We start from the raw sequence: 72,089 nt of genomic DNA, 5'->3' as shown, positions 1-72,089 counted from the left end.
TGAAGCTGCCAACGAGGGTGCCAATTAGTGCCAATTGTGATGGGAGACACAACACAAGTATCTGAATAAGAGCTGTCATCTATTTCATGCGCACTGCCAAAAGGTAATAACTTACCTTCAGTACCAGCCAGTTACCTAGAAGCAAAAGCTCTGTGTCCCATCACTCATCCACTAAGTCCTCCCCCTTCTCTACGGCTTTCATAATTAACAATGTGTGAGACTGCAGGTAGAAACTAAAAACAGTTGCAGTTTACTATTAGCTTTATGCAACATTTGCCAGAAATCTGAAAAATATTAGACTTTCATTAATAGAAAACATGTACCTTTATTTGCTGTAAATGTTCATATAGTTACTGATTACACAATAATGAAACTAAATCACAATCTTGCAACATAACTATCACTTCATTTTCCATCATGCAATATACAATCTTCTTTAGACTATACACGCTAGACTGTGAAATTGCATACATGTAAAGCACTCTTTTATAACTAGGTTCCATCTTCTTAAATGGAGTTACCCTTGACATATAGGAAAAAATGCTTTAACTCTGATGTGTATTATTCACTTAGCACCTTTTTAAAAGGGGAAATTTTATCTCAGGTTCTACCTGGAAAAAAAAAGTAGTTGGGGGGAGAATGATGACAATCCTCTGATCTAGATAGTAAGTCATCTCTTTCTAGATCCAGTATAAGCAAAGAGAAGGAAACAGTCCTCCTTTCTTTAGGCCAGTGGTTTCAAACTTGAATGGCTAAGTCCATATTTAGTCACCTAAATATAAATAGCCACTTTTCCCAAGGTACTGAGCACCTGCCTCATCTACTGACTTAATGGAATTTGTGGGTGTTCAGCTCTTTGAAAACCAGGTCACTTGTATTTAGGTGACTAAATTTTGCTCCTAGGTTCTTATCTTAACCTTTGGAACCAACTACCCAGGTAAGTGGTGGATTCTCAATCTCTTGATGTCTTTAAATCAAGGCTGGATGCCTTTCTGGATGGTATGCGTTAGTCACATCCAGTTACTGAGTGTGACATGAGCCAGGGTACAATCTGGACTGTTGAACAGCTGTGTCCCCTCAATTCTCCAACTTGGGGTACCTTTTACATTGTTTCGCTGTGTGAACAACCACTCCTAGTCTGCTCACACACAGCTTCCAGCATGTAAATTTACTCCCAGCCATACTGTATGATTGCAATGGCTAGCCACTCTTGAATTACACTGCAGAGCAACACCAGCAAATTCCCAGTCCCAGACTTTCTCCCAGAAATGTGTGTCTTGCACTTCCCAGCCCTCTCCTGGACAACACAAGCTCATATAAAGTCTATCATTTTATTAATAGGAAATGATATGCACCAATCCTCAAATAGAGTTTCCCAAACACTTCAATCCAAGCACACTGGTTTAGATAAAACAATAAAACAAGTTTATTAACTACAGAATGATCGATTTTAAGTGATTACAAGCAATGAGGCATAGGCAGAATTGATTACAGAGAAATTAAAGGTAAAATGCAACTAACACCTAACTTAACAAGCTAAGTGAATTAAGAGCAAAAGTCTCTCTCAACACATGTTATAGCAGTCTTCCTGGTTGAACTCCTTTCTGCCAGTATCCCTCCCCAATCCAATGATGCTTCCTGTGTCCTTCAAGTGTTGTCGATGCTGTGAGTAGAGATGAATGGAGAGAGATCTTGGGGCATCTGTTTCCCATTCTTATATCCTTTCCTCTTGAGAATCATCTCCAGCTCAGGTTTAGGAGACAGGGTCTGTGGGGATGGGAACTTCCAGATGTTTCTTTGCCAAGATGTAAATTTCTCTTTCACACCTTTCTTCCTGCCAAAGAATGGCCACTTAACAAAGTGACAGTCCATTTGATTTCACTGACATTGGCTGAGGGATCAGTTTGCCTTTTGTCTCTGAGGAACTGGTTTATGGCTACTTCCCCAGATTTGGAATATGTGTTTGTGACATCTTACAGAAGAATCTTATAACTTTACATACAATGTTGCCATGCATATTTTACTAGGACAATAATGATCAGGAAATCATGAGTTTTCAGATGCTACCTTACAAGGTATATTTTGTACAAAATATATCATAGACTTGGAAAAAGGAGCAGACATAGAAATATAGACTGTCACACACACTTATTACAGGGGTAACCGGGTGAAATGTAATGACCTGTGACGGACAGGTCAGACTAGATGATCTATTGGTCTGTCCAAACTTAAATTCTATGTGTCCCAGCAGAGGGGGATGTAAGAGAGGAAGTATGGTCTAGTGGTTATAGTGATAGTTTAGGACTTGGAAGAGCTGAGTTAAATTTCCTGCTCCACCACAGATTTTGTGTGAGACCTTGGGCAGGTCTGTACCCCAGTTCCCAATCTGTAAAATGGGGATAATAGCACTTTCCTAGCACACAGGGGTGTTGTGAGGATGTACACATTAAAGATTGTGAGGTGCTTTGGTACTGTGGTGGTAGGGGTCAGAGAAGTAGTTCAGATAGATAGAAGTATTCAATAGGTTGAAATACTGTAGCAACAGATTGGAAAAGAAGTTGTCTTTTTTTGGGCTGAATTTTGTCTTTTAGTCATCACTGATAAGAAGTTATTGAATTTTGAATCATCCTATGCACATTGGGCCAAATTCTGTGCTGAGTTATGCTCCATGCAATCTTACTAGGCCAAATTCTGCTCTGTTACATTTTGTCAATTTTGAGTAAGACTGGGTTGGTAATCAGACGTTTAATTGTCTGTCATAGACATCTACTGCCATGTCAATATCAATATTTATCAAAAGGTAATAGGAACATACACACACATGCAAGAATGTTTGTGAAAAGCTCAAATGTTCCCTACACTTAGCAGTTACCCATCCTAATTCTGCCCCTGTTCAGTACACAGGCATAAGAACACATCATGGTATTAGTCATATACACACAACAAAGAAAAAGCTTCTGTACAACTGAGAGTGTTCTTTTAAAGTTTTTCTTAATTCAGTTGTGCCCTCTTTACTTTGTAAAACAAAACAACAAACATGATTACTCTTACTAAATATTGCAATGAACATGCTGGCAGAACCTTAGCTATAATCTGTGAATGCAACACTGTAATTTTACAACAGTAGCAGTTCTTAATTAACATCAAAGTACATTTTAATTATTATGTGAGTGTATCCCTTTCTTCCCACGATACTATACTTAATCCGTACAACTCCTAGCATAACTACAGTAGTTTAACTCTCTATGTGATAGTTAAAAATATCCAAATGGTTTCACTCCCGCATCTCCTGCTTTGGATCTCCCTCATGTGATCTTCACTCCTTTGTTTGGAAGGAGGGCTCAGGGATGTCTGTAGCAAAATCCTCCCCAGATAGCTCTCTGTGCATTTCAGGGGCTGGAGTCAGGGCATGCTGGGAGTAGAGTGGCTGAAGCAGGGGTGCTACACATCCTACTCTCCAGTCCCCTGGAAGACACCCCCGAAGGTTTAGTACCACATTAGGCTTTACTAGGTGTTTTTAGTGCTCCCTTTCCCACACCTCCCTAGGCTCTGCAGGCCTCTAAATGATACAATTACTCTGTTTTTAAAAGAAAATAATGTGTGGTTGAAAAGGCTGAATTTATCTTTCTTGTCTTATGTTCAGTATAATGAGACAAATTCTGACAGAATAGGAAATTGACTGCATTCGGTGCCAGTGATGATTGGAAAGCATACAGCCAACTTGCAGAATTTGCCTAGCATAGGAAGTCATGGAGTTAAATGCTGCAGCTGGGTTTCTGAAGGGGAAGGATTGTTCTGTGTTGCTTAGAATATTCATAGTTGAGATTTGAAAGCCGTTTGAGAAGCATTATCTTCCACAGTTCAAAACAAACTGTTGCCATCAGTCTGTGATGGAACAGAAATATTCAGGGGGCTGTTCCCAGTAAAGTGAACAACGAAGCTCCCCAACTGGAGCAGAACTGGGCACTCTTTACCTTGTGGAAGGGCCTCAGCTGTGTTTTTTTTTCTTTGTATTAACTATCCTCTCTTCTAGGTCTGTTGCCGAAATCCTTACTCAGGACATTGCCATTTTACCTTCTGAGAAATAATGTGTTACGATTAATAATCACTCATATTCTAGAGCATGGAAAATACTAAAAGCCAAATCGTGAATCCATGGAAGCAGAAACATATGGGATTCTGTGGAACAAATTAATAGAAATATACTAATACAAATGGCCACATTATACTTAAATTCTGTATTTTTGTTTGATGTTTGCCTTAGTGGGCAGGTACATTGTCTATATGTATATGCCAACAAAAGTATTGTTTAAAATACTGTAACAGAAACAAATGGTAACAGATTGTCCCTATATTTCCTGGATTCAAAACATAATGAAATCAAATGTGTCTGCCAGATATGCTATGTGACTGAGCAGTCATGTGTATAAGAAAATGCACATACAGGGTCTTGAATGACACAAGTGAATATCATTTTGCTCCCTACAGAGAGTAGTGATATGACATTGGTATTATTGTTGGTAATGATGTGCTTGGAGATGGAGGAAGAAACTGATATAGCATGAGAATGACCATCCCTACACTAGCTACTCTGATTAAAAAATGTTTGTATGGGTCTCCATGGATCTCAGATGAACAAAGCCTATGGCAAATCTTAATACCCCTTGCTATAGGTAATGTAGAGCCTTTTGCCTGGACTGAGCATTGAGCAAGGTATTTAATCATGTGCCTAACATTAATCTTGGAAGTAATTCCACTAATTTCAATGGAGAGCTACTCACATGCTTAATGTTAGGCACGTGCTTAAGTACCTTTCTCAATCAGCAACTTAACTGGCAAGAGATTCCTTAATAAGAGCATTCCCATGAACATCAATAATAAAGTGTCGCCCAATGGATGAAGGATTTTGTAACAGCACTCTGTGGTCTATTATACAGAACCATTTTGCTTGTTCTCCTGATCATACAGTGCCCATTAGCGCTCTATTGGTTGGTGTTTGTAAAATGCTCTGATGATGAAAGGCCTCCTATGCAAGTGCAATTTATGTAATTTTACCTCAGAATGAAAGAGTGGCTGTAAATATAAAATCTTTGATAGCAGAAAGTGTCACAGTTAGAAACATTTTAATTTACTATAGGATATCACTTCAAAAAGCAGCAGCAGAGAAAGGGGAAAATAATTTCTCCATTCGTTACTTCCATATGACTCCATAACTTGCATACATAGCCTCTGGCTCTTCTGGTGAAAGTAGGTTAGTATAGTTATGTCTCTGGGGTGTGGATTTTTCACATCCCTGAGAGATATAGCTATGCGGATGTAAGTTCCCAGTGTGGACCAGCCCTAATGCTTTATCTTCATCAGAGATTTAATGCGTTGGTAGATATAGGCTTTTGGACTGATCCCATTGCTTGTAATAAATGCATAAATTTGTCAAATATTTTGGGATATTTGAGTCAAAGACTATATAAAATGTCATACTTGTTAATTGTGCGGGTGGGGAGATACTGCAGTGTGTATAAAAGAATAAACTTTTTTGAATTTCTTTGGAAATAGATTAGGTATCTCAAAGTTAGTCCTGTACCATTCAATAGTATAATCTACACACACAACTCAATTTATCTAGATTATAAAACTTTTTTATGCCTGGCTACTAATTTAGTCCTGATCCTACACACAGTCCTTACACACATGAATGTTATCATTTGTGTGTAAGTGTTTGCACAATCAAGTTAAGTGTGTGGCCACACAAAGGGAAAGGGAGTATGGAAGAGGGGGGGGATTGCAAGGACCGCCAAGTAGCAAGTAGTCAAAAAGGGAGTGGGGAAGAGTAGGTTGGTGCTGTGTTTATGTGAGACTAGGAGTATATCTTCACTGTAGAGTTAACCTGGGCTCTTACACGGGTATTGTCCCTAACTTCCCACCCATCCACACACTAAACCCTGTTACCTGAGTTTAGTGGTGCTTTCAGTCCACGCTAGATGGCCTATTGTGGGGCTGCAGACCAAATCCACTAGTAACCCAACCACTTTTCAGTGAGGACTAAGCTAAACCGCTCAAATGCTTGTAGTCCTCCAATGCCTTCCCACAATTCCCCCTGTGTATACCCAAGATGAACAGGTTCTCCCACAATTCACTGGGAAAGAATCATAAAGTGGCTCAGCTTACTGCAACACAAAGTTCTTTAGGGCGTGCCCCCAGAAGTCCTAGTAACACACACAGGTGAGAGCAGCATCTGTGGACACAGTAACTTGGGTATGACTGTGTACACTTAGTTAGACTAACCTGCGTGCTTGGTCCTAAGTGCTGATTACCTGACTTGACTCTGTGATGAATCTATACCCTATGCTGCACTCTTTAGAGCAAACTACCCACCCTCCACAACTGGAGTGCTCAAGAGGTATTGTATGTAATGCCTCCCAGGGTTCTTCCTGGTGTGGTTTGACTGCACTACCCCTTGCAACAATCTGTGGCTAACAGATACAACGTAATCCTAAGGTTTAGAATGCAGAATATCCTCAATTACTTCTGAATTTACTTATATCCAAAATAACTATTGCCTGTGAAAACTCCCTGACTAAACTTTGAAATCTACATTCTCCAAAGATAATGTGAGGAGGCATGTGATCCAGTGATAGGACACTAAATTGGCAGTTAAGACTATTAAGGTCCTAAAAAATTTGCCACTGGCCTTGCGTGTGACAATTGGGCAAGCAGGTTTAATAGGAGCAGGTTTAAAACAAACAAAATGAACTATTTTTTCACATAACGCACAGTCAACCTATGGAACTCCTTGCCAGAGGATGTTGTGAAGGCCAAGACTATAACAGGGTTCAAAAAGGAACTAGATAAGTTCATGGAGGATAGGTCCATCAATGGCTATTAGCCAGGATGGGCAGGGATGGTGTCCCTAGCCTCTGTTTGCCAGAAGCTAGGAATGGGCGACGGGATGGATCACTTGATGATTACCTGTTCTGTTCATTCCCTCTGGGGCACCTGGCATTGGCCACTGTTGGAAGACAGGATACTGGGCTAGATGGACCTTTTGTCTGATCCAGTATGGCTGTTCTTCTGTTCTTAAGTTTCTTCACCTTTTATGACTCAGTTTCCCCTTCTTTGTAAAGTGCTTTGAGATCTTTGGAAGAAAAGTGCTACGTAAGAGCTAAGTGTTGTTATTCTCTAGGGGCGTGATTCTCCATTGTCTAGTACCTTTTGCAGCCATTTACACCTGTACAAAGCAGTGGTGAAATGCTGCCAAGCCAGAAAGGTAGCATTATATCCCTATTTCACTTTCACTTTGAGCAATTGGAAATGGCTACAAAAGTTACAAGGTCGTGGAGAATCAGGCTCTTCTTGCTTAATCTCTTGTCATGATTCTCAGCAGTAGCATTAACTGTGTGTATAGTTCTTCAAAATATATATGTCCTCTTGTGATTTTGTCAATGGAAATAGTTTGCTTTATGCAGTGTAGTAGCTGAGTTGGTCCCAGGATATTATAGAGACAAAGTAGGTGAGTTAATATCTTTTATTGGACCAGCTTCTGTTGGTGAGAAAAACAAGCTTTCAAACAGAGATGACACATGGGGGGACATGCGGGGTCATGTGCGCCCTTCCCAGATTTGCTGCTTGGCTTGTACTGAGCATGATCAGTAACATTGCCCTCACTCTTGGCAGGCCCAGGTCATCTCTGATTTCAAGCTTACACACAGATCTTCTTCAGGTCTAGAAGAAGAGCTCTGTGTAAGCCTGAAAGCTTGGCTCTCACCAACAGAAGTTGGTCCAATAACATATATTACCTCACCCACCTTGTCTCTCTATTATCTTGTAGCTTTATGGACTCAGAGCCAGATTTAAAAAGTATTAGGCACCTAAAGATGCAGATAGGTGCCTAGTGGGATTTTCAAAAGTGCCTAAGCAGGCTGGGTGCTTAACTCCCATTGAAGTGAACAGGACTTATGTATCTACCTGCATCTTTAGGTGCCTAAATATCTTTGAACATCTGGCCTTCAGTCTCATTCTTTACAGAGGGGTTGAGAACAGCTGACTAGCTGTGCACAATGAGGCTCTGTGACAGACCTCTTTTGTTGCTGGTCGTGGGTGGGCCACCTTTCTTTCTGGAACCGGAACATTTTCCAGCAACCTGCCAGTGGCTGCAGTTTCATTAGGCTGGATACTACATGTGTGGGAGTGTGTTTGTTTAACATCTATCTGTGCACAACGGTTATTGTTCAGTGCTATAGCTGAGGCTCTGAGATATGAATGTTTGTTATCTAAGGTCTAAATGAATGCTAATTTCATGAAAGCGATAAATTTGAGAGATGCTTTTAATCTATTTTCTTTGTCCATATCTACAACCAGTTTTAGGAAAATGAATGTACAACTCTTACAAAAACATTGGAGGCTAAAAGATGTGCTTGTTAAATGATACATCGGAGCGGGGGGGGGAGTTACAAGTTACACTCATCACTAAAGCTGTAGTCTTTCAAAGTGATATCCATTTTCTTAAGTCAGACATTGTTCTTGTTACAGTGATTTCATGCAGCTTCTTTCACTGCTTATCATCTTTGCAGGATGAAAAACCACTTTAACAGAAAACACTGCTTTCAAGTGTAACCCTTCTGCCCATCAGAGTTGGCAGCAACAAGGGCTGGGTTCAGTATCTAGGGGTTCCATTCCAATAACACAATGCAAAACCGGCTCAAGCCCCCACCCAGTGACCTGGGACAAATATATACCACCCCCGCTGGGCGCCTCCAAGAGGCAATACTTCCCCTCTCACAAGCACAGAGTCTGAGTGTAGCAAAACCTTTTAATAACAGAGAGAAACAATGTGGCATTATTTTGGGGAACCACTACCATCAGGATTCATAACACAACCCATGAGCAAAAACCCACCCCAAGCAAATTGGGCCATGTCCTTTCCCTTTAGTTCTTGAGTCCAGCAACCCAAAAGTCACCCAAAGTCCCAAAAGACCAACATCCCAGAAGTCCCTGTCCCTGGTCAGTGCAGCCCCAGAGTTCAAAAGTTTATCTGCAGAGTTTTACCTCCCAACCTGGGTGGAAATGGGGGGGTTAAGGGGTACCTTACGTGGTCCAAAGCCAATTGCCCCACCTCTCTGTGGGGCTGTGCTGTGCTCTGCTCCACCAGCCATCCCACGACTTTGCTCTGCTCTGGCAGCCGCTCCGCACCACCACCCATCCCGTGAGCTGCTCCAGCCATCTTGCAAACTGCTCCGCAATATAGCTTCGGGCTCCCCCCACTACTTAACATAACACTCAGTGATTTCAGCTCTTAGTAATTTTAGCTCTTTAATGATTTCAGCTTGTAGTAGGGGAGCCTCAGTGCTGGTGTACCATTGGCCCAAAGTGATTTCAGCTTAGCAGCCTGTAACTAGACTCCTATTGGAATCAATCCTATTGAAACTAGCTCTGATATTCCACAGTAGAGAGAGGAGACAGTGCAATTGGCATGTAGGACCCTCACCAGGGGGCCCATACCACCAGGCATTAATACCTGTCCCCAGTCTCTCTCTATTCAGTGGGTTTTGGAACCCATGACCCTTGCCTAGCGAGTGCTGCTTAGTTGATGGTGAGTCCCTCCGTCATAACAAAAGACCAAGTACAGTTCCACTGTCCTTGATTCACATAGTCAGGATAATTACAGTTTATTCCTGCCCCACTAACAGAGAATTTGGGGCTCCTACAGCAGCCAAAGTGACCATCTAGGCGGGGTGGGTGTGCCTATTCAAATGAGATCAGCCCCTGAAGTTCTTTTCCACAACCCACCACGACTCGCCACCAGATGTCAGGGTAGAGCTCATCCTGACTCTCCTTACACAAGCAAAAAGTAATTTCTTGCTTTTTGGGTGGATAAACCTGGTTCTTGTCATGAGTAAAATGTACATACCTGGTAAATTTTTTTTGAACAATCAAGCTAACTGTGAGATTACAGACTTGGGTCATATGCTTCTCTCACTTATGCCAGTATAAATCAGGAGCAACACCATGGATTTAAATATATTTACTCTGGCTTCCAACCTGTATAAGTCCAGAGCAGAATTTGGTTCTGTGGTGTGCAGTAGTTCATCAAAGGCCAAATTCTGCCATCAGACCCATACTAAGTAGTAACTTTTGCTCCATGGCTACTTGCACAGTAAAGCTGCTACTCAATGGGAGTAAGCATAGTAGTATCTTGAAATAAGCCAGCGTCACAGTTTTACTTCTGAGATAATAGAAAAGTTTAAGGCTCAAGAAGTCAGTAATGTATCCTCAGATTTCCTCTTGTATTTGTCTGGGGCAGAGATATGAAGGATGCCAGAAATGTTCACTCGCTGCATCAGAGAACGTTGATCAGAAAATCTCCCTGGTTAGACACTATGGGTGGGATTTTCAAAAACTCTAAAACATTGGTCTCCTCCTACTCCCATTGACTTCAGAGAGAGCAAAATTATGCAACACCTGAAAGCTTTTGAAAATCCCACTGTATGACCTTAAGTCATGCTGTTCCGGATTCATTCATTTCTCCAGCAATAGAGCTGGTAGAATTTCTTAAACTGAAATATTTCCATAAAAAAAGTAACGTTAATGGAAGTACATGTTCATGCCACATTCTGATGTCACACATTACGAGTGTGTGTAAAGTAGTGTACAATATATAAACAGCAGCTGGCTCTTTTATTCACTTGATCACCTTGTCCTCGCCAGATTGCTGTTTGCTTGACCAATACATCTGATGAGAGAAACCGTACAGGTGGGATTAGAACATCTCTCATGAAAACTAGTTTTCTATCAGTTTTAGGAATTTGTACAAATCCACTAAGCCCTTGTATAGTTTTTGGTCACTCTATCTATCTGATTTAACTGCAGTATTTATCTTGGTGGCTTACGTAATATGTTTAACTATGTTTTAGGGGTTTTCAGTGATGTTGTAGCCATGTTGGTCCCAGGATATTAGAGAGACAAGGTGGGTGACACGAAGAAGAGCATCTGTGACGTGAAGAAGAGCTCTGTATAGCCTGAAAGCTTGTCTTTCACCAGCAGAAGAGGTTACCTCACCCATCTTGTGTCTCTATGTATTAGGCGAGCGCTTTCCATTTCTTATCTCTGTCAAAATATTCCAAAGCAGATGGCTTGAAAGCAAGTTGTTCTGCCCATTGGTGTTACTGTTTCCTCTCCTTCATCCAACATGTTATCAGACCACATCCTCTTAGTGTCAACAATGGCACTGAAGTTCTTACAGTTCCTTTATGCAACCCTGATACGAAATCCCTGCTAGAAAGGAAATCTGGATGATAGATGCCTAAAAAGTCCTTTGGGTATTTTACCCTGTTGTCTTTTCTAAGCAGATTCATGGGTACGAATTACAACAGTGTGGTTTTTCCAGCAGGCTTCCTCATGGGCTTATAAATATTTTCCTTCCATTTCTAAAACCCTCTTCTCTAAAAGCAGAGGGTGAGACTCTGTTCAGCACATCTTAAGGTATGTCTACACAGAGATAAAAAACCCACAGCTGGCCCAGGTCAGCTGATTCTGGCTTGTGGGACTCAGGTTCCAGGCTGAAAAATCGCTGTGTAGACATTTGGGCTCAGGCTGGCTCTGTCTACACCACAATCACAGGGCATGAATGCAGCCCATATAAGCATACCAAAGCTAGTTTTAATCTAGCTAGCTGTGGTACTGGAGCAATGAAGCTGGGACAGCATGCACTTCAGGGCAGGATGTAAAAGCCTGCCTGGAGCCCTGGGGATTTACTTAGGTGGCTAGCCTGCACTGAAGCCCACACTTGAGACCCTGAGTAGGTGGAGAGTCCTAGAGATTAGTCTCCAGCCTGAGCCCTAGTGTCCACACAGCAATTTTTAGCTTGGCAGCCTGAGCCCCAGTGAGCCCGAGTCAGCTGCCCCATGCCAGCAGTGGCCGTGCCATGGGTCTTTTAATCCTATGTAGATGCACCCTAGGACTCATGTACGCTAGAAAATTTTGCTGCTTTAACTCTGCTGGTATAGGTAAAGCAGTACAATGCCCCAGCATGGACATAGTTATGTTGGTACAGCTGATTCCTGTTCAGGAACTGAAATAAACTATACTGGGATAAGGAATCCTTATACCGGTATAACTGCATTGACACTAGGGGTTTTACCTGTATAACTGTGTCACCATCATACCCCTAACAGACATAGTTATGCCAGGAAAAACTTTTAAGTGTAGATCAGACCTTGGAGCCGCAGCCTAGGGCGATGGGATCTGTGATGTCTTTAAGCATTGTGATGCTTGCGCCATCCTCCTGATGGGTTGCTCCAGAGACTGACTGAGAGGGCCTTACATAATTTGGCTCCGGGAACCTTACTGTTATGACAGCATCCACTGTCTTGCAATAGGATCTTCAGAAGGGACACTCAGGCTGTTTTATTTTGTTCCAGTACCTGCACTGGGGGAATCCTTCCCCTGCAGTAACCAGAGCTTTTTGGGCCCCTTTACACCACTCTGGCCCTCACACCCAGGATGTAGGTATCTGAGCAGGGTTGAGGATCTCATCTGGTTTCTGCTTTCTTTGTGAAACTTTTTTGATTGACTTCTAGTAATTGCTAAACAGAAACCCAAACAAAACTTTTGACCACATTTCAAAGTCAATAACGCATGTATATCAACTTGTCTGAACACACCTGCTTTGTTTTGATTTTCTATGCCCTTGAAACCATGTTACAGCCTGAGAAACTGAATGACTTGCACAGAGAAGCTTTGAACTCTTCAGCTCTGTCTGCGTTTGGAAGAGATCACACTATCTAAACTAAGGGTTGATGTTACAGGATTGTAATCTTCTTGTGTCATGGTAAAACCCACAGGCGCATGAAAAGAGGGAAGGAGGTGAAGTCCAGGAGGTTCATTTTTGCAGAGTTTCCTTATAAAAGTCTCTTCGATGTGATGGGGCTTATGGTTTGCAGAGAGAACTGGGTACTTTAAACCAGTGAGCCTCTCGGAGCTCTTTTTGTCTCTCTGAGGCGATGTTTACACTGCAATCATACCCACATGCAGACTCATGTGTAGATCATGTACCCGAGCTACTTTAATCTAGCTAGCTTGGATACTGGAACAGTGAAGCCGCAGCAGCATGGGCTTCAGTGCAGTCTAGCCACCTGAGTAAATACCCAAGACTCCAGGCAGGTTTTTACATCCTGCCCTGAAGCTTGTGCTGTCACAGCTCTACTTTGCAGTCCCCGAACTAGCTAGATTAAAGCAAGCTTGGGTATGTGTATATGGGCGGCATTCACACCCCATGACTGCGGTGTATACATAGCCTAAAGTATCCTCTTATCATCACCACCATAGTATCAGAGGGCCTCACAATCTTGGACATATTTATCCTCCAACACCCCTGCGAGGTAGGAAAGCACTATTATCCTATATACTGTTATTATTACTAATATAGTATTATCTTATTAACTATTCTTTATCCGCCTATTAAATCAATAGATTTAAAACCCATAGGCTTCTAATTTCAATTTATATTTCAATGGAAATACAGGCACAGATACTAAAGGAACCAGAGAAACTGAAGTTAGAGCTGGTCTCCTTCATTCCCCTCTCATTTCCCTCACCCCCTTCACATTCCATGCTGTATTCTGATACTTCACGTCCTGGGGAGGGGGGCAGAGGCTGTTTCAGCAGCTAGTGTCCTTCTTTAGGCAGGCTTGCTGACTGTGTTGCCTGCGTCACATGCTGCTCAGTTCTTGAAAACTCAAGTGAGCTTAGAGTGTTGTGTAAAATTTGGATGCAAATGAAAATCCACAGGGACAAACAAAGAGGACTCTGCCTTCCGTGCTTGCCCACCCACCACAAGGGAGCTCTCAGAAAATAGAGGCTAAATTTAGTGATGACAGATCTGCCAGGAGGCCTTTTTGAAAGCTTTAAAACAGAGAGGATCTAATAAAGCTGGATGGAGAGAAATAGTTCTTTCTGTATGAGGAAAGCTTGAAACTGTTTGGTTTGGAGAGGAGGTGAATAAGTAGGGGCCTGATATATAAATCCAAAATAATGAATAGTTGAAGGAGAGCAAACTGGGTCCTCCTGTGTTTGCTTTTTGCATAATACAAGAAGGAGGGGACATTGTAAAGAAAAGCAACAAATGTAATGATAAAAGGAAATACTTTGTACATAATACACAATCAATTTCTGGAACTCATTGCCATTGGGTACCATTGAGGCCAACAGCTTAGCAGGATTCAAAAAGGTATTAGACATCTATGTGGATAATAAGAACAGCCAAAGTTCAATAGATACATACATAAATAATCCCTCATGTCAGGGCATCAGCCAACCGCTAACTGATGGGGGGAGGGTTAGGAAGAAAAGTCTGCTGTGGGCAAGTTACTTCATAATTGTCCATTATGTGGTTTCTTACTCCACCTTCTGAAGTGGCTGGTACTAACAAGTGTCCGAGACAGGAGACTGGACCAGGTGGGCCATTGCTCTGATATAGTTTGACTAGTCCTATGTTAACGCTTGGCTAATTATGCACCTTAGAGCTAAACTGTGTCTTATATGATGTTGGGAATGATGATGTGGTGCAATGTTCCAGCGAAGCCTCTGCAGAGCACTGGGCTTGATTCTTCACTGCCTTGTAATTTTGGATATTGGCTGGGAGAGGTTTCCATTCCACAGAGTCCACTGCAACAAAGCAAAGCCACTTTCTGATCTGAGACATAACGATGACCTGTTTAAAAGAGGGATGGTGTCAGAGCTGTATTCTGCAAGACAGCCTGTCTGCATCATTTGCACTCTAAAAACCAGTGGTGTCCCTTTGCAGACTGCCATTGTAATGAAGGCTGGGCAGAAGTTATGGACATTGACATTGTGACCCAGATTATAATTCTATGATAGGTTAATTTACTATTTTATCTTAACTTTATTTTATAGGTTTACTACATTCAGACCCCTCTTGCTTTAGTTGCATGTTTGTGCTTATGAATCTTAGATGTTGTGTATTGTTTGCACAGATTGCTAGGTTTATAGGGCTGATCCGATTCCCACTGAAGATGACAGAGGTCTTTCTTGTGATTTTTTAATTGAATCTGGATCAGGCCCATAATAGTTCATCACTCTGTTCATTTGGGTTTAAAATGTGGGTTGTGGATTTAATCCTGGTGAATTTTGCAAAGTCCAAACACAAACATGAGGAAACATTTCTTTCTTCCCTTATGTGATAAGAGAACTATTGCACAGCAGGTACACCCCTTAAAATATGCACTGGGAATCACGTTGAACATCGGGGAGCAGAGGGGGACTACAATCACTCACTCTTTTCCTTATATCTCTTTGGAAAACAATCCAGGATATGCAATGCATGTATGTCTTAAAAGCGTTGTGGTAGTGAATTTTAAGTGCACAAAAATTCAAAGCCATTGTAACTTGGCTACATTGCACCATATATTTCTGCTTAGAAGTGGTGGCTTTTATTAAATTTAATTACTTTTCCATGTTATGGTTTTAAATCAAGAGCAACTTCAAAACAAAGGTGGTTTATATTAATATAACAGTTCTCCCCTGTGGCTTGGATAGTAAAGGTGTAGCTATTAAATGAGGGTGGTTTTTATTAAACAATATGTGAAGAGCAACTACTCCATGAGAACAGTTAGTTACTGAAGGTGGCTTCTAGAGAGATGCTTTTTGGATTAACTTTAGAAGAAATATCTGAGTCCATAACAAATGTGGTGGTGGTCCACTCCTTTCCAGTGTGATTTAAGGCATACATTTTAACAAGATGAATAGTAAAAGAAACTACACAAGTGGGTTGAATTACAATTGCTGTGGGAACCATAATTTTTAATTTCCTGACTTCTGTGGGTCTGGATTCTCAGCCATAATGCTGCTTTGTGTTTATTTTATTTTGCACTGATGTATCAAATAGATGATATAACAGACTAAAAATGGGTTATGTGGCTTTGGTTGAGTAAAGTGAAAAACTATGCTCTTTTTCATAAGTATGGGCATATGGCATCAGTATTGCTTCTTCATGTATAGTCAACTTGTTAAAACACTTTGGGCCAGCCCCTCAGCTAAATGGGTCTGGCTCCATTGGCTTCAGTGGTACGAGGCCAGTTTTCAGCAGTTGAGGCTCTGTCCCTTTAGAGGAGGTCTGGGATTGGTGAGCAAAGCAGAGTCTTGTTGAATCAGTTCTAATGAACTAAAATCCTTTTATTTTTAATCTGAAAGAACAGTTGGAATGACATGTTCATTGCTATCATGGTCTCTTCCCCCCACCCCCCTTTACTCCAGCTCCTAATATCTGGCCTGCATGCAGCTCCTGTACATACAGGGAATCAGAATGTAAAGAAGCACAGAGAGTTTTAGGTGCAAGTGTATTTGTATTAAGTGTAGTTTAAAAATTAGATTAAGTAAATGATTTTCCTTTTAAATTATGTGAAACTTGGTGATGACGACATAAAACAGAAAAAGCACAGGCTTCTTACGCTGTAATTTAATATAGCTAGTAGTCACTTAAGAAATACAGATCTGATTGATACATCATTTTTAATGTTCTGACTTCAATTCACATAGCAGTAAAGTGTGAATGCACATATTTAATCTTGTCAGTGGCATTTTCAATGCTTTTCTATTTTAAGTAACATGCTTTAAAAGTTCTGCTCCCTTAGTTCACACTGTTATTGTCTGCTCCAGTTGTTGACTTAGTAGCTTTTCTGTTGTAGTCTGGGAATGAGTTCCTTTGGACTTTCACATTATCTTATTATAATATACATTATTTATACTGGAGGTTAATGACATTAACTCAGAGGAATTCACTGGGCATTGCATTTACAAGATATAAAAATGCTGTTGTCAGTTATGGAAATTAAGAGTAAAATAGCGTTAATTCTTAAGATACTTAAGCTATATACCTTATTTATTTTTGATACATGATTAGTTCTAAATACTTTTGTTTATATTCATTAATTCTGAATTATTTAGTTATTACATGAGAAAATACATCGCTTTAGAACTGAATTGGAATGCTGGCTCCATCCAGCTAAATAAAGCATAAATAAATAAATAAATAAATAAACTAAAATAGCACTAAGTGCTCTCCAGGGATCTGATGAGTGGTTAAGTAAAAATATCCATGTTTAATATCCTTTCAACCCCCAATTGCCTTAATTTTTTTTTGGTTTTGTTTTTAAAAATAAAATCTAGAGAAAGGAATAGAAATGGGGCCAGTATCTGAAATGACTAGCTAGACATGCAGATCTGAGTAATATGAAAACCAAAAAGAGACCAAGGCTCTAAGGACCAATTTTTCAAAAAACTAAAGCACACTTGATATTCCACCCACATGGTGGGTGAGGTAATACCTTTTATTGTACCAACTTTTGTTGGTGAAAGAGACAAGCTTTTGAACTTCTATATAGCGCTTCCTCATTTGTGTAAACTCAAAAGCTTGTCTCTTTCACCAACAGAGGTTGGTCCAGTAAAAGATATTACCTCACCCACCTAGTCTTTTTCTAATATCCTGGGACCAACATGTCTACAGCAACACTGCGAACAACAATTTGATATGCCAAACATTTTTTAGATTAAAATACAAGCAGGAAAAAAAATCTCCCTACCCTCTTTCACCAAGAAAATACTATTAAATACTATTAAGGCAATTCAGAGCTTTTTTTAGAGATCCTAAAGAAGCAAAAAACTAAATACTTCCCTCGCAGACAGTGTAGTAGCAGTAGAATCACTCTATGGATACTACTGCTGCCTTGTGTCTGCAGTATTTATGTGGGTGCTGTGCTTCCTACATAGGGGAAATGCCTGGTGCATGTCCATATTTGTAAATCAGCTGACCCTGCTCTATTCCTCCCTGTAGCCATTCCCCAAATGTCCCCTTCTTCTGTAATCTTTCCTTTTCTGCAGGAATGTGTTCATTTTGGAGCCTATTAAATGATAGCATTTTTCTTCTGACACATCATATCCTTTAAAAATTCATTTTTTCATACCACTTATAGCATCCTGTATTACTTAAGGCCTCTAAACCAGAATGTAGATACTGTATAGTATAAAGTGTGAATACTGCAGTTTTAGCAAAATGTCAAATACCCTAAAAAGGAAAGAGTTTTAGTTGGACGGCATACAATCAGTCAAAAATGGTGTCTCTGGAGTCCCAAAAAATGATGCTGGAATCTGTGGTTATCACAGATTTTTTTGAAAACCAGTGATTTGAAAACCATTTATAATGAAAATACATGTCTGTTTCTGGAGACTTAATTAAAGGTGTAAAAATACTCTAATAATTTCTGTAACTCAGGGAATCTGTCCCTACATGGCAATCCTTATAGGAAGCTGCTGTGCTGTGTGAGGCCTTTAGGCTGCTGCTTACATGTTTGAAAATGCCCACGTTTTTGGCATATTTTTCACTTTACAATAGTTGGGGCCTTGAAGAAGAGGGACTATTGTTCCATCTCTTCAGCTTTATTTTTGAATATTTCCTCAGAAAAGTCTGGAATGAATTGGGAAAGAGTAAAACAAATCTATTGGCTAGCCAGGAAACCTGTAAATGGTTAACTCCCCATTGTGCTGTTGAAGACTAGTGTAGACAAGAAAAAGGATTTTGCCATTAAAAATAGGGAGTGTCTGAATGTTTTATATACACTGAAACTTAAAACCCCCCCGACAATTAGAAAATTACTTATTCATAGATATGAAACAAAAGTTGCCTGAGGTGACTCCACCTTTTGTTCTGGGAGAATATTTAGTTAAAGCATGCTTGGCACAGAAACACCAACATCATATGATACAGCATGCCAAACGTCCTTTAAATACTCCCCTTCCCCCACCAGTGTATAACGTGTACAGATAACGTGACTAATTATCCCGGCCCACCTTGATTATCACTACAAAAGGTTTTTTCCCCCCGCCTGCTTTCCTGCTGGTAATAGCTCACCTTACCTGATCACTCTTGTTACAGTGTGTATGGTAACACCCATTGTTTTATTTTCTCTGTGTATATAAAATCTCCCCACTGTATTTTCCACTGCATGCATCCGATGAAGTGAGCTGTAACTCACGAAAGCTTATGCTCAAATAAATTTGTTAGTCTCTAAGGTGCCACAAGTCCTCCTTTTCTTTTTGTGGTTACAGACTAACACTGCTGCTACTCTGAAAACTAAAGGCTGGAGACCAATAAATGTCTTTGGTTGAGTTTCAGTTGATAAGAAAAAGGAGGGAGACTGCACTCCATAATATATTAACCCCCAAAGTTGTAGTGAAGTAAATAAGTTATTTCACCCTCCATTTCTTTCTGGATTGAATCTCTCCTGATGCTACTCTCCACCAGAGCATCAACAGGTTCCCTCTAGAAGTGTGGCAGAACCATACCATCCTCTTTCCCCAATGGACAAGCATCTACTCCTCCCCCGTGGTACAGATCTTGTTGATTTGGGAGAGTTTGGGGATGATTTTTGGAATTCTGTGGAAGGACACTGTAAGTTTTGGGAGCATTATGTTGAACTTGTATCTCCAGTCAACCCTTCCCACCTGTCTGCAGTACCTTGCTAGATTGCCACTTCATTGCAACCCGATTCCCAATGGAACCCTAGTTCTGAGAAAACTGTGTGGGTGGGTTGGTCAGGTGCTAATTTGTGGTTTGTACGCTTCAGTGCAACACTGCTGGCTAATCAGGTTACCATTACTCAAGATTACTCATGGAGGAGGCCCCCGTCTTCCCCCTGGCTTGTCTTGTGTTGCTGAGACCTGTCTGGATGATTCAACTGGCCTTTTATGGGCTAAATTCTCCCTAGTCAGGTTCTTGGTTCAGCATCCTTGAAGATCTCCATGCCCAGAACTTCTCTGATTTGAAACATGCCTGGTTGAGCCTAAATTAAAAGAGTTTTGTTGAGATGCTTTGCTGTCTCACTATTAAGAAATGAAATTTAGTGAGGCACACATGTTCTCTGAATGTCAAATATACTCTACAACTTGCAAATACTAATCAAGTCAATCCAAATAATGCCAACATAGAAAGTTCCCTAAAAAGATGACTTTATGCATTCAAAGCTATTGATTGGGTGAAATTATGCCATGATTTACAGCTCAGGTATTGATGTTAACAGGGTTACACAAGGAAGTTGTAGCACCAGTTAAGTATTTACTATACCCCTTTCGTGCAGTGGGGACTGCTAATACTTTTTGATTTTTGTCAAAGAGGCAATAACATTACCTGTGTTGAATGAGCAAGTTGGAGTTCTACTCTCTATTTCTTTTAAAGAGTCAAATGGGCCAGAATGAGAGAGAGCGAGCACAACCCTGAGAATGACTGACTGTATAGCCTGGTGAGTAGGGCACTCACTCAGAATGTGAGGGATCCAGTCCCCCTGCTCCAATGACTCTAATTATTTATTTACAGTCCAACAGCTTCAACAGGAGAGACTGAGTGAGGCCCCTCCCGACCACATGAGAGTAGACTTTAGCCTAATGGCTAAAACACTCGTTCTGATTCGTGGCACATCCTAGGTTAGTACCCTAACCAATCCTCCTCCTCACCTGTCCCAGGCTGTTTTGTGGAGGAACTTGATCCAGTAGGCTGCCTCTCAGCACATCTACGGATCAGGTCCCACACACAACTTAGGTGGCCAAAAGTCTATTTTCTCTTGGTTTGTGAATCTCTTGGGCTTAGGCAGGGAGTAGGTGCCTAGAGGGAGGCAGCAGTGCACATGCTCAGACAGAAAAAGGCACGTAGGTAACTTTTACTACAAAACCTGAGGTGTTGAGTGAGTTTAGGTGCCTACAGGATTCAACAGGAGTTTTGTCCATTGCAGTGGAGCCTTAAAAAGGGACTTTTGCACTTAACTCTTTTTAGGTCCTAACTGTCCGTGTATTCCCCTCCTGCTTGCTGCTGTATAAAGGTGCTCTTTCTTCTTATATAATTGCTTATGTCTTTAACTTGCAAACAGAAGAGGGGCAAGAGTGCTGACTTTTGTGAATATTTGTTTTGGCAGCACTGGGAATGTTGGTGCAGTCCAGACAGCAGAGTGAGCAGGCATGTAGAAGAGTTATTGAGTAAGCAAATCAGCGGTGTGGCTCTCTATATGGTTTAGGTAGCTGAATTTTAAATCAGCTACCATAAGTTCTACAGCAGACACAGCTTACTGAACTGAGCAATAAAACAATTAAAATGTGTAAAAGTCAGCTTGGGATAATAGCCTTTTTATTTGTCTGTCTCCCTGTGATTAATGGCAAATGAACTATAAAATTTTCCTTAATCTTCAGCCTGTTCTGCCTTTTTCTCTATATTCTCAGAAGACTTGTTCTAGGCATACATAGTCTATAGGGAGAAGTTACTTTTCATTTTCAGTATTAGCTGAAGACCAAGATTTCAGGAGAGGGGACCACAGAACATTAAAAGCCCATTCACAATAAGCACTTGAGGGTGGGCATTTGTGATAGTCCATGTACAGCAAGCCAGCTCAATGAATATACTTAGTGCTGGCCATCTGGCTATACCCTCTCCAGAGCTTTTCCACCTTGGGACAATCGGTAATCGTTTTTCTGCTCTGGGTGCCAGGGCTACCAGCAATGGAACTTGTAGTGCAGATGGTATTATCTATCACTGTTGCTTAACACTGATCTTAGGCACCCCTACATCTGCTATATGCAATAGAGTGATGAAAATGCCAGCAGTACCAGTGGAGATGCACTGTTGGTTGCTATTGTGAGAAATATTGTTAGGAATGATTTCCTAGTGTAGGCAAGACTAAAGAGGGTTTTTTTTGTTTGTTTCCTTTTAAGGCACTTGGAATTCTCCACCTCCAGAGATTCTGGCAGAATCCACTTTACTGAAATAGAGGAAACTAAGGACAATCATTTAAGAGGCCAGTATTCTCTTAGCATATAAATGGGGATTATCTGTGGTGATTCTTGCTGCTTATTACAGTGCTGTATTGTGCAGCCCACCTTTGAACATTGTTCAGTGACATAGTGCTTGGTGCCTGGCTATGAGGCTTACCAAATACTAAAACTGTGGGAAATTTTAGAGGAGGCTGATGTATTTAACATAAACGTGTCTATTTTTAATTTTCTGGAGTAATCTCACTTCTGCTGCTGCTTAGTTTGAACAGATTGTGACCTAAGTCTCTACAGTTTCCTTTCTGGTTTTCATACAGTGCAACAAGATCCCTTTCTGTTACCCCATTTACCTCTTCCCCAACAGCGGCCTCTTCACCAAACTGCAGTGGTGTAAATTCTCCAACTTCTCATCCTAGCTAAGCTCTTTGATCAGTTGAGTGTTTCTCTGGACACGGTCCAGTTTTTTTCTAGTTTTTCCCCTTAAAGCAGCCTCACAGAAAAACTTAAATCTTGTTAGAAACCATTTTGCTGAAGTATCTTTTTTTCTTAGGTTTCTTCATGTCATTAAGGCCAGTCTATGTGAAAACTGGATATTCGTATGTCGGAAGCTTAGCTACTCCTGTTACTTTCACTGTTGTCAATGGGAGGCTTTTTACTGCCTTCAGCGAGCATTGAATTGGGCCCTTAAAGCAAGAGCCTGTGTTTGTTAAACCATGATGCTCCTCAAACCAGATCATTGTGGTAAAGTGCAGCACTAATAGCTAAAGAAAATAAGGCTAGTATATGTACCTGTTAATATTTGCCTTTGTCTATGTCCCTCTGTGACTTGGGTTCTGGAAACTGTTATCCTGCATATGCTTTAACTCTGATTAATATTCTCCTCTCAGTCCCGGTTATGAGATTATATTGGTTGCCAAAGCATGACTTCAGTATAGGGACTTCCAGCTCTTGGGAGGCTGGGCTGTTTGCCTGATTGTTTGGTAAAGTTTTAGTTTTATATTTCACTACTAAATCTTATTGATCACAGATTTTTTCCCTCTGCCAGTATGAACAGATAACTGCAAGTGTCAACAGCACAACACCCCCCCCCCCATCAACTATGTTAGTACAGTGACGTAATCCAGAAAATTTGCTAAAGTTCAAATCCCCAATTACATTTTCTACTGAATTTGCTGGCAAATACTCATTGCCAATGGTTGCATTCCAAAATGCTTGCTTTCCACAACAGTTACTTTATCTGTTTTCCAGGGTACAGCTTCCAGGAAGAAAAACAGGAACATGAGAGGCCCAACAGAGCCAAATTCTGCCTACTGCTACACCCTTACCATCCCACTGATGTCATTAGATGGACAGTTAATTTATTCTGACTTTGCGGGCATTACATGTGAAAAACAGAGGGCAGAAATTTAACCAAGTGTTCAGAGCGGGCTGAGTTCAAAATTCCAGGCCCACCTTCAAAATTTGCCAAACAATTTCAGCTCCTTTTAAATTTAAATGAAATGATTTGATCTTTCAGTTTTGGAAAATCAGTCTCTTTGCTTCACATATCTGTTCTGTTTTACTTCATCAAACCACTCATTCTTTTGTGTGTAATTCATTGTCTGACTACACCAGTTTGGGTCTAGACCTGAACTCTAAGAGCAAAATCCTGCTCCTGGCTACTGGCCTGATCCAGCTTCGATTAAAGTCAATGGAAACAAAATGGATGAGTGTATAAGAGGGAACAGGGAATATAAAAGCAAGCCAGAGCTCTCCATATCCTTCAAACGAGTGTTAAAACACCATGCTGTGCACTGTAGAGAGCCTGGTGTATTGTTCTAGGAGAAGTTTCCAAACCCCTATATCATGTGTGCTGCTGTTCATAGCAAGTGCCATCAGGGACACATACACACTGCTGCTATTTTGAGTGGCAGCGAAGTGGTTTCCAGAGCATATACCCTTAGTGTATTTGTGGACACCCTGTCCTGGTTGTTAGGGTTACTACATCTGAGGGCTTGGCTACACTTGCGAGTTACACTGCAATAAAGGAGCCCTGGGCGCACTAGCTCACTACCTGTCCACACTGGCAAGGCACGTAGAGCGCTCTGACTCTGTGGCTACAGCGCTGCTGGGACTCCACCTCAGCGAGTGGAATAACGTTTGCTGCGCCCCTGCCAGAGCGCTGCAGCGCCAGTGGGAATGAGGTGTTGCATTACTGCGCTCTGATCAGCCTCTGGAAATGTCCCATAATCCCCTTAAGTCAAATGGCCACTCTTGTCATTGTTTTTGAATCGCTGCAGGAATGCAGATATGCCCTTTGAAAGCTCCATTTCTGACAGCTGGCTGCTTATCTGCTCCTAGACAAAGAAACCATTAGTGTGGAATGCTGTGTGTGAGAGAGAGAGAGGCGGGGGAGAGGGGGGTCTCCTGCTGTCTGAACTTACAAGACAGCATGCTGACATGATCTCAGCCCCCCAAAACCCACTTTCTCTCCCTCCACATACACACAACACACTCCCTGTCACACTCCACCCCACCCCACCCATTTGAAAAGCACGTTGCAGTCACTTGTGGGCAGCTATCCCTGCATGCAATGCACCGCTCCCAATGCCGCTGCAAGTGGCGCAAATGTGGCCACGCCAGTGCACTTGAAGCTGTCAGTGTGGACAGACTGCAGCGCTTTCCCTACTGTGCTCTCTGAAGGCTGGTTTAACTCAAAGCGCTTTACATCTGCAAGTGTAGCCATGCTCTCAGGCTGCACTGAGCAACATCTCTGCACTCTGAGTTGGCTGGCCAGGACAGAGTTTGGCCTAAATGTCTAGATGGGGTTAATCTGACTAGATTTGCTATCACATTTCAATAATGGGAATGTAGAGGCCCAAAAACCTGGCGTAATCTCTGAGGTGGTTTTTTTTGTTTTTGTTTTATGACCGTAGTTAAATATTTGTCCTTGAATGCATTGCTTAGAAGGGGCAACCACAGCTAATCCATGTTTCTGAAGTTGGACATCATCCATAAGTTTAAAGATTCTTTACCTCACTTAGCTTTACACAACATATAATTTATAGAATGGGATCTGATAGCTTAGTTGATGGGTATTTAAAAATCTCTTTATTCACAATACTCAAACCAGAACAGTGTTATCTGTATTGTTTAGAATAGTCTGGGTAACAATGCCTCCAGTTTTCAGAGTAGCAGCTGTGTTAGGTGAATAGTTCTCCTTCAGAGTGCTGGGAAAATCATCTCAAAGGAATGCAGATATTGACTAACTCATAGTTTTGGATAGTAATGGTTAAAAGTAGTGGAAAAGTACATAATTGCTTGCAGCCCTAAAACACCACAAAAATTACCATCCTGCAGAAAAAAATTCTGCCCTTAGGCTACTGCTAATGCAGCTTCAAAAATGGTCATAAAAACTTACTGGCCCAGACATAACAGCTGCTTGTCTATCTATCCAATGATGATGAAAAAATTAAGGCCAGATCCTCAGTTGGTGTCAATTGGCACAGCTCTCTTGGCTCCAATGAAGCTATTTGCTGAGTTACACCAGCTAAAGAGCTGACCCTGATTATATTTAATTCTCTCATCAATAATATTTACTTGTCAAGGCTATAGAATTTTGCAAGTCTGAGCTAATGGTTGCAGTTGGTGGACAAAGTATGGATGGAAAATGTACTTTTCCAGGGTTAAGTATCTGAATTCAGTAAATGCTGACATCAATTTGTACACAATAAACAAAAAACAAGCACTTCTCACCCAGCTATTTTGCATGTGTTTGTTTATATAGCAAGTAGTAGATGTCATGGTTGAGGATCAGGAAGGAAACAAGATTCTGTGCAGGGAACAACTGTCCTTATTAGATCATAGAGGGGAGAGTGAGAGATTTTAGATATCAGGAGAGTGCTATAAAGTTCAGTGGCTTTTGTTCTTGGATAAGTGTTGGGGCTTGTGTCTACACATGGAAATTTACCAAAATACCTATTCTGGAATAATTATTTTGGGAAATTTCCAAGTATAGACCAGACCTTAGGTAGGAAAAAGCCCTTCATGACATTTTGGAACAGAAAAGGTTCTCACTTTGGAAGCTCTTGCTTGTATTCCATGACTTAACTAGTGCAGTGCTAGTCTTACAAGATCACATAGCTGTCTCTTTTTATGAACCATGACTTTAGGAGGATGCCTCACTGATAAATCACAGCTTTGGGAAGCAATGCTGTGGAGCTCTGTGGTGACACAGCAGTGATGGGAGGAAGGATGGTCTTGTGATTAAGACATAGGGCAGTGAGTCAAGAGTCCATGATTCTGATCCTGGCTGTGCCCTGGGCCTGCTGGGTGGCTCTGGGTTGGGGATGTAACCTATCTGTGCTTCAGCCAGCTCTACAGCTGGGCACATTTGTTTTGGCTGAAAAATGCAAGTTCACTTCAATTGAAATATTTCACGAAGTTGTGTCATGACTTTTACATAAAAGCAGAAGAGCTTCTGAGAGACCCTGCCTCACAATAGCCAATAGCTCAGTGGTTAGGGAAATTACTAAGGGAGAGCTGGGTTCAAGTCCTTGCTCTAGAATGGGGATTCAGACCTGGGTCTCCGAAATGAGTTCCCTGGCTATTGGTTGTAAGGCAGGTGGTGTTGCTGCCACCACAACCACCTTCTCCTCCTCCTCAATTTTTGTGAACCTAGCTCTTAATTTCCTTTCCTTTTATTAAAAATACCTGAAACGAAACATTTTGTTCAACCCAAAACTATATTTTCCCTACTTCTAAATTCACAAAAAATTCTAAAAAGTTTCAGTTGGGGTTGAACCCAATTTTTTTTTTACCAGTTTTTCAGAACAGCCAGCAAGCCACACTATCAGTTATTCGCCCAGCTCTAGTTAGCTCCTCAGTGCAATGGGGATAATAATACTTCTCTCTGTCTTAGGGGTGCTGTGAGGATAAATTCACTGATGTTTGTAAATTCTGCTGAGATCCTTACATGGCAGGTACTTAGTAAGTGAATGTAATTAACTTAACAACATGTTAATAATGCCGAATAAAATATCCTTTAAATTTCTTCTCTCTCAGAAGTCTTCAAAGTTGCACGCTGTGAGGAATGCCAGAAAGGGGCAAACCCTTACAAACAATAAAGTTCAGACAAACTAGCTACAGAAAAACACATACAAGAGTAGCCCTGATTAGAACTGGGATTATGTCTGTCCTAAATGCTGACTGGTTTGTGCTTTTTAGATTAAACATAGGGCAATAATGAGACTGTACACAGCCCTGAAGACAAATACAAAGAGAGCCTAAAGCCAAGGGACGATTTGTGGGTACTGGGACAGGCAGGTCTAGGCCTGCCCAAAACTAAAGACCTGCCCCCTCAACTAAGGGGTGCGTGTGTGTGTGCGCACGTTGCTGTGCACATAGAGTTGGGTGTGTACAGTTACTCAGGGCCTGCTGCTACATAGCTGCCATTTGGACTATTATTATGTTTTGTTCAGACTTGCTGACTTAACTGGTTCATGGTTATTACATTTTTTGATTGGCCACCTACATGTGTGTCTATCTTTGATTTTCTTGCATTTTGGGATTGCTGTTCTTGGGTGCATCAGAGCATAACAGGGGAACCACTAGGCCCAGGCCACCAGTGAGGACATGGGACAACAAAGGAGAAAACACGAATGGGAATGAGATCAAAGGTTAAAAATCAAGGAACCAGAGAACCCCCAACAGCACCCATAGCTTCTCAAAGGCATCTAAGGAGTCAGTGGACGCTGCCCAGATAGGGTTGCCAACCCTTCAAGATTATCCTGGAGTCTCCAGGAATTAAAGATTAATCTCTAATTAAAGATAATGTCATGTGATGAAACCATCAGGAATTCATCCAACCAGAGTTAGCAACCCTATGCCCAGAGGAACTCTGCCTGGAGGGGTGATTGGATAAGGGAGCAGAAATAGGCCCCACAATCAGAATATCACCCCTTGTCCAGCTTCCTCCTCTTAAAGCCAAAGTAGTGTGCAACTAAGAGGTACTGGATCCTCCCAGCACTCTGGATCCACGTCTCAGGAGAGTCTGCTTTCCTATATCAGGGAAGTAAGGCAGGCAAAGTGTAGATTAGCATTTTGCACTGTTCCTTTTTAAACGGATAGTGCTGCTGGAAGCTAGCCAAAGGCCTGTGGTATCTACCTGATGAAGCCAGGTGACTCATGTAAGCAGAGAGCCATCAACACCCGTGCTGTGCTTGGATATGTAGGAGATCAATTCTTCTCTAGCAGTAAGGACAAAATTACATGCACAATAGTGTAGTTACTTTGAGCAGTCATTTGGGGGCAGCATAAACAAGAAAACACTATAAACGAGAATAATTTTGGGCTTTTACACAGAAACACATTGAACATACCACAAGAGCATAGTTTACTACAACACAGGATTGTTACTGTGCTAAAAATAAATATAATATTGGAAGGAATCTACACAGACTGAACCATTACAATTTGTAGCTATAGCCCTGGAAATTCTCTCTCTGTGCTGTGTTTGTACGAGTTCCCCACTGTTGCAATGGTGGAGAGTGAAAACTGCTAATTGTAGACACAGCCGTATTGTATTCCCTCGACTCCGCTAGCATTGACAGCCGATGTATCTGCTTTTCCCACAGCTCCCTCTGGCCTCCTTCCACCCTGCTCCCTAGGAATGGAACTTTTGCCCTGATCTGATCTGTAAGGCCTTTGCCCTCTCCTCCTGCAGATCCCCACAAGAATCCACCTCATTCTGACAAGAAATTGCCCAATTAATGCTGAATAGACTGAGGGGCAGTCAGATATAGTTAATGTGCATTTATTTAATAATTATAATAGATTCCCCCACACCCACAACCAATATATAGAGAATGTCTATAAAAACGGTCCCCATTTAGATTGTGTCCCCCTCTCCTCCTTTAGTATGTTGCTTGTCAGTTGTACTGTAAATTCTTAAGGGGCAGGGACTATTTTTCTGAGAGGTGGGGACATAGCCTAGCATATAGATTTTGAGTAAATCATCCTTTGGTCCCACAGTGACGCTATCTCAAATTGCAATTACAAAGATTAGTAACATCTACAGTGGTGTGGTTTTTTTTGTTTTTTTTTTAATCTGTGGTTTTAACAACTATTTCAAAAAGTCCCGAGTTAAAGGCCCTGTTAAGCACATGGTGGTACTTTAATTTGTCTGTTTATGCTCCCTCTAACTCTGACCTCTATTCTTCCTGTCAGCACTTATGGATCTGAAGCAGGCCATGTGGATCTTCAAAGGACATTGAAATTGCATTGTAATAACCTGTATCTCTGGAATGAGCCAGGCGAGGGCTGCTGATGGAACTGCGTTCTGGTAAAACGATAAAAATAGAGGTGAGTAATTACATTTTTCATAATGGACAAGTTGTTCAGATACCATTTCAATGACAATTTCCATTCAGTAAGGGAAAACCTTTTAAATAATATGTCACATTTTACCATGTCACCTAATTTCTTACAAATCCAATTTGCTTTCCCTATAGTCCATAGCTAGGGGATAGAGCTACAATAAACAAACTATATATAAATCTATGGCTGAATTGGCTGGTATATTAATAATCACATACCTACATTTATTAGTTCTAAATCAGAAGACCAGAATAGGCTCTATGCTGCAAACATTTATGTACATGCATAAACTTTACTCATGTGAGCATCCTGTTGTGATCAATAGACCTGATTTTCTTTGTCCCTTGTGCAGTCATTTACAGACTCTATTCCGTACTATAGCTGTGCTATTCTGACTTGGTAGCATTTTATGTCCTTTTTGCACTCACTTTCCACAGGTGCAAATGACTGCACAATGGGTCAGGCAGTGGAGAACTGGGTCCAAAGGCAGTAATCATATGTGTTAGGATTTGCGGCTCAAAGCAATAGTAACACAGGGATCTCTGTGGAAAAAAAATGGTTACTCACTTTCTCGTAATTGTTGTCCTTCAAGATATGTTGTTCATGTCCATTCCAGGCAGGTGTGTGTGCACCGAGTGCATGCCAGCCAGAAGATTTTTCCCCTAGCAGCATCCGTAGTGTTGGCCTGGCCGTCCCTGGAGTGGCGCCTTCATGGCCCCCAATATTAGGCCCCGCCGACCTCCCACCCCCTCAGTTCCTTCTTGCCGACTATTCTGACAGAGGGGTAGGAGGGTGGGTATTGGAATGGACATGAACAACACATCTCGAAGAACAACAGTTACGAGAAAGTGAGTAACTGTTTTTTTCTTCTTCGAGTGATTGTTCATGTCCATTCCAGGCAGGTGATTCACAAGCTAGAGCTCAGGAGGTGGGGTCGGAGTTATCCACAGAAAAGAGCACAGGTCGCCCACAAGCTGCATCATCCCTGGACTGTTGTGTAATTGCACAGTGCGACATAAATGTATGTATCGAAGACCACGTAGCTGCCCTGCAAATTTCCTGAATAGGGCCTTGTGCCAGGAACACCGCAGAGGAGGCCTGGGCCCTGGTAGAGTGAGTGGTTATCTGCGGAGCGGGCTCCTTTGCCAGGGTATAGCACTCCCTAATGCAGGATGTTATCCATGACAATTGATTGAGAGGATTGAGAGGATACCAGAAGGCCCTTCATTCTGTCCGCCACAGCTACAAAGAGTTGGATGGACTTCCGGAATGACGTAGTTCTCTCTATGTAGAAGGCTAAGGCCCTACACATGTCCAGTGAGTGCAGCCTGCGCTCCCTATCTGAGGAGTGTGGCTTGGGATAAAACACTGGGAGGAAGATGTCCTGGGTCATGTGAAAATGGGAGATGACCTTCAGGAGAAAAGCCGGATGAGTCCTGAGCTGGACCTTATCCTTATGGAAAAACTGTGTAAGGGGGCTCAGACGTGAGGGCCCTGAGCTCCAAAACCCACTGAGCCGAGGTAATTGCCACGAGGAACACAACCTTGGATGAGAGATATAACAGGGAGCAGGTGGCCGGAGGTTCAAATGGTGGGTCTGTAAGCCTGGAGAGGACTAAATTGAGGTCCCAGGCAGGGACAGGCTGATGTGTGTGTGGGAAGAGCCTGTCCAAACCCTTGAGAAAACGACTGACCATGGGGTTTGCAAAGACTGAGAGACCATCTGAGCCCGGATGGTAGGCGGAGGTAGCGGCCAAGTGGACCCTTACTGATGATCGTGACAAGTCTTGATGCTTTAGGTGAAGGAGGTAGTCCAGTATAAATGGTATGGAGGTGAGGGGCTGCGACTGACTACATTGCTCCTCCCAGATGGAAAATCTTTTCCACTTAGCCAGGTAAGTAGCTCTGGTGGAGGGCTTTCTACTACCCAGGAGGACTTGTCTGACCTGGTCCGAACAAGATAGGTCTGTGGCACTTAGCCATGGAACATCCAGGCCGTAAGGTGGAGCGACTCTAGATTTGGGTGCCGGAGTCGGCCCTGGTCCTGTGTGATCTGGTTGGGGACCAGCGGTAAGGTGATTGGGGCAGCTATGGACATTTCCAGGAGCGAGGTGAACCAGTGCTGACGTGGCCATGGCAGCGCTATTAGTATGACTTGATCCCAGTCCCTGCAGATCTTGAGGAGCATCCTGTGGACTAGGGAGATGGGTGGGAAAGCATATAGCAGGCAGCCCTCCCATGAGAGAAGGAAGGCGTCCCTGATGGACCCCGAGCTGTGGCTCTGAGGGAACAAAATGTCTGACATTTCCTGTCACCTAGAGTGGCAAACAGGTCTACCTGGGGAGAGCCCCAGAACCAGAAGATTGAGCTCACCATGTCTGGCCGAAGGGACCACTCGTGGCTATTGAAGGTCCGGCTGAGGCTGTCCTCCAGTGTGTTTCGCACCCCTGGGAGGTATGAAGCCTGCAGGTGGATCGAGTGCTCTATGCAGAAGTCCCACAGCGAAAGGGCTTCTCGGCACAGGGGAGAGGAATGTATACCCTATGTTTATTGATATAGAACATCACCGAGGTGTTGTCCATGAGGATTGAAACACACCTGCCCATTATGGGCATTTTGAAAGCATATCAGGCCAGACGCACTGTCCTCAGCTCTTTGACATTAATGTGAAGAGCGAGGTCCACTGGAGACCAGAGGCCTTGGGTCTTGAGGTCCCCTAGGTGAGCCCCCCCCAACCCAGATCCAAGGCGTCTGACACCAAGGTGAGCGAGGGCTGAGGGCTGGCAAAAGGCACCCCTGTGCAAACCATTCGAGGGTCGAGCCACCATAGGAGGGAGTCCAGTACCAGGCGGGGCAGGGTTACGACCCTGTCCAACGCATCTCTGGCTGGTCGGTACACTGACACCAGCCAAGACTGGAGTGGGCGCAGCCTGAGCCTAGCATGCTGCACCACGTATGTGCAGGAGGCCATGTGTCCCCGCAGCTTTAGACAGTTTCTTCCCGATGTCGTGGGGAACCGTCTGAGGCTCTGTATGATGTTCTGAAATGAGCGAAACCTGGCGTCTGGGAGGTACATCCTGGCTTGAGTAGAGTCCAGGACTGCGCCCTATGAACTCTATCCTCTGCACCGGGGACAGCGTAGATTTCTCCTTGTTCAGGAGGAGACCTAAGTCGAGGAAGGTCCTCCTTATAAACTTGACCTGAGCCTCCACCTGGGCTCTCGAGTGACCTTTGATCAGCCAGTTGTCGAGGTATGGAAAAACCTGTATCTGGCACTTGTGCAGGAACGCCGCGACGACTGCCATGCATTTTGTGAATACTCGGGGGGCAGTCGACAGTCTGAATGGGAGGATGGCAAACTGGTAGTGGCCTCTGTTCACCACGAATCTGAGGTAGTGTCTGTGATATATGACTATTGCGATATGAAAATATGCGTCCTTCAAGTCGAGGGCAGTGTACCAGTCTCCTGGATCCAGTGAGGGAATAATGGAGGATAGTGAGACCATGCGAAACTTGAGTTTCTTTACATACTTGTTGAGCTGTTGCATGTCCAGTATGGGTCTGAGGCCCCACTTGGCCTTTGGTATGAGGAAATACCGGGAGTAGAAACCTTTGCCCCTTAGCTCCTGAGGAACCTCCTCCACTGCCCCTACCGAGAGGAGGGACTGCACCTCTTGAATTAGAAGTTGCTTGTGAGAGGGGTCCCTGAAGAGGGATGGGGAAGGGGGTTGGGGGGCGGGAGGGTACAGAATTGGATGGAATATCCCCTCTCTACCGTGCGGAGCACGCATCAATCTGAAGTAATTCAAGACCAGGCACAGTAGAAAGGGGATAGATGGGACGAGAAAGTAAGATGGGAAGGATCCAAAGATTGTACTGGCGAGCCGTCCTCGACCGTACCCTCAAAAGGGTGGTCTAGAGCCCAGTGGGGCCCTGGCCTGGCCCGAGCTTTGTCCAGAGGGAGGGCGTTGCCTCCTCCGAGTGCTCCTGTTCCGCCTATGCGGAGCATCCTGGCAGTTTTGGGGTTGGTAAGGACGAGGGGCAGGTTGAGGCCTAAATTGTCTGCGCTGGGTAGCAGGCGTGTGAAGCCCCAGGGAACGAAGGGTAGCCCTCGAGTCCTTCAAGCTGTGAAGTTTCTTTTCCGTCTTCTTGGAGAAGAGAGCTATGCCCTCGAAGGGAAGGTCTTGAATGGTCTGCTGGACCTTGTGGGGAAGACCAGATACCTGTAGCCAGGAGCCTCTCCTCATAACCACCCCTGTGGCCAAAGTGCGGGAGGCCGCATCCGCTGCGTCTAACGCCGCTTGCAAAGACACCCGGGAGACCAGTTTCTCGTCCTCCATGGGCGCAGAGAACTCCCCCTGAGTTTCCTGGGGCAGAAGTTCTGTAAACTTAGCCATAGATGAGCAGGTATTATGCCCGTAGCAGCTTGCTATGGCCTGCTGGTTGGCTATATGAAGTTGCAGGCCTGCTGTCGAGTAGACCTTCCGGCCAAACAGGTCCAGTTTCTTGGCATCCCTGTTTTTAGGGGTGGATCATCGAAACCCTTGACGTTCTCTCTGATTGGCCGTGTCGACCACCAAAGCGTCTGGAGGAGGGTGGGTGTAAAGATGTTCATACCCTCTAAAGGGAACAAAGTAGCAGCACTCTGATTTCTTGGCCATAGGTGCCAGAGAAGCAGGAGTTTGCCACAAGTTCTTAGATGTTTCTGTTATCGACTTGATAAATGGCAATGCAACCCATGGTGGGCCGGAGGGAGCCAGGATGTCTATGACAGGGTCTAAATCCTCTTCCACCTCCTCTGCCTGAATCCCCAGGCTTTGGGCGGCCCGCCTTAAAAGCTGTTGAAGAACCCGGCTGTCCTCCAAACCTGGGGCCATCGAAGTCCCCGCGACCGCTTCGTCGGGTGAGGACGAGGAAGCGAGAACAGGAGGTGGGCCCAGTTCACTGCCTTCAGCCCCCCCAGGGTCCCTCGGCATGCGGTACTGTGGAGCTGGTACTGATGAAGAACTCTGCGCCGCAGCCGGTGCCAGGGCAGTTTTATCTGGCGGGACTGAGATTGTCGGGGTCGGTAGGGACGGAGCTGAGGCTTCCACTGGTGCCATCACCTGGAGAGCCGATGCCGGAGCTGGCTGAGGTATCGGTGCCGAAAACATGTGAGTCAGCAGGGCCTCTCCGCCCTAGGGTAGCATCAACTGTGGCACGAACGACGCCGAGGACACCAACACCATTCTGGAGCGCGGACCATGGACTTGACCCTGGCTCTGATGGTACGCCCAGGGTGTCCAGAAGGGCCATTGAGCAGGTGGTTGCCACTGTTGCTGCCACGGTGCCGGGTATGGTTGGTGACTGCACTGGGACCTGGACTTCTGCTCCACAATCTGCTAGATCAAGCTGAATTCACCTCTGACTCCGAGGTCTCCGAATAAGAAGACCACAGAGGAGCAGTTCCCTGGTCGCCAACGAACGACGACTCGATTCCGGGGAGCGGTGCGCTCCCTGCGTCTGTGCAGGTGGTACCAGAGATGGAGACCGATGGGCCATAATGGTTGGCTTACCCCTGGAGTGGAACAGGGGGCGTGTGGTCACCGGAGATTTGTCCCTCCTTTCGGGGGAGGACGGTACCGGGAGGCGCATCAGGTCCGTTGCCGCCTTGAACGCCTCCGGCGTCGATGGTGGTTGTATGTCCACCAGATGGTCCTGGGACTGAGGAGGGTTCGGATTTGACTGGACCCCGGCTGGGGCAGGAGTCAATGAAACCCTGGGCAGAAGCGAGGCGGAGGTGGTCTGTTCTGAGCCACTCGCAGACGGCGCTGGCCCCTTAGGCTTCAAGGGGGGTGATCGGTCCCTCACTGTCCTCTTCTTCTTTACCAGCACCGGAGATGGAGAATGGTGCGGAACTGAGGCCGACGCCCTATGGCCCGAGTAGTGGCAGTGCTGGTGGGCTTTAGAGTCCTTAGCCGGGCCTGTTTCACGCGCTGTTGGCACGGGAGTGCTGCGCACCGAAGAGGACGTGCTCGGTGCCAGGTTGTTGGGTCCTGGGTTGGATTGCGGTCTCAGAGCCGCCTCCATGAGCAGGAGTTTTAGTCTCTGCTCTCTGTCCTTAAGGGTTCTTGGGCGGAAACCCTTGCAAATGCGGCACTTGTCCTTTTGGTGAGTCTCACCAAGGCACCGCAGGCAAGACGAGTGAGGATCACTCTTGGGCATAAACTTTCCAAAGGACTCACAGAGTTTAAACCCTGGAGACCTGGGCATACCCGCTAAGGGGAAACGAACTCTCTAACAAACCACTACTAACTATATGAAAAGTATTACTATAGAGAATAACTATTTACACTAAGAACAAAGGAACTAAGAAAAGACACTGCTAAGGTGCTTGCTGTAAGAGTGAGCAAAGTTCCAGCTAGCCGTCATGGGCGGTAAGAAGGAACTGAGGGGGTGGGGGGTCGGTGGGGCCCGATGTTGGGCACCATGAAGGCGCCACTCCAGAGGGCGCCCAGGCTGACCCTATGGACGCTACTAGGGGAAAAATCTTCTGGCTGGCGTGCACGCAGTGTGCACGCACCTGACTGGAACGGACATGGACAATCACTCGAAGAAGAACTAAACACTTTAAAAGGGATAGTTTGATAGAACACCGTCAAAAGCATTGTGCTGTACAAAAACATTGCACTTTTTTTCCTTGTTCTAAGTCTGCCTCATCAGCTGGTGTGTGTTTACATTGTACAAAGTTTGTATTCAACAGTTCAGATTTCTACAACTGTACTTATGAAAAATGTCAAGGTTAGACCAGGTTGCTACTGTGCTTTCTTCAAATAATGAGCATAATAGCCTTGGAGCTGATCTGCAGCTGTAATCATTTGGCAGTGAAAGCCGACTGAGCCATGATCGTATGAACTGTGATGCAAACTTCAAGATCTGTTTGCTGCTACTTGAACACTTGTCATAAGACTTTCAAATTGCAACCTGTAATTTCCATTATGGTTATTGGAACTGGTCAGAAATTGGGTTTTGCCATGGGAAAACTTCGACTTTTGTTTTTATATTAAAAAAAAAAGACTTGGTAATTTTTGGACAAAAGCCGCTGAAAACGAAATTTATTGGATTTTTGGTTTTCTGATGGAAATCAAAATTTTTTGAAGATGAAAATGTTCATTTAGTCAAATAACCAATTTTCTGTCACAAAAAAAAAAGTTAAATGGAAAATTTTCAACCAGCCCTAATCATTATTGTTTAAAGCCAAGAGTGTGGCCTAATATTTTTGTGCAATTGGTCTGTACACTGACTCTACTACACCAGAGTAATGAACCTGATCTTTGGCACCCCTACTCCAAAAACTGGTTCCTCCCATACATTGTTGTATTGAGCTGTCCAAGGTAATATTTCTGTGTGTGTTATGAATATCCACATGGATATCCACTTTGCCAACTTGTCAAACACTAGCTTCTCTGTTTATTTAATGGCGCCTCCGCTGATTTGAAGCAGGGAAGGCTCCAGTGTCCAAACAACGACCATATTCATTTTTTTGTGGTGCTGTGAGATGTAGCTGAACTGCTCACAGCTGTTGTCCTCTGTGTAAAATACACAGGGCTATATTCTCTTATCCACTAATGGGAGCAGAGTCGAACCTGGTCGAGCCTGCGGTCATGGGGTCATGTTGCCTCAACTGTGCTTCCTTCTTATCCTATGGAGGGCTCTCCCAGGGCATGCTGTAGGGTTCAGATTCTGAAGGTCAGGAAGGGGTAAGGCTGGGGGATGTCTCCCCAAAGCCCTACAGCGATTCCTGACTAATCAAATGCTGATTTTTGTCAACATTATTTTATGTAACGACTCCCTCAGTAGTATAAAATCCAAGTGAAGTTCCTGGGTGGAGGCTACATGGGAACAGATCCTGAGGGAACCATGCTGCCATGGAGGGGTGTGTGGTGACCTGGGCATCTGTGCACATGGTCTTGAGTCTCCATCAGTGTCTTAGGCCTTGTCTACACTACAGGGTTAATTCGATCTAAGCTACGCAATTTGAGTTACGTGAATAGCGTAATTCAAATCGATGTAGCTTAGATCTACTTACAGTGGGGTCCACACTACATGATGTTGACAGGAGATGTTCTCCCATTGACTCCCCCTACTCTTCTTGATCCAATGGGGTACAGGAGTAGAAAGGAGAGTGATCTGCAGTCGATTTAGTCTTCACTAGACCCGCTAAATCAACCGCCGATGCATCAATCGTCGCTCCAGTAAGTGTAGACAAGCCCTTAAGATGACACAGCTCTAAGGACATCTGCTACTTAAGAGGCTGGATGCCCTCTCTCTGCACCATTGTGGTGGTGGCAAATCTCCTCCCCTCAAAGAGGGCAGTCCAAGGGATCCTCCATCAGGTCAACCTCATGGAGTTTCTAGTGCAACGAATCCCTTTCTGGGATTTCTTTTTGGAAAAGACCAGTACGGTCCAATGACAAGAGGCCAGCCTCTACATTTGCAATCAGTGAAAATTGTCTAGAATTTCAGGCAATCTAGGGAAGTACTTTTCAAGGATGAGTAGACAAAAAATGTCAAGTTTTGGATTTTGGGGTACCAGCTAGTGGTATTTCCCCTGATACAAGTCCCCATAATAGGGTGACAGTGGCTCTTTAAGATGGAGCAGGCCAGTGTTCCTGTGCCTTCTCAGTACACTCCAGTTTGGCTAATGAATTGGGCTTAAAAGAGGGCACCTGGGCCCTAGGTGAGGAGACCAGTGAGAGAGGGAGCTGGTGAATCAGGGCCTTGCTCAGACAGACGGGCAGGAGATGAGAGTTGCCAGAGATTGTATGTTTGGGACCTCAGACATGGCTGAAGGCAGGAGAGCAGCCAGCAGGGTTTGATGGCTGGTTTTTCCCAAGCTAGAGAACTTCAGTAAAGGGCTGAAAGTAGGAGGAGCAGCAAAGCAACTTACTTGTTGACATATCCAGGGCCAGAAACCTGGATCCTGAGGAACCATGGGAGGGCCAGGGAGAGTGAAGGATGCTTCCCTGGTAAGGATGCTTCCCACTGTGAGACTGGCTGTTCCCACTGGGAAGAATAGGATTGTGCTCCAGTTGGAAGGGCTGGGATGGCTGTCCCAGGCCTGAGCAGGACTGACAGAATCTGGGCATGAATGAAGGTGACGTGGTCAAAGGGTGTGGGGCATTGTGAGACAAAAATGTCAAGTGCTCATAGTGACTGTTTGCACTGGAGGTGATGAATGGCTTTTATGTTGGGATTTTTGTGGTGGATTATTTTGCATAAGGTTTCTAATAATATACAAACCAGCCCTGAAGAGGGGTATTATTGAGGCAAGAAAGCTTGTGTGAGGTTCCTGGAACCAAGGGAAGGAAACTGAAGCAGGGCATACCTGTCATATCTGTCATGCTGTGGCTTGTTGCAGGAGGGCGCTCCAGGCAGGGTCGCTCTATGATAGTCCCATACACTGATATAGCAAGTGCACTTACAGACCTCCAGGACTTACACACGCCACATCTGACATAACGAATAACTATATTTAACAGTTACATACCCCTTTTCATCTTTAAAGCCCTTCACAAACATGAACTAGTGAATGTAAATATCAGTCAACATAAATGTGTCTTGTGTAATTCCCCGCACACTTATACAAACATGGTGGAACAGGTTCCTTGCTGCAGCCAAAGGCCTCTCAGTGCCATGGGGGTGGGGAGCAGACAGGAAGTCCGGTGTGGCTTCCATGATTCTCTGCCTGTCCCCAGCACAAATTAGAGCATCATGACGTTGTTCCTACCTGAACAAGCTGGTAATGGTACCCAAGGGGATGTTCACTAGTTGAGGAAAGATGGAATATAGCCATGTCTCCTCCCCCCCACCCCATCTCAGTCCCTGACTAATCCCTGTGGCAAGGGCTGTGTGGAGAGAGAATGGTGTGGGAGATAGATAGGACAGCTCTTCTTTGAGTGATGTCCCTGTGTGTGCTCCACTTCAGGTGATTATGCACGCGTGCCTCTAGTCGGAGAATTTCAACAACAGTGCCCGATTGGGTAGCACATGCTATTTTCCTGTCTCACACCGGCAGTGGTGGCTAACTAGTGCTTTGCACCCAACTTCCCTCTTCAGTTCCTTCTCAACCACCCTTGGTCTGAATCAGAGCTCTGGCAGTGCCTCTGCATGACTTACCTTTAGATATAGGATTAGCAGTATCGTTTGGTAGATAGATTAGTTAGTTAGGAAAAAAATCTTTTTTTCTTTTTCTTCTCCTCGTAAATAATAATAATAATATAATAATAACATTCATTCACCCCTCTTGCAGGCAACTTCACCCGAGAATGCTCGGGTCTCTGGGCTTTAAGTGTTGCCTCTCCTGCCGAGAGGCAATTCCAGTCTTGGATGGACATTCCCAGTGTGTCTGCCGCTTGGGGGAAGCTCACGTACCTCAGAAGTGCTTCTATTGCCAACACCTTAAGGCCTGCGCCAGGAAAGTGAGAGACTTTAAACTAAAACTAATCTTTATGGAGAAGTCTCTCTGCCTGCCCTCTGACCCGGGACTGCAAACTTCTCCTGGTCGTCCACCTCAGCTTCTGGCAGACCTCCCTCACAGACCCTGTACTGGAGGGACCAGCCTCCCAAAAAATGGGCAAAGAAGAGAGTTACTACCTCTCCTCCAAAGAGAAATGTGAAAAAGATGCGTTCTCCAAGTCTCCACATCATCAGTACTGACTGTGGCATGGCTGAATACCTATGAGTTGATAGGATCCTCGGGTAGCGCTAAAACCAAAGACCCTAAGCAGGCAGGCTCACAAAAGGACTGCAGAGACAAGACTGCTCCTTCTACCATGGCTGCAGCAGCTAAACACTCAGTACTAAGGACCTCTGCAGTGCCTCCGCTTATGGCATCATTTTCTTATGGCACATAGCGCAGATTGGCCTGCTTTACCTCCTTCAGCACAGTCATCTTCGGCACTGATACTCCCAGTGCTGCAACAACTCCCGCTACTGTAACAATTAACGCTGATGCCATCTTCAGCATTGCAACCTTCTGAAACGCAGCAGTTTCTCCAATACAAGGACTTCGTAGTTCCTACAGCACTGGAATCACTGCTTCTTGGTACCAACATAGCTGTGGTACCATTCAGTACCATTATTACACACGCCAACAAACAGACCTGCCCCTCCCTTTCCTAGCGAGGAAGAGGACAATGAGGAGGGAGATGTTTATTCCTCACACTGCTCTTCACTCATCTAGGGAATTGTCAGACCAGACCTACAGAAACAGCCAGGACACCCTTGCAGGGCTGACACCAGGGGTAGTATGGACATCCATGGATGCCACCACCAATGCCATTCCCACCACAGTGGCCATATTAGGACACATGAACTATATATAGGCAACATTATTCCAAGCCTCTCAGCACCCCCAGGAAAAGACTAAGATGTTCTCCATCAGCATCAGAGGTGGGGGCCCCCAAGACCTCTGAGGAGACTTTTGAGGAAACAGAGGAGGCTCTAGATCAGGAGGCCATTCCAACAACTAACACCTCCTCCTCTCCAGACGAGGCCATCACGCCTCCACCACCTACAACAGGAGACCATTTTAAACACTTCCAGGAGCTGTTTAAAAGAATTTCAGACACACTCCAAATTCCCCTGGAATAGGTTGCTGAGTCCTAACACAAGTTGTTCGGCATATTACATATCTTAGACTCATCCAAAATTGCCCTCCTCATAAATGCAGCACTCATGGATCCCACCAAGGATCATGGATCCCACCAAGGACCATGGCAGACCGCTGCAGCAACCCCTCCTTCTTGTAAAAGGGTGGATAAGAAATACTATGTTCCATCAAAGAGCCTAGAATTTCTGTTCTCACAACCCCAATCAAACTCATTGGAGGAACAGGGCAGGCAACTCCACTCAAGGACTATCCCATATGATAAAGAATGGAAGATTGGACCTCTTTGATCACAAAGCCCACCTTGCAGTTCAGAACAGCCAATTATGAAGCATTGATGGCAAAATACAATCACACAGATTACTCCAAAATGTCCCAATTTATTGACCTCATCCCTGAAGATAAAAAAAGAACACTTTAAGTGAGTCATCTCTGAAGGCCATCTCCTGGCAAGAACAGCTCTGCAGGTATCCTTAGACGCAGCAGACATGGCGGCAAGATCCATCACAAACACCATAGTGATGCAGTGTGCCCCTTGGCTCCACTTCTCTGGGCTCCCAAAGGAGGTAGAATCCACCACAGAGGATCTGCCTTTGGAGGACCAAAATTATTTGCAGGTAAGACCGATGAAAGACTCCACACATTGAAAGACTCTAGAGTGACTCTGGGTCTTTAGGCATCTACACACCTGCACAAAAACAAGGCAGATATTACCCATCACAATGTTCACGACTGGCGCCTTACACACAACTGCAAAGGCAGTACAACATCGAGGCAGAGGCAAAGACCCTGTAACAGGGTGGAACTTGCCACCATGGCGCCTTCCGCTGGCTGTCCTGGGAATTAGCTCTCAGCCCTGCCAGTCCGCCTTCAGCTAGTTGTGTCAGGCCTGCCATCACTGCTGTCTCCACTCTTTGGACCCACATTGCTCCCTGGACCACAACATCCTCTTCTGGGCATGGTCCTCTGGCTATGCCTCAACTCCGGTATCTCCCTGCTTCCGGGGGACCAGCAGTCCTTAGTCCTGCCACTTGCTTCAGTGGCCAACTGCAGTCTAAGGTCCAGCCCCTCGCCTCAGGAGAAAACTGCAGTCTGAATACTGGCCACTTTCCTCATTGGCAAGCGGGATGCGGGCGGGACCCAGGACACCCGCTACTCTGAGTCCCGACCCAGGGACCCTATAGCCAGCAGCCACCTACTGCCCTCTTCCAACCTGCTGCCTATTTTCCCTGGGCCACTTCCCTCATAGCCCTAGCCCCTCTCAGCCCTTGTAGCAGCCTAGCAATGGTCAGCCAGCAGCTCACCCTCACACTCTGCTGCCCCTGCCCAGCACTGCTCTATCTATGGTGCTTCTTCAGGCAGCCAGTCCTCTTCCCTTGCATTCCAGGGAGAGACTCCCTTTTGCTCTGCTGAGCAGCCCTTTATATATGGCCCTTGCCAGCCCTGATTGGTTGCTCCAGCAAGCCTTCCCCCATTGGTGGGTTCACTAAGCCCTTTCCTGATTCGTGGGTTCTGCGCAGAATCCCTGGTGCTTCTTTTAACGCCTTCTTCTTCCTGTGTGGGGCAGCTGCCCCAACACATACCCACAAGACATAGGCCTCTCCCATCTCAATCTCCTATGTCGCAACAATCTGGATTGAAACATCAAATTTGAGGGTTTGGTCGAGGGTCTGAGAGACTTCCCCCAATTCCAGGTGCTCCACTACCCGCCCTCCTCCCCTTTACTTCAGAATTCTCAGAAGGATCTCAGTGATAGAGAAAGAACTGGGGGAGGTTTGTTGCACACCACTTGTTAACAACCACTGCCGGCATGAGACTGGGCACTGCTGTTGAAATTCTCTGACTAGATGTGCAGCGGCGCACGATCGCCTCAAGTGGACACCCACAAGAGAAACACATCTCAAAGAACCTCAGTTACAGCACAGGGTGAATAACCTTCTCATCTACGCCTGCTAGGGATTCCCCTACAACATGGTAACTCCCAGCAGGTGGGAGAAGCCCAGATTCCATCCCATTTGCACTACCTGCTTTGTGCAAAAGGAGCAAAGAGAAGAGAATGTAATCTTTCATATTGCACACAATTTCTAGGCATTACACAGAGAAAAGGAGAAGGATGTGGGTGGTGGTGGTCGGGGACTCTCTCCTCAGGCGGACTGAGTCATCTATCTGCCGCCCCGACCGGGAAAACCAAGAAGTCTGCCGCTTGCCAGGAGCTAGGATTCACGATGTGACGGAGAGACTGCCGAGACACATCAAGACCTCCAGTTGCTACCCCTTCCTGCTTCTCCATGTGGGCACCAATGATACTGTCAAGAATGACCTTGAGCGGATCACTGCAGACTATGTGGCTCTGGGAAGAAAGATAAAGGAGTTTGAGGCGCAAGTGGTATTCTCGTCCATCCTCCCTGTGGAAGGAAAAGGCCTGGGTAGAGACGGTCGAATTATGGAAGTCAACAAATGGCTACACAGGTGGTGTCAGAGAGAAGGCTTTCGATTCTTTGACCATGGGACGGTGTTCCAAGAAGGAGGAGTGCTAGGCAGAGACGGGCTTCACCTAACAAAGAGAGGGAAGAGCATCTTCACAAGCAGGCTGGCTAACCAAGTGAGGAGCGCTTTAAACTAGGTTCACCGGGGGAAGGAGACCAAAGCCCTGGGGGACGTGGGATACCAGGAGGAAGCACAAACAGGAGAGCGCGATAGGGGAGGGCTCCTGCCTCATATTAAGAAAGCAGGACAAACAGCAAGTTATCTCAAGTGCCTATACACAAATGCAAGAAGCCTGGGAAACAAGCAGGGAGAACTGGAAGTCCTGGCACAGTCAAGGAATTATGATGTGATTGGAATAACAGAGACTTGGTGGGATAACTCACATGACTGGAGCACTGTCATGGATGGATATAAACTGTTCAGGAAGGACAGGCAGGGCAGAAAAGGTGGGGGAGTTGCATTGTATGTAAGAGACCAATATGACTGCTCAGAGCTCTGGTTTGAAACTGCAGAAAAACCTGAGTGTCTCTGGATTAAGTTTAGAAGCATGAGCAACAAGGGTAATGTCATGGTGGGAGTCTGCTATAGACCACCGGACGAGGGGGATGAGGTGGACAAGGCTTTCTTCCGGCAACTAACGGAAGTTACTAGATCGCAGGCCCTGGTTCTCATGGGAGACTTCAATCACCCTGATATCTGCTGGGAGAGCAATAGAGCGGTGCACAGACAATCCAGGAGGTTTTTGGAAAGTGTAGGGGACAATTTCCTGGTGCAAGTGCTGGAGGAACCAACTAGGTGCAGAGCTTTTCTTGACCTGCTGCTCACAAACCGGGAAGAATTAGTAGGGGAAGCAAAAGTGGATGGGAACCTGGGAGGCAGTGACCATGAGATGGTTGAGTTCAGGGTCCTGACACAAGAAAGAAAGGACAACAGCAGCATACAGACCCTGGACTTCAGAAAAGCAGACTTTGACTCCCTCAGGGAACTGATGGGCAGGATCCCTTGGGAGAATAACATGAGGGGGAAAAAGAAAAGGAGTACTTGTGGCACCTTAGAGACTAACCAATTTATTTGAGCATAAGCTTTTGTGAGCTACAGCTCACTTCATCGGATGCATACTGTGGAAAGTGTAGAAGATCTTTGTATACACACAAAGCATCCGATGAAGTGAGCTGTAGCTCATGAAAGCTTATGCTCAAATAAATTGGTTAGTCTCTAAAGGTGCCAGAAGTACAACTTTTCTTTTTGCGAATACAGACTAACACAGCTGTTACTCTGAAACCTGTCATGAGGGGGATAGGAGTCCAGGAGAGCTGGCTGTATTTTAAAGAATCCTTATTGAGGTTGCAGGGACAAACCATCCCGATGTGTAGAAAGAGTAGTAAATATGGCAGGCGACCAGCTTGGCTTAACAGTGAAATCCTTGCTGATCTTAAACACAAAAAAGAAGCTTACAAGATGTGGAAGACTGGACAAATGACCAAGGAAGAGTATAAAAATATTGCTCGGGCATGCAGGAGTGAAATCAGGAAGGCCAAATCACACCTGGAGTTGCAACTAGCAAGAGATGTTACGAGTAACAAGAAGGGTTTCTTTAGGAATGTTAGCAACAAGAAGAAAGTCAAGGAAAGTGTGGGCCCCTTACTGAATGAGGGAGGCAACCTAGTGACAGAGGATGTGGAAAAAGCTAATGTACTCAATGCTTTTTTTGCCTCTGTCTTCAGGAACAAGGTCAGCTCCCAGACTGCTGCACTGGGCAGCACAGCATGGGGAGGAGGTAACCAGCCCTCTGTGGAGAAAGAAGTGGTTCGGGACTATTTAGAAAAGCTGGACGAGCACAAGTCCATGGGGCAGGATGCGCTGCATCCGAGAGTGCTAAAGGAGTTGGCAGATGTGATTGCAGAGCCATTGGCCATTATTTTTTGAAAACTCATGGCAATTGGGGGAGGTCCCAGATGACTGGAAAAAGGCTAATGTAGTGCCCATCTTTAAAAAAGGGAAGAAGAAGGATCCTGGGAACTACAGGCCAGTCAGCCTCACCTCAGTCCCCGGAAAAATCATGGAGCAGGTCCTCAGGGAATCAATTCTGAAGCACTTAGAGGAGAGGAAAGTGCTCAGGAACAGTCAGCATGGATTCACCAAGGGCAAGTCATGCCTGACTAATCTAATTGCCTTCTATGACGAGATAACTGGCTCTGTGGATGAGGGCAAAGCGGTGGATGTGTTGTTCCTTGACTTTAGCAAAGCTTTTGACACTGACTCCCACAGTATTCTTGCCAGTAAGTTAAAGAAGTATGGGCTGGACAAATGTACGATAAGATGGATAGAAAGCTGGCTAGATTGTCGGGCTCAACGGGTAGTGATCAATGGCTCCATGTCTAGTTGGCAGCTAGTATCAAGTGGAGTGCCCCAAGGGTCGGTCCTGGGGCTGGTTTTGTTCAATATCTTCATTAATGATCTGGAGGATGGCGTGGATTGCACCCTCAGCAAGTTTGCAGATGACACTAAACTGGGAGGAGAGGTAGATACGCTGGAGGGTAGGGATAGGATACAGAGGGCCCTAGACAAATTAGAGGATTGGGCCAAAAGAAATCTGATGAGGTTCAACAAGGACAAGTGTAGAGTCCTGCACTTAGGACGGAAGAATCCCATGCACCGCTACAGACTAGGGACCGAATGGCTCGGCAGCAGTTCTGCAGGGGTTACAGTGGACGAGAAGCTGGATATGAGTCAACAGTGTGCCTTGTTGCCAAGAAGACTAATGGCATTTTGGGGTGTATAAGTAGGGGCATTGCCAGCAGATCAAGGGACGTGATCATTCCCCTCTATTCGACATTGGTGAGGCCTCATCTGGAGTACTGTGTCCAGTTTTGGGCCCCACTCTACAAGAAGGATGTGGAAAAATTGGAAAGCGTCCAGCGGAGGGCAACAAAAATTATTAGGGGACTGGAACACATGACTTATGAGGAGAGGCTGAGGGACCTGGGATTGTTTAGTCTGCAGAAGAGAAGAATGAGGGGGGATTTGATAGCTGCTTTCAACTACCTGAAAGGGGATTCCAAAAAGGATGGCTCTAGACTGTTCTCAGTGGTAGCAGATGACCGAACGAGGAGTAATGGTCTCAAGTTGCAGTGGGGGAGGTTTAGGTTGGATATTAGGAAAAACTTTTTGACTAGGAGGGTGGTAAAGCACTGGAATGCGTTACCTAGGGAGGTGGTGGAATCTTCTTTCTTAGAAGTTTTTAAGGTCAGGCTTGACAAAGCGCTGGCTGGGATTATTTAGTTGGGGATCGGTCCTGCTTTGAGCAGGGGGTTGGACTAGATGACCTCCTGAGGTCCCTTCCAACCCTGATATTCTATGATTCTATTAAAAGAAGGCTATTGGCTGAGCTGCCTACAAAATTAGGAGATCTTCTCCTGCCACAATAAGAGCTACATGACTTTCCCAGGGACTTCTGAACATGTTTGAAACAAGTGGAATAAGATGGGTGGGGGATGGTCATACTAAGGGCTTGTCTACACTATGTGCTGGATCAGCGGGCAGCGATCAATCCAGTTTGGGGGGGAGAGTTGATTATCTAGTAAAGATGCGATAAATTAACCGCTGAGTGCTCTCCTGTTGACTCTGGTACTTCACCAGAATGAGAAGCGCAAGCGGAGTCGATGGCAGAGTGTTAGCTGTCGATTTACCACAGTGAAGACACCACGGTAAGTAGATCTAAGTACGTCGACTTCAGCTACGCTATTCACGTAGCTGAAGTTGCATATCTTAGATCGACCCCGCGCCGTAGTGTAGACAAGCTGTAAGACTATTTATCTGGTGGATTCACTAGCTGAACAGCGAAGGTGAACAGTTACAATTGCAAGTTAAGTACTGTATATCTTATTTAGTTGCTATTATATCAAGTGCACAATTCCCTCCACCAATGACACCGCATATACCATCTGCCAAGGGAGCTGTACTGACAGCCCAGTGTCAGGAACAAAGTGTGTTGTGCGGGGATGAAAGATCTCTGAATCAGCTTTGCTCCTGGAACGTGTGTCTCAGATTACACTTCCTGTTATATCTTTGTTGTGGTAACCTGTTACAAAAACCAAACAAGCACCTTCCATGTTACATAATGCACAGCAGCTTGTAGTGATTGCTTATGTGAAACAGTAAATTCAAACAACTGTGTTCACTGTTTGTATCTATGCCATTTGTCTCTATGCACGTCACTCCATCTTCTAAGTCTCAAAATCTAGTACACAAAAATTAAATATATGTAAACTAAAGGACGTACAAACTTTATACTTATTCTTCTGTACTCCCACATCTATTGTTAAAATACTTTTTTTACAAACAGATATATTGATACAAGTTTGATTTCCAACTATCAAAGTAATAATAGACTGTTACTTTTTCTGTGTTCATTTGCCTTTATTGATCCATGTGTCTTCTGCTTATTACATCATTTACATTTATAACCTCTATCTGCAAAACTTATTAATTGTGCCTTCTTGAATATATTCCTTCAAAGCCCAGATAAATGGTTGTAAACAAACTGACTGTTGAAAAATATAATATGAATATAGAAAACATGGGTCAACAGATCCTCATGTCAGGTGCAAGAATAAAAATCTGTGCATCCCCTTGAACAGTTGTTTAATTTGCTCATATTTCTGTAGATTTAATTAAAACACACCTAAGTTAAACTGTTAAAGGAGTATTTTAAAATCCACATATACTGTACTTCATTTAAAAATTGTTTGTTCTGCAGAATTATATGTGACTTTATAGAAAAGGTCTCCTCCTTCTCTATTTTATTTTTTATGTTAAATAATTATATGCTTTAAATTTATTGCACATAAAACTGATTACACAACTGTGCTGATCACACTAATAGCACCGTCTTTGGGCAGAGAGGCACTTTGCAATCTCCTCCATATAGTTCTTCTAGTACAGACTAGTCCTTGGGTAAAATCCTGGCCAGCTGAAGTCAGTAGCAAAACTCCCATTGACTTCAAGAAGAAGGGTGAAATCCTGACCCTGTTATACACCCTTGCTATGTAATAACCAGGACCGGCTCTAGGCACCAGCAAAGCAAGCACGTGCTTGGGGCGGAGCATTTCCAGGGGCGGCATTCCGGCCACCCTTAGACAGGGTGAGAGCACCACGCCCCCGGCCACAGCAGGAAGGGGAAGCCCCAGCCAGGGATGCTGAGCTGTCAGGGCCCAGCCGCTACCTGGGGAGGAGAGGGCAAGTCCTGCCGGGGAGCCGGGGCTGTGCCGCCTCATCTACGCACTGGCTGCTGCGCTGCCTTGTGCCACCCCTTATATCGGGGTGACATCACTCCCTCCGCTTCCAGCGCTGTCTGCAAGCCCCAGCCCTATCTGAGCTTGGGGTGGCAAATTTTTTGCTTGGGGCAGCAAAAACCTAGAGCCGGCCCTGGTAATAGCACTTAGGTTTTGCTACTTTAACTATAACATAGTTAAAGCAGAAACCTTTCTTTAGCACAGATGCAGGTATACTGGTATAAAAGTGCTTATATTGATTCACAGATTCCAAGGGCAGAAAGAACCTCTGTGATCATCTAGTCACACAGGCCATAGAATGCCTCCAAAATAATTCCTAGAGCAGAACTTTTAGACAAAGATCCAGTCTTGCTTTATAAATTGTCAATGATGGAGAATCCACCATGACCTTTGGTAAATTGTTCCAATGGTTAATTACCCTCACTGTTAAAAATGTACACCTTATTTCTGAACTGTCTAGCTTCAACTTACAGCCATTAGATCCTGTTATACCTTTCTCTGCTAGATTGAAGACCCCATTATTAAATATTTGTTCCCCATGTGTGTACTTCTAGACTGTGATCAGGTCTCCCCTTAACTTACTCTTTGTTTAAATTCAACATATTGAGCACCTTGTGTCTATCACTAATCCTTTAGTCATTCTTGTGGCTCTTCTCTGAACCTTCTCCAGTTTTTCAACATCCTTCTTGAATTGTAGACTCCTGAACTGAACGCAGTATTCCAGCAGAGGTTGCATCAGTGCCAAATACAAAAGTAAACTAACCTCTTTACTTCTACTTGAGGCCACGGGGTCACTCTGGCAGCTCATGTTCAGCTGATTATCCACTATTACTCTTAAATCTTTTTCAGAGTTACTGCTTCCCAGGATAGAGTCCTCCATTCCATAAGTATGGCCTACAGTCTTTGTCCAATTTACAGATAGTCATGTTAAAACACACATTGTTTGCTTGCGCCCAGCTTACCATACTATAAAACTATAAGACGAGAGACAAGAGACAACAGGTAGATACAGACAGATGGGAGAATACAAGGAAACAAGTTGTCACATTAAGCCACAGCCCTGTGTTGGCAGTGGTGAGCCTCCCTTCTCCAGCAGGAGCTCTGCAAGGAATTGTACCAACAGGATTGGGCCATCCTTACGCTGCCTAGGTGCAAGGACTCCCGCTGTGCCTGGCAGTAGGCCGAGAGTGGAGGGAAATGGGGAATAACTCCTTGCATTTTCTCTTGCCCTGGTGCAACAGCACAGAGAAAGACACAGGCTAGACCTATGTAGTCATTTAATCAGACAGGCTATTTCTTTAATTTTGTAGAGAATTTTTAATCTGAGAATTAATCCCTTTATTTTCTCTGGATACACTATGAGAAATGGATTTCTAAAGACCAGCTCTTAAAATTATTTGCTTATACCCTGGAAATGTTGTTTTTGTCAAATACCACAGGCTTGGCTATGAATGTGAGCAGGCAATTGGGGAACCAGTGCCATTGGCGGCATATTGAAACAGCATCAACAACTTTAACATAGAACCTCCTGTAGAAGTGAAGTGAGAAAGGTAAGAAGCAAGACTCTGTGTTGTCCAGTAGCGTCAGTGATTTTCCCAGGAGGACAACCCAGACTGACACTTTGCTATTCTTCAGGAGTTGCTGTTATGGCTGGCCAGTATCCTAGCAACAGCTGCAGAGATAGTATCAGCAACATCATGCCTTGGTTAAACTGACTTTGGATGAGACCTTACCAAGTCTATGAAAATGGGAGCCATAGCAGGGATGGTCAGTGGCCATTTATCTTCTCTCCGGTGATTCTGTTTTCATTGTTCTAGTCTGGTAGCCTCTGGCCATGGCTGAGCCGCTGAGTAGATAAGGTTGCACAGATCTAGCACATGTAAAAGAGCCAACATATTGTAATGACAGTTTTGTGTTTGTAGCTTGTGCTGTCATGCAGTGAAATTATACCTGCCCAAACAATATGGAGAGATACTCTTCTGTGAACTAATAGACAGCTTTATTAAGTGCTCGGGACACAGCCAGACATACTTGGCTCCTAGGTCAAGAAAGCACAGGCAAGCTTAATTCTGTTTCACTTTTGTGATGATGGTAATATAACCACAGTATGAACAATGGACTTTTTAGTGTAATTGCAGCTTGTGAATGATTTGAAATGAAAAAAATTACTGATGACTGTGCCCAATGCCCAGCTGTTTTACAGTAGCCCATATGCTCCCCTCTTTTCCACAGAGCAGTTGGGCATGAATCATGCTGCAACGGGGTTTGAGGAAATGGTGTGCAAAGAGGGGAGAGGGTGTGTTGCCAGGGCACTATATAGCTGCCACCAATCCTTCTGCAGAAGAGCTGCTATGTGGCCAAAATTTGTGCAGCTGATGGAGGTGTTGGGGGGAAAGTGATGGAGCAGTTGCAAACCTTCCATTGACTTCAGGTGTAGTTGAGGTGGTGATTTAATTGTCTTGTACCCAGTCTCGTAATGTCCAGTTTCCTCCATCTTGAAGTATGGATTCCCAAGTCCGCTCCTGCAATAGGTTGTTGTTACTCATGATGAAAGCACCATGTTCTACCACTGTGCAGCCACAGTTCAGAACAAGCACTTTAATGGCCCCAATCCTCCACTGATGTAAAACCGTGTAGCTGAGAATCTGGCCCTAATGTTTATAAAAATCAGCATTTTTCAGGTAAATGTTGTAACAGAAGGCACTTAGTACCTGATCCAATGCCCATTTAAGTCAGTGGAAAGGCTCCCACTACCTTCACTGGGCTTTGGATTGGACTCTAACACATTGTCTCTTCTCATATTAAAATACCCAGTTAAAAGTGAAAAAATAAGGGGCAAATGCACCCCTGTTGGTAGTGCCTGAACTTTGTTACCATCTGGTGTCTGTTTGGTGGCCTCAGTCCAGTTCCCAGTGGGAAGATAGCTAAATGTCTCTCAAAAAAGAACACCACAACTGGTACTAGTTGGCATAGCTGCTGCCAGTGTCTGGAAAGAGGTCCTGGGTTGTACTGAGATGGAGATGAGCTAAACTCTGAAACCTAAAGATAGTACTGCAATATCAGGTTTGAACCACATTAGTGGAGTGGAAACTTGTACTGCTACTTCTCAAGCTGTACCTGTTTAGTTAGTAAATAATAATACCTTGTATAGTTCTTTCCATCAATAGATCTCAAAACACTTCAGAAAGGAGACAGGCATCGTTACCATTTTACAGTTGGAGAAAGTGAGGCATAGAGAAGTGGAGCGGCTGGTCCAATGGATTCCCAGTCACGTGATTTATCCCCTAGGCAACATTGTCTAGAGCACTTCATTTTCCCAGGCTGTCAAGCCAACCTATTGCACAAATGCTAAATTCACACTCACAAATGAAAACCTGTTTTAAAATGAAAAAAAAAAAAAAAAACCCCAAAAAAACCATAGTGAAAGATTTAAGACCATATGTGAGCTCTGAAACTATTGATTTAAATATGAAGCTGTCATTCCACGCCCTAAACCGGTATACTTTTAAAGTTTCTATTGAGTTAAGAAAGTGTGATTTACATCAAGCAAACTAACTAAAAGCACATGATGTTCTGTTTGCTATGTACTGTACCTTTAAAGCCGGCTGCTGTGGGGGGCAACTGTGAAGCTACCGCTATTGTGCCTGAGGTAAAATTTTACAGAGTGAGTCAATGTGCGTGCTCTTTCGCTGACACTTTGCATTTATTCTTTCTTCAGTCATTTTCATAGATTCATAGATATTAAGGTCAGAAGGGACCATTATGATCATCTAGTCTGACCTCCTGCACAGTGCAGGCCACAGAATCTCACCCACCCACTCCATTTTCCTGCATGTTCAGATAAATCACCCCAAAATGGAAAATTGAAAACACAGATACAACATAATTTGCTATTAAAGTTTATAGAAAACAGTTCATGACAGAACATAATTGTAATGACTGGCAATGGCTATCGGTTTGGGGACAAGTTTAAAATTAAAATAGGATTTCTCATGAGAGAGGATATTTCCCCCCAGGTAGAATTGGTAAGATTTTTTCTTTCCATGGGGCCAGATTCTACCACCCTTCCCTGTAGTGGGTAACACCAGCAGAGACACAAATCAGTGCATTCCATCTCAAAAACCAAGAGGCCAAACATGAACTCAACCTCAGCTGGCTTGGAATAAAATTTACTCATTCCGTAAATCCTGTATACCTTGCTGGTACTCTTGACAGCACATTTTGCTTCAGAGCCCACATCTAGAAGATGAGCATATGAAACAACATTCTCAGCAAGCTGGGTGCATCCAACTAGGGTGCAGACTTGTCCCGTCTGCAGTCAACAGCACTAGCACTGTGCTACTTTTGCTGATTAGAGGTGGTCAGTGTTTTGGTACAGGATTTTAAAGAAGGATTGCTTATCAATTCAATAATACTACTAACAATGTTAAGGGGAGATTTCAAAGGGCAGTTATGCACCCCTCTCCCATTGACTTTCAGTGGGAATTGGGCACCTAATTCTTTTTTGACTCTTATGTAATGATGTTTTCTAGAGACAGTGCAATCGACAAGATGTCCTGTCATCTATTAAAGCTAAAAAATTGTTCTTAGCGAAATCTGGGCAAAGTAAGGAGTAACACAAAAGGGCAGGATATTAAAAAAACTATTGCAGTCCATTGTCACTGATTGCTTACACATTTAAAACAGGAATGCATGTAGAGGTTGCTTCAGTGGAAGCGTCCTGTTTAACTAAATGGTACAGTGCTCTGGTGAGGGAGAGAATCAGCCTCACGAAATCTATTGTCTTTGGAGTTTATTACTATAACCTATTTATTTCTTACAATTAAACACTAAAAGACTGGCTTTTTTCCCACTTAAGGCTTTGGCCTGTTGGAGCCAATGGATCGTGCTTTAAAGTACCTTCTTACAGAAGCAGTTTATTATGTTGTTATTCTGAATGGAATCTACAGAAAATGAGATCCAAAATTACACTAAGTTGCTAATGTTTGGTAACTTGAGAAGAACCAGAAGAATTTGAAAGTTAAGAATGTGTTCATTTCAGATAGCTCTCTTCATCTTGAATGATCCCAGTCTCTTGTAAACTGGAGTTCTGCTTGCTGGGTGTGGACATTAAAGATACATTTTGTAAGAAGGGGTGGTTGCTCGAAGTCCTTTTGCTAAAATATCTCCCTGCTGTTGTGTAGGGCAGTGTGCGCTGGTTGGGTTCCATCTCCCTAGCTCCAGAAGTGGCTCTATTTTAGCGGTACAGAAATAGATCTGTGTATATATTTCTACACTAGTAGCAAAATCCTGCTTTCTACCCTCACAAGTAATCCCACTGCTAGGCCTGACCTAAATCCCTAGATCAAAATGCCCCCAGACTATGGACTTGCAAATGTCTGTGGGACAGGATCCCCTCTGGTGGGCATCATAAGACTTGATGGAGCAGGGATCCCCTTCAGAGGACCGTGTATAGCAACCCATTTAAAAATTTTGGGCACTCCTTTAAAAAAACAAACAAAAACAAATAAATATGATTGCCCTATATGACCCTTCATCATTCGTTACCATCCCCCTCAATTTACACTGCCTATCCAACTCTACCCACTTGTTTTGTTTTGCAATGGAAATATCCTATTGGACATACACTGTTGATTTTTAAATTGTGTTTATAATGTTCAATAAAGATAGCGAAAGGAAAATAACCCTTCGGTACTTTGTAATATGTCAGAATTCCATAAATATTCTCTGGCAGTGATATGTTGGTGGAGTAAAAGAATCTTTCTCCAGATAGAAGTGGACTGATTGGTCTGCATGTTGTTTATGAAGTGTGGTGATTGTTGTTATGATGGCATAGGTTTACATGTGTACGGCACTGTGATGGGTGTTCACCATACACCAGCACTGAAAATGTTAAGGAAGCTGAAAAAGGGCCAGTTAGTGTGATAGGTCACACATGAGGAATTTAGGCTGGCAAAGCAACTCCTGATCAGAAGATGAAGCTCAGCTGAACAGGTGTGGGCTGGGCTAGTTTAAAGCCAGGCAGCTAGCAACAGAAATTGGTGGCAGGGTGGAAGTCTGCAGCCATCCTCTATACATTAGGGAGGTAACCCCTGGGAGCCTCGCCCTGAGGGAAGGGTGTATGTGGAAGAGAGAAGGATGGAGAAGAAAGCCAATGGGAGCTGGAGTAGGAAGCAGCTCAGGGAGAGAGCAGCAAGATTGGGGATGGAGCAGACCTTGTCTGTGTATTGTAGGGTCCCTGGGTTGAACCTGGAGTAGTAGGTGGGCTTGGATTCCCCTACCAGCCACTGATGGAGTGGCATTGTATGGACAGTAGGTCTGGTGTGAGTAAATCTGTACCTTGGAAGGGGAAACCACATAGTGACCTGGCTGGAGGGTTGAGTCACAAAGAGGAAGCTTCAGAGTAGCAGCCGTGTTAGTCTGTATCCGTAAAAAGAAAAGGAGTACTTGTGGCACCACAGACACTAACAAATTTATTACAGCATAAGCTTTCGTGAGCCATAGCCCACCCCATCGGATGCACACAGCGGAAAACACAGTGGGGAGACTCCATATACACAGAGAACATGAAACAATGGGTGCCACCACGCAGACCACAACGAGTGACCAGGAAAGGCAAGCCACTACCAGCAGGAGAGCGGGAGGGCAGGGGGGAAGAACCCCCTGTAGTGACAGTCAAGGTGGGCCACCTCCAGCAGCCGACAAGAACAGCAGGAGGGGAAACAAACAAGGGGAAATAGTTTCACACCGTGCAATGACACATCCACTCCCAGTCTCCACCCAAGCCGAAGCCAGTTGCATCCAGCCTGCAAACTAACTCCAATTCAGCAGTCTCCCATTGGAGCCCGTTCCTGAAGTTTTTTTGTTGAAGAATCACCACCTTTAGGTCTGCAATTGAGTGACCAAAGAGACTGAAGTGCTCTCCGGCTGGTTCTTGAATGTTACAACTCTTGACATCTGATTTGTGTCCATCCATTCCTCTATGTAGAGACTGTCCAGCCTGGCCAACGTACATGGCAGAGGGGCACCGCCGGCACACAATGGCATACACCACATTGGTAGTTGCTCAGGTGAACGAGCCTCTGACAGTGTGGCTGATTTGATCAGACCCCGCGATGGTGTCCCCCGAATAGATTTGTGGACACAGTGGGCAACGGGTTCTGCTGCAAGGACAGGCTCCAGTGTTCTTGCCATGTGGTGCGTGGTTGCCGGCGACGACCCACTTCAGGCTGGGGGGCTGTCTGTAAGCAAGAACTGGCCCGCCTCCCAAGATCCGCGAGAGTGATGGGCCATCCCTTAGGACAGGCCGTAGACCCCCGATGATGCGCCGGAGAAGCTCCAGTTGGAGGCTGAAGGCGATGGCCAGCAGAGATCTGTCACTCTCCCTGTTGGGCCTGTCCTGCAGTAGGCAACCTCTGGGCACTCCTCTGGCTCCGCCAATCCGCCTCTCCACCTCAGTAGGTGGGCACCGCAGTTGCAAGAACGCTTGACAGAGATCCTGTAGGTGTCCGTCTCTGTCCGAGGGGCCAGAGCAAATGCGCCTGCATCGCAGAGCCTGACCGTAGACCATGGACCATGTGGTGTGGTCCGGATGAAAGCCAGAGGCATGCAGGCAAGTACAGTGGTCAGTAGGTTTCCGGTATAGGGTGGTGTTTATGTGACCATCGCTTATTAGCACCGCAGTGTCCAGGAAGTGGATCTCTTGTGTGGACTGGTCCAGGCTGAGGTTGATGGTGGGATGGAAATTGTTGAAATCATGGTGAAATTCCCCAAGGGCCTTTTTTTCATGGGTCCAGATGATGAAGATGTCATCAATGCAGCGCAAGCAGAGCAGGGACACTAGGGGACGAGAGCCAAGGAAGTGCCGCTCCAAGCCAGCCATGAAACTGCTGGCATACTTTGGGGCAACGTGGGCACCCACAGCAGTGCCGCTGATTTGAAGGCACACATCGTCCCCAAAAGTGAAACCGTTATGGGTGAGGACAAAGTCACAAAGTTCAGCCACCAGGTTTGCCGTGACATCATCGGGGACACTGTTCCCGACGGCCTGCAGTCCATCCCCATGTGGAACGTTGGTGCAGAGGGCCCCCACATCCACAGCGGCCAGGACAGAGCGCCACTAAGAGATGGAAATGAGGTGGCATGGTAAAAGACAAGGAAGGATTATGTGGCAGTGGGGATCAGGAAGGACCCCCTGGGCTAGGTGTTTACTACAAAATTCTATACTTTTATAAAATAATGTTGTTTTTCCAGCGTCTGGTCTATTTCAAAACAGCTTTTGAAACACTGATCTTTAAACCTTGCTTTGAGAATGAATACACTTGCGCACACACACACAATCACAATTGAAATACAGCAAGCTTGGGGTGGCTGATGGGCAACAACCAGCACATACCATAATGTACAGCAATTGGGGGATGAGAAAGTTTGACCAAAGACAACTTTTAAAATCTATTACTAAGTTCCCACTTCTCTTTTTTTCTGTAATCATCAGGGGCCTAAATCTTTCACCATTGAAATGACTTTGAGTCAGAACATCAGCTGGTATATATCAACATCACTCCATTGACTTCAATGGAGCCATGCCAATTTACCCCAAGTGAATATCTTATTTGCTGTTGACATCCATCAGAATTGGGATGGGCCCCAAAAGTCTTCCTCTCAGTATAACTTTGGAGTTAGGGATTCTTGTTGGAAGCAATCTGTAAAATGATCTGTTGTGGATGAGATAGGAGCAGGGAGATTTGAAAAGGGTCGGGTGTGAGAGAGAGAGTGTGATACAGGAATCTTTTAAAAATTCTTTCACATGGAAAGAAACTGTCTCTATCTGTGGAATGTAGAAAGTCATGGGATCTTTATAGCTGTGGAATTTACAAAGTCCTGAGGGCTTAGTTAAGAAGTTCCTAATTACCTAAAAGTATTGGGACAAACCTCAGCTATTGTAAATTGGCATAGCTCCTTTGACATCAATGGAGATATGCCAATTAACACTGGCTGAGCAGCTGGCACACTATTTTTGCTTACCATATATTCTTTCACTTTTCCTTGCGGTTCCAACCCATGTCCCTAAATTATCCACTCAGTATTGAGTGTGGAATATGTTTTGATCTCTTCTGAAAGCAAAGACCTGCAGATGAGTGTTGACTGGTTCCTTGGAGAGAAAACCAATTAAAAAGGAAGTTTGCTGAACCTAGATGGATTTGCTGATCCATTCATAACAGTAGGTGGATTAATCTTCCTTTCCCCCACCTCTTCAAACTCCTCCTCAAAACATTCTTTCACAGTTTTTTAAAACCACTGCTACCACTAGAGTTTCACATCACCTCCATGCATACCTGAGTGGTTGTGCGCTACTTGTGTCTGATCTGTCCTGTCTGAAAACTAGACTGTAAGTTCGCTGGGGCAGGAACTTTGTGAATAACTTCTTTATTTTTGAATCATCAAACTTGCTGTAAGCAGTGCATGAATAATAACTTAGCCAAATTCCAGGCTGGTGACTTAAATGGAATGCTGACCCCTGAATGGAGATTGGTATCTCTGTTTAGCTGCACTAGCAGATGTTAGGTCAGGTCTACATTTAAATGAGATCAATGTAGTTGTGCTGTTCAGGGCTTTGAAAAATTGTGCGCCCTGTGCGTCTCAAAAAGAGCGTCAAATGGACGGTAAAAGACAACAAGAAAACAAAATGGTGAAAATCCCCAACAATTCCCCTTTTTGACAGTTAGAATGGCTTTAGACCTTCTATGCTATCATACCTCTAACAATGTTGTATATAGACATACTAACTTAACCTAGGATTACAATTAACTTTTACACTCCTATTCTTGAAGGAATTAATTTTTAACGGTTATAGTTTACTGCTCTTACCCTTCTTCTAACCCAAAATGTTAACAATATTACATACACAGCAATTCACACTTGAATTATTAATAATACAATGACAGGGTACAGTAAGATTGCCCATGCTCCGCTGAAATTTGTAGGGCTGCCAAAGAAGTTTACCCACCAGTGGGAAGAAGCCGTTTCCCTCTGTATCCTCCTTAAAATTCTTTGGATTTGTTGTGAGGAATGATGAACAGTCACCATAACCTCCTTACTATCTTTCTGTAATTGCTTTAGGTGCTGTCTTAAATCAGGATGCTGCACTATCTGCCTAAGCACCAAAATATTGACACTTAGATGGATTGGTACAGTATGCTGATACAACAGGTAATTGGCTTGGACAGTTTGTACATTAACCTCATGCATTGTAAAGTTAATATTGCACCCAACGATAGAAAATACTGAACATAAACATATATTTGCATATGGGTCATGGGGTATTTTGTAATAAAAATTTACCACAAATTCTTTATACCAACTTCATAAGCAAATCCATTGTGAATCTATTAACACAAGGGCAGATTAGTTAAAAATATATGGTCGGAGCTGATAATAGCACCTTCCCTTTGTGCGGTTTAAACAGATATGTGAGTCCTCTATCACCCCAGAGCCACACGAGTAGACTATCCCTTTTTCCTCCACACATGATTGCAGATTGACACTACTGTATATACTGTTCTTTTCCCCACTTATTTAGTTCCATGGGAAACAGGATAGAGTCATTAAGGTTTAGCCCAATTGGCACCTATGGATAAATCCATTCCTCTTGTGCATCGGCTACTGTTAACACATAGGCAATGATGGTCTGGTTGCTGTGGATGTAAGAGAAATTTACCAGCTTCCACCAAGCTTGGTGACATTGCTTAAATGGGTTTGTGGCGTTTCTCCATAAGATGTTTCTGAGCTCAGCCGGGATTAACCTTAACCATCCCTTATCATGCTTTTGGCCACATCTAATATCCATGCCTGAGCTTGAGCACAAGCAAGTGCCATTGAGAAGTTTGACTGAAATGTGCCTATTGCATTAATAATGCAGCCACCCTGGTAGCACACTAGCGATTTTGTACTCGGTAACACTGAGCTGGTTGAAGGAGGTGGTTAGTGGGTTGGACAAGGAAGCAATATCTTGTCCTGGCACTCCTATTTTACTAGCTAGGAATTGCTCACCAATAGTATTTAAAACTCCTAGTCCAGTTCCCACCCTTCTAGAATAGTTGCTACTGTATTGCTTTTATAAATTCTAGGGGCAGATGCTTCCAGCACCACACTTTTTACCCATGCATTCCAACCTGCCATGAGTGAAACTATGAAAGGTAAGCATTCTAAACGAACTGCAGGCAAAGTTAACCCTAGGGGCATAAAGACTTTCTTGAGCAAGTAGACGGGATTGACTAGTAACAATCTTTTAATGTCCCGTTTCGCTACTACAGGCCCAATAATAATTACATTCCTTGCGAACTTGTCAGGTCCCAGGTGCCCGTGTGATTAAATCTTACATTTATATACACACTTCCATGACAGTTAACATGAAAGGTAACATTACTTTTACCAAAAAATCTCTCTCTCTCTCTCTCTCTCTATATAGGGTGTTTCTTGGAACAAGTCTTGGTGCAATTTTGGCATTTCATGTTGATTATGTATGGAGAAGATGGGGTATACAAATAAGCAGTAACATGATTATAAACCTATTGTGATGTTGACATTGATTATTCCAATATGCACTTTAGTGAGGAGGTTAGATTGTATATAAGAGCACTTTGCTGGCTCCAGTACTTCTATTCTATTGGAACAACTTTCCAGAAAATCATCATTGAACTGCCATATTCAGCTATTGGCAAATTTGTGAACAGAAGAAAGTTGCTTTTCCTTAGAGTCATCATAAAAAGTAGCCTTATGAGGTTCATCATTTGCCATAAAGGCCACTAATGACTTATGGCTTATCTCTTCTTTCCATGGCAATAATCATTCTCCTTGTAGGTGTACACAGTAATTATTCCCCTTAACAACGTATTTGGTAATTTGAAATCAATGCCATGCACCGTTTCATTCCACATATAGTTTTGTGTTTCATTTCCTTTGCAATAGTAACAATCAAAGAGTTGGCTATACAGAAGGATATACTTAAATACAATATAAAAATCATGGTGCACTGAGCTTGAGCTTCCTGGAATAAAAGGGAGACAAGAAGAAAAGATTGGCATCGTTAGCCTAAGTGACAAAACCCTTTCACTCTTTTAGTTGAGTGGAATGGAACCACTTCAAGGTTCTTCTCCTTTTTCCCTTAATTTCCACCTGGTAGGTGGTTGGGCTCACTTTGTTTATGATGACAACAGGCCCAACCCATTTAGGGCTCAGTACATGATTTTTAACAGAATAAAAACGATAAAGAACCTTGTCGCTCACTTTCCACTTTTTGAATTTTAATGTATCACCCAGTCTTTTGTCCATTTGTCTGGCATTGCTTTTCAATTGAGTGGCAGCCTGTTTCAGCACACTGTTGATGGTGTTTAACAGCCTTGTACTCTGGTGAAAGTGGCAGCTACCATCTACAACCCACACATCCTTCTCGGACTCTCTGGCTTACTCAGATGAAGTCTCCAAGTCAAATGGTGATTCCAGCTTATTAGGGTCTTCGAACAGCACTGCCCACTTGTAATCCTCCCTGTGAGTTAGTAGCGCATAGGGCAGTGGCTCTCAAACTTTTTTACTGGTGACCCCTTTCACATAGCAAGTCTCTGAGTGCGACCCCCCTCCCTTATAAATTTGAAACACTTTTTTATATATTTAACACTATTATAAATGCTAGAGGCAAAGCAGGGTTGGGGTGGAGGTTGACAGCTTATAACCCCCCATGTAATAACCTTGCGACCCCTCTGAGGGGTCCTGACCCCCAGTTTGAGAACCCCTGGCATAGGGGACTACCTAGAGAGTTTGTGCCTTATCCACTTCAATGCCTCTGTTTGAAAGACTTAAAGTCTAACCAGCCAACCGAGGGTTTGGCATCCTACCTTCGTTGATTTGTCCTGATAGTACATAACGGATAGGTGTGTAAATAGTTTTTATTACAATGGGGGGCATACCTATCAGGTCTTCCCAGTGCCTCAATACCCATGTTAGTGGCAGCACTTCTTTTTCACATGGCGAATATAGTTTTTCAATTTTCCGTAATGCCTTTGATCCAAAGGCGACTGGTTTTAGTCCTCCTCTGTTGTCCTGCATCAAAGCTGTGCTGAGTTCCTTCTCTGTTGTTGCTAATTGGAGTTGTAAGGGTTTGCTGGGCTGAGGTTATGCCCAGTACTTGGACAAGGGCTTGCTTCAGCTGGCAAAATGGCAAAAACCTCTCCTTTTCACCCCAAGTCCATTCCTGGCCCTTTCTAAGCAAAGCATAAAGGAGTTGTGCAACTTCAGAATACCCCTCAAAGAAGTCCCGGGAAAATCCGGTGAGGCCCAGAAATTACCTCAATGCTGATATGTATTGTGGGGAAGGCAATCTGCAAATTAATTTGACCCTGTTGGCATCTGGTTGATGTTCATGTATGGTACTTTTTGTTGCAGCATCTGAGATTTGGTGGGACTAATAAAAAAGCTAGTTTCTTGTACCTTATATAGGACAGCATCCAGGACTTTTTCTCTCTAGCTACAATGGCAATTAAGATGTCATCCGTATAACTTATAATTTTTTCTTTGTCTTTAAGATGTTCCCACATTTTGGACATGAACTTGTGACACAGTGAGGGTGCATTATGGTACTGTTGGGGTACTCTGCTGAAGGTAAGTTGACGATTACCGTGTAATGGGATGGAAAAGAAAGCGCTCGCTAAGTCTAGAACGGTGAACCATTGTGCACCTGCAGCAATGGACACCATTATTTCACGAAACTTCGCTACTACTGGGGTTAGCCTTGGTGTTACTCACTTTAGTTCTCTATAATTGACTGTTAACCTGCAGTAACTTTGTCCACTTTTAAAACAGGCCAAATAGGAGAGTTGCAGATGCTTGCAATCTCAACCAATACTCCTTGGTTCATGAGAGTACTGATGGTGTCCTTGATCCCCTCCTCGGCTTCCCAATAATACTTGGACTGCTTCTGGGGTTTGGGATCTGGACCCACAACCACCACCTCAGCCTCAGTTCTTCCACATTGAAGCTTATTGGTAGCAAAAGCGTTAGGGTACTGGTTTGTTACCTTCATGACTGCTTCCTCCCACTTGGGTATTTCCATGTTCTCCAGGGCCTTCAAGGCTGCAACTGTGGGGACAGTGAAGCCTCGTTCTCTATCCTTACCTTGGGTTAGCGTTCTGTTGGGTAGGTCAACCACCAAATTCAGCCTTTTCAAGATGTCAGCACCAACAATACTGTGCCCATCTAGAGCTTGAATTCTGAATGTGGCCTCAGTAATCAATTTGCCAATTGTACACATAATGGGTTTTATAAAAGGGGACAACACTTCCTTTTCCGTTGTACCCTTCTAGGATCTTAACTTCTTGTACAGGAAATTCTTTGGCCTCTGGAGTTGCTTTGGTACAGATGAGTGACAGAGTGGCACCCGTATCAATTAACGTTACTTGATTAATCTTTCCAAACTCTCTCTGCATGGTGGCATGTACCACTGGCCTCCCCCACACATCATTATTGATGGGTGCCACATAAGAGGGAGGTGGTAGAGCTTGGCCCCATCAGAGCAAGCTTTCCTTTTGCTCCTGCAGCTTTGGTTGTCTGGATGTACTTGCAGCTGCTGCTCATGAGGTACTTCCAGTGCTGCCTTCATATCTGGCTAATCTTTTGAACAGTTCTTCTGTGGGAAGCTGGTCAATTTGATCTCTTTTTTCATAACCGCTTTGATAGCACAATTGGAAATCCTTTCATTTCAGCTGCATTGTGATATTCCTGATTTCTTGTTGACTCATTTGGACCAGAGAAGTTCCTTTCCATTGCTGTATAACTCTTGCCTTCAGGGCTGTGTTTCTTCCCTTTTTGTTCACTGGCTCCATTGTTACAGCAATCTTCTTTTTCTGCCAGTGTCTCGGGAAGGCCTCTCACTGCAGTTCAAAAGCTTTCTCGATTCTACCCTCTAATTCCCTGATACAGCTCTCAGGTTGATTGGCCCTAACATTATTTTTAAGGTGGGCGAGAGTCCTTGGACAAACACCTCCTTGAATTTGGGTGTGTTACAGGTTGCCATCCCTTTAACTATTGGTGACATGCTGACAGCCAGTATAACAATCATTTCCTGCCCAAGGACCTCTTGGGTATTTCACCCACTTTCTGCCTTTTCTGAATAGAACTTTCCCATCATGGGAAAAATAAAATTTGAATAGACCCTCATAGATTTCTGCTATTTCTCTTACATTAGCTAGCTGTATTTCCCCAGGCAGTACCCCAAATTCACCCCCACATATACACTCCCTTAGCAGAGCTACTGTATCATCTCAGCTGATTGCAGCCATGCTGCTGATTTTAGCTAACTAAAAGCTAGGGCGGTCTCCTTGTTTAAGGGGCCCAGTGTCTTTCCTTGTTTAAGGGACCCAGTGTCTTTCCCATCGCCCTAGCCTGGTCTGGCCCATATGGGCTTGTCTCAGCTGGTCAGTTGGGATCATAATTTACCATAGCTGTGGTAAAGGGCGCTACTGGGGAGTATTTTGTCCCCTCCTCCATCTCACCAAAACCTATTAACTCCTCTTGAGCCGGAGGAGCAGAGGTTTGAGGATCCACTTTCTTTATTTCCCACAGGTTTAAACCATGATCGGACTCTTCCCTCTCAGAATCAGAATTCTCAGATTTGTATTCTTTTAAAGGATCCATGTTTAAAGCAGTTGTCATTCCATGAGCTCTTTTTAACTTATTTTTCAAAGCATCAATTTTGTTGTTACAGGAGGAATGATTAGCAGCACCCTCTCGGGTGTTCTTAACCTCCTTAATCAACTACCTCACAGCAGCTTGGGATTTTTCCATTCTTTTTACGAAGACAAAGTTTTCTTTGTCCTTCTTCAGTAAACACACATTTAGTTCCTAGACCTGGGACTGGTTAAGCACTTGGGCTGTTAGAGTGCCATTCTGCATTAAGACAAGTTTCAGAGTAACAGCCGTGTCAGTCTGTATTCGCAAAAAGAAAAGGAGTACTTGTGGCACCTTAGAGACTAACCAATTTATTTGAGCATAAGCATCCGATGAAGTGAGCTGTAGCTCACAAAAGCTTATGCTCAAATAAATTGGTTAGTCTCTAAGGTGCCACAAGTACTGCTTTTCATTCTGCATTAACCTCTTATTTGACCACCTGCTCTTTTGCTTGAAAAATCACCTTTTCTTTTAACTTTGTGTTCATTTAATTTCCTTGAAACCATTCCTAGACCTAAACAAGAGCCCCTTTTCTCATTTTCTTATTCAAATTTGGTTTAGCTGTTACAAAACTTTCCCATTTACTACATAGCTTTTCAAAAGCATCCTCCCCCGAAAACAGATCTTTGGCCCATGGGTTTTTACACTTGTCAAATAAATTCACACTATGTTCCAGAGAGTTTTTATTAATCTCCTCAGTCCATACATGAATACCAAAAGTTCTAGCAACCATTTTCCTTCTTAAGCAGTATGTGTCTGGCCCACACAGACACACACTAGCTTCCACAGCACTTGCTGCAGTGCTCACCGGACTCATGAAAGTTGGGGCTGACAGCACTCATCAGACTGTGCTGGCCTGTCGCAGAGCTTCTGAAAGCTCTCTTTCAAGCAGTACTCCCTAGCTAGAGCCTGCTTGCGCTCCCCGGGCTTTGCAGCCAGAGTGCTAATCAGCAGCGCTCAGCATTGGTGCTGGCCTGCTGTGCAGAGCTGCACAGCCCTCTTTACCAACAATGCCCACTGGGCTTTCCTTAAGGCCGGAACCTAGCAGTACTCACCAGGCCTCAGAGGCCAGAGTCTGCCTGTGCCCATCAAGGCTATGAAGCTGGGGCTTCTCCACGCTCACCAGGCCTTGCGGCCGGAGTGTTAGCAGTGCTCAGCAGTAGTGCTGGCATGCTACACAGAACTGTCTCGCAGCTCAGGCAGCACATCCTAGTGTCTGCCACAACTCTAGCTTGGGTCCAAAATAAGAAAGCCGCTGACCAGCTGTCAGTGCTTCCCACCCTCAAGGTCTATGGACCTTCAATAAACCTTAAGCTGAGCAGATTATAATAAACAAAAACAGGAGGGAACTGTGACCATCAGGGATCGTGCTGCTTTCGCCACAAACTGTTACCACAAGAACTGAAGAAAGGATATTTAATAAGGACCCCCACCTCCCAGACAGACCTGATCCCCCAAATTAGGATCTGTCACCTATGGTCGCAGCAGAAATTACACTAATCACTCTTAAAGGGGTAAACAAATGAGATTTATTAACAAGGGAGGATAATAAAAATAGAATAACTCTGTGGTTTAAAGACGTAAAAGCAGGCTTCAAGCCTAGCCCCAACTAGAAACCAAATGGGCTCAAATAATATAAAAGAGTTTCAACATTACTCAATCTGTTGAAAATGGCTGGAAACTGGATGGAGTCAGCTCACTCAGGAACCCTCTTTCTCTCTTGGGAACCAGGATCAGGAACTCGAGGATCATGCCATCAAGGGATCAGGAATCGCTCATTGACTGGAAAAGGTAAGCCTTCTCCGATGGAACAGGTGCGTGGTAGGTGTCTTCTCTCAGTGATCACGCAAATGAACGCAGGCTGTCTCAGTGCTCCATCCTGCTGTTTTCCCTTTTCTCTAACCAACTGTCCTGCCAACTACCCTGGAACCTTCTGGGCCAACATTCCTTTAAACTTAGCCAATCAAAATAAGCATCTCAAAAAGAGTGTCAAACCAAGCAACAAGACAGCTAACCAAAATGGAGGGTAAAAGACAACAAGAAAACAAAATGGCTAAAATCCCCAACACGCCAGAGTAGACGTGGCTAGCTCAAGGGAAGAATTCCATCGACCTAGCTACCGCCTCTTGGAGAGGTAGATCGACTATATAGACAGAAAGGGGATCATCAATGTGGGAAGCATCTACACCACAGTGCTACAGCTGCAGTGCCGTAGCTGTGCCACTGTAGTGTAAACATACTGTCATAAATATAAAGGGAAGGGTAACCACCTTTCTGTATACAGAAATATAAAATCCCTCCTGGCAAGAGGCAAAACCCTTTCATCTGTAAAAGGTTAAGAAGCTAGGATAACCTCGCTGGCACCTGACCAAAATGACCAATGAGGAGACAAGTTACTTTCAAAGATGGAGGGGGGTGGGGGAACAAAGGCTCTGTCAGTCTGTGTGATGCTTTTGCCAGGACCAGGTCAGGAATGCTCTTCAGAACTTCTGTTAAGTTAGTAAGTAATCTAGCTAGAAATGCGTTAGATTTCCTTTTGTTAAATGGCTGGTAAAATAGGTTGTGCTGAATGGAATGTATATTCCTGTTTTTGTGTCTTTTTGTAACTTAAGGTTTTGCCTAGAGGGATTCTCTGTGTTTTGAATCTGATTACCCTGTAAGGTATTTACCATCCTGATTTTACAGAGGTGATTCTTTTACTTTTTCTTTCTTTTTAAGATCCTGATTGCTTTTTCCTTGTTCTTAAGATCCAAGGGTTTGGGTCTGTGTTCACCTATGCCAATTGGTAAGGATTTTTATCAAGCCTTCCCCAGGAAAGGGGGTGTAGGGCTTGGGGGGATATTGGGGGGGGGGAAGACATCTCCAAGTGGGCTCTTTCCCTGTTCTTTAACACGCTTGGTGGTGGCAGCATAGGGTTCAAGGACAAGGCAAAGTTTGTACCTTGAGGAAGTTTTTAACTTAAGCTGGTAAGAATAAGCTTAGGGGGTCTTTCGTGCAGGTCCCCACATCTGTACCCTAGAGTTCAGAGAGGGGAAGGAACCTTGACACATACCCTTAGCCTGTGTATAGCTGAGATGGTAATTTAGTTCCATGTATTCTGAAACTACTCCACTGGGAGCCTTTGAGGACTGTGTATAAAGCCTGGTCTACACCTAACACTTAGGTCTACCTAGCACCATAGCTCAAAGCTGTGAAAAATTCACACCCCTGAGAGATGTAGTTAAGCTGCCCTAAGCCCTGGTATAGACACCGCTATGTTAATGGAAAATTTCTTCCATTGACCCAGCTATTGTCTCTTATCAGAGTGGATTTACTACAGTGACAGAAAAACCTCTTCCATTGCTGTATCAAGCATTTACATCACAGCTCTATGTCAGTGTAGCTGAACCACTGTGGCTGTAATGCTTGTACTGTAGACATATTCTTGGTCTACATTTTCTTAAATAACAGAAACAAAATAGGAAACTGCATTGAAGCTGTTTTTCTTCTGGGAAATAGTCTATTATGACTTAAAAAGAGAGTTGTCTTACCACAGCAAATGTGTGAAACTATTCATTTTTGTTTTGCCATTGTGTGCTTGCAAAAACTGAAATTTAGTCAAAGGCAACCAAAGTGGGTGTCTCATTTTATTGTATTTGATTTTAAAAGGTCAATAATTTAAACGAGAAACAAATTACAGATTTGTACATGATGGCTCCCAGGAGAAAAGGAAGAAAATAATTTTGAAAGAATTGTTACCTTTGAAACTGTACCACTTAATTTTTATTTCTTGCTGCCAAAAACCTAGCCTTTATATTTGTGGAGAACAGCCTAAAATTAGAGACGAAAAGGTGTTATGGAGCTAAAAACGTTTGTTGTATGTTAATGGGAATTCCAGAACACTTGTGCAGTTTAATGGTAATGCTTACTGGACAAGTGCTGTTACTGTAATGGCCTAGGATAACAAGGGCTTAATAGTTAGCCTTGCTGTAGTGAGACTTACAGGAGCCAGTAACTTCCTAAGGGTGTATGTCAAAGGGATAATTTTTTTTAGATTTTGCTCCTAAATTTAGATCTTTAAGCGATCCCAGAAGTTCAGCAAGCATGGAATATTGTTGTAGTAGATGGCTGAGTGAGCCTTTGAGGTCTGTGGCTTACTCCATCTTAAACATCCTGAGATTCAGTGGGCCAAATACTAGAGGAGAGGAGAGGTGAGGTGTAGTTGGGGGGCGGGGGAGGATATGTAAGTTGCATGTAGCCCAGCCAGGAGTTAACTCAACAGTAGAGGACTCTAGGGGAGTCTAATTCATAGATTCATAGATACTAAGGTCAGAAGGGACCATTATGATCATCTAGTCCGACCTCCTGCACAACGCAGGCCACAGAATCTCACCCACCCTCTCCTGCGAAAAACCTCTCACCTATGTCTGAGCTATTGAAGTCTTCAGATCATGGTTTAAAGACTTCAAGGAGCAGAGAATCCTCCAGCAAGTGACCCGTGCCCCATGCTACAGAGGAAGGCAAAAAACCTCCAGGGCCTCTTCCAATCTGCCCTGGAGGAAAATTCCTTCCTGACCCCAAATATGGCGATCAGCTAAACCCTGAGCATATGGGCAAGATCCACCAGCCAGATACCCAGGAAAGAATTTTCTGTAGTAACTCAGATCCCACCCCATCTAACATCCCATCACAGGCCATTGGGCCTATTTACCATGAATAGTTAAAGATCAATTAATTACCAAAATCATGTTATCCCATCATACCATCTCCTCCATAAACTTATCGAGTTTAATCTTAAAGCCAGATAGGTCTTTTGCCCCCACTGCTTCCCTTGGAAGGCTATTCCAAAACTTCACTCCTCTGCTGGCTAGAAACCTTCATCTAATTTCAAGTCTAAACTTCCCAATGACCAGTTTATATCCATTTGTTCTTGTGTCCACATTGGTACTGAGCTTAAATAATTCCTCTCCCTCTCTGGTATTTATCCCTCTGATATATTTATAGAAAGCAATCATATCTTCCCTCAGCCTTCTTTTAGTTAGGCTAAACAAGCCAAGCTCCTTGAGTCGCCTTTCATAAGACAGGTTTTCCATTCCTCGGATCATCCTAGTAGCCCTTCTCTGTACCTGTTCCAGTTTGAATTCATCCTTCTTAAACATGGGAGACCAGAACTGCACACAGTATTCCAGGTGAGGTCTCACCAGTGCCTTGTATAACGGTACTAAAACCTCCTTATCTCTACTGGAAATACCTCGCCTGATGCATCCCAAGACCGCATTAGCTTTTTTCACAGCCATATCACATTGGCAGCTCATAGTCATCCTATGATCAACCAATACTCCAAGGTCCTGATGCATCCCCAGCTTATAACTAAAATTCTTATTAATCCCTAAATGCATAACCTTACACTTCTCTCTATTAAATTTCATCCTATTACTATTACTCCAGTTTACAAGGTCATCCAAATCTTCCTGTATGATTTTCCAGTCCTTCTCTGAATTGGCAATACCTCCCAGCTTTGTATCATCTGCAAACTTTATTAGCACACTCCCACTTTTTGTGCCGAGATCAGTAATAAAAAGATTAAATAAGATTGGTCCCAAAACCGATCCCTGAGGAATTCCACTTGTAACCTCCCTCCAGCCTGACAGTTCACCTTTCAGTAGTTTGATGTAACATTCACGTTGAGGGATGGGGGCTGCTGGAGAGGTAGAAGTAGGTATGTGTTACATCAGCTTAGGGTTTATCTAGACTCACCTCTGAACTTGGCCTCCAGTCTCTTGATTTTGGCTGCACAGGGAAAAGGCATGTGGCTCCTCCTTGCTTCCCCACTGTTCTACATACCATTCCCCTTCCTCACTTAGAATGCTCCCCTAGGCTCTGTGCAGCTGTGGTGGTCTTTAGCCAGGTGAATCTTCAAGAAATTTGCTCCCTAAAATCTTCTTATGTCTTAAGTTTTGGAAATAAAATTCCTACCAATTGTGTTTGAATTCAGTAGGGCATTAAGGCCCAAATCCTCTCCTCCTCCTCCTCCTCCATGGGCACAGTGAGCAGCTGACACAGCAGAATTGCATCCTAGAGCACAGACTTGCAGGGACACCCATCTGGTCTGTACAGAGCAGTTTTTATGGGAGTGGGCAGGAGGATACAGTGTGACTAGAGCTGGTTGAAAATTTTTGACAAAGCTTTCTCCAGCCCTGTATTTGATGGGGGTTGAGGGAGTGACTCACACTAGAATAGCCAATAGCCAGGTGGTTAGGACTCACACCTGGGATGTGGGAGACCCATGTCGCTGTTGCAATAACTATCCAATGAAGCTGTTCTACTGTGAATAAACAACTAGGAGAGATTGAGGGAGCCCCACATCGGACTATTCCCTCAGCCCACTGGCTAGAGAAATGTCCTGCAATGTGGGACATACAAATTCAAATCCCCTTTCCACATCAGGCAGAGCAGGGACTGGAACTTGGGTCTCCTACATCCCATGTGAGTGTCCTAACTACCAGGTTATTGGCCATGCTGGGGTGGGTCTTTTTAATCCCAATTTTTGGTTACATTTTTCCAAAGGGTGGGTTTCATTCTGAACTGGAATGAAAGAAAATTTCAAAACACAACATATTTTTTGCATAACAGAATTGTTATTTTATGCCCAGCCCTAGTCATGACACGGAACTTCCGGCCTTCCTGCCCTGTAGCAAGGGACAGGGAGCACCGGTAAATAGATCAGGAATGTGCAAAATATATTTACCAAGCAAGCAACAGTTAAAATTTGTCAGCAATTTTTTGAATATTTTAAATCAAATGCAATTAATCCCCACTTCTCCACCCCCATGTTTTGAATTTCACTGTTCCTGCTGCACTTCCTCACAGCCTTCTCTTCTCCACTACTGATTTTACTGGCTATCTATAGTCCATATATGGTGCAGTTTACAAGTAGCAATATCAGTAGCAGAGACTGTCACACGCTGTTTAATAACAAAATAGAAACTGACTGTGCTCTAAAGTGAAGTGGATAGAGCTGTTTATTTGAGAGAAATAATGGGTCAAACCTTCATAATAGAATTAGGAACTCAAAACTCAGCTCTTCTTCTCTGGGTAGTTCAGCACAGCTTGTGGTTTCACTACCAAACCTGGGCTGAGTTTAGGGCAAACCCCTTCTTCCCTGCTAGGTGACTGTGAGGGATTTGTGTTGCTCAGGTGGCTCTATTTCCAGTAGTTCCCACCATGTTGGCTAGGGCCATCCCAACCACAGATGAAAGCATGGACCTTGTCCCATGGAGCTGACAGTCATAAAAGCTACTGAAATCCAAACCCAGGGTAGCAAACTCACTTCACTGTTTCCAAACCAAGAGATTTGCTGAACACCTGACAAATCAAAGCATCCACATTTTACAGTCTTCATTAAACAAGAATGGGTTGCAGTAACAGGGTGGCTTGCCTTTTTAAGGGCCAGAGACCCACTAATAAGATGCGGCTGAGAAGGGGACAGGTATTCCTTGTAAAGAGCTGCAAGAGAGAGGGGACTAGAAGCCATGCAATCTGCAGTGGAGGATGGTCTCTCTTCGTGAGCTACAGCTACTGCATCCGATGAAGTGAGGTGTAGCTCACAAAAGTTTATGCTCAAATAAATTTGTTAGTCTCTAAGGTGCCACAAGTCCTCCTTTTCTTTTTGTCATGAATATATTTCCCAAAGTAATGGTAAATGTTGAGTAGTGCATTGGTCCTTTCTTTGTGTATATCACAGGGGACCAGTGTATTACTTTATTGGATCAAACACATTGGGGAGGTGA

General features: G+C 44.1%; 1 long non-coding RNA gene across 1 annotated transcript; it reads left to right on the top strand.

Moving 5' to 3' along the window:
- The first annotated feature begins 27,853 nt into the window (after positions 1 to 27,853).
- Positions 27,854 to 53,364, top strand: LOC122466221. The gene is made up of 3 exons (XR_006291580.1): positions 27,854 to 29,157; positions 50,043 to 50,153; positions 50,239 to 53,364. It is a non-coding gene; the product is annotated as an uncharacterized LOC122466221 (long non-coding RNA).
- Positions 53,365 to 72,089: the final 18,725 nt, after the last annotated feature.

Source organism: Chelonia mydas, chromosome 1 (assembly GCF_015237465.2).
Source record: "Chelonia mydas isolate rCheMyd1 chromosome 1, rCheMyd1.pri.v2, whole genome shotgun sequence".
Taxonomy (NCBI): domain Eukaryota; kingdom Metazoa; phylum Chordata; order Testudines; family Cheloniidae; genus Chelonia; species Chelonia mydas.
Note: the sequence above shows the minus strand (reverse complement) of the source record. Positions and strands in the feature narration are given on the sequence as shown.